The following is a 50,867-nucleotide window of genomic DNA, read 5'->3' as shown; positions in this document are numbered from 1 at the left end:
ATAAAGAGCTTAGCTAGGACATTTATTATGCTATTATCAGAACAAGGTACCAAAACAAGAGCTGTGTCTGGTTTTGGATGCTTTCCTATAAATTTCTGATGTTGATGGCAACTCAGAACACTACACAACCAATCAACATTGTAATAGGGTTTTTGGAAGGTCTAAAATATGAGAAGTTTCTACTTAGTCTAACAAATAGAGGTGATTTTAAAACTGGAGGTGATTTTTTTTTCCCCTCTTTCAGACTCAACAAATTAACATTCTGAAAACTATCTTGTAGAAGATGCACAATTGTATAAGGTCTTAGAATACTAAGTTTTATGAAGTAGCTGGTGGCATGGATATGAGTTGGTTTGAAATGCCATTGCCTTGTGGCCCCAGCTGCCTGTTCTTGTTTATGGGTGCTTGATTAAAATTACTGTCTGACTTGGACCAGGTGGGGATTCTGCCTGACTCATGTATATTCATAGCATTTTAAAGATTATTTTTTTTTTCACCTAGGGAATTGAGCAGAGGATTATCTGCTTAGGTCTGTATGAATATGCATTCCACATCATCTTCATGTGCAGCAATCATGCGGTCCAAAATGCAGGCTGTGGTAGGAAGGAAAAACAATTTCTTCTCTGGGCACCCTGTCCCAGTGCTTCATCACCTGCATCTGGAAGAATTTCTTCCTAATGTCTAATGCAGCTTCTTCCAGTTTTAAGCCATTACCCCATGTCCTCTTATTCCATGCTTTTGTGTAAAGTTCCTCTCCATCTCTCCTGTAGCCCCTTTAAAAACTGGAAGGCCTCCACAGAGCCTTATCTCCTCCAGGCTGAACAACCCCCACTCCCTCAGCCTGTCTTGACAGCAGAGGTGCTCCAGCCCTCTGATCATCTGGTGGGCCTCCTCTGGAACCCGGTCTTCTACATTAACTGCATCACTGGTATAGACAAACACAGCAACAGATATTTAATGAAACATTTTAATGATGCCACACATATTAAAGTACATCATCTGCATCCCATTGTGATTTTGGTGGCATAGCAGAGAAGATGAATGCAGCAGTAGCATTAAGTACCAGAAAGTCATTAAGTTGCACATTCTGCCAGCTTTCCTAGGTCCTTGTGATTGCTAGCTACAGCCCTTTGCAGCTGGAATAAATGCTAAAAGTCAAAACAGAACAGGTAGCTACTAAGAGTCAGTAAGGCCTCAGTGTTTACATTTAAACATAATTCCTGAAAACACTTCAAAATCTGAAAATCTGAGTCTGTCTCCTGATTCCATGTCTTGTTTTAATTTTTACTTTTTCTCTTTTTGTTTTCATTCTCCTTGGAGGGTTTGTAGGAAAGAAAACATTCATTACAAGTGGTGTTTCCTTAGAAAAAGAATCAGTGATGTCTGTTGAGATAAATCCCTTTCCTTCCTATTTTGCTCTGCAGCTGTTTGCAGTTCAGGCCTTACTGCATTTTGGCTGCACTGGCACATCTCCCCTCTTCCAGTACAGGAAGCTGTGAAGTCATTCTTTTTGTCATTTTAGGAAGAAAAACCCAGTATTTGCCAAGGATCATACAGCTTTTTTAATTGCAGAAGTAGTACCCGACTGCAAAGATTGCATCCTAGTTTTCTGTGCTTTTGGCATTGTTCATGTCTGAGCCAGGAAGAAATTCTTCCCCGTGAGGGTAGTGAGGCACTGGGACAGGTTGTCCAGAGAAGTTTTGGAGGCTCCAGCCCTGGAAGCGTTGAAAAGCAGGTTGGATGCAGCCTTGAACAGCCCGATCTGGTAGGAGGTGTCCCTGTGCATGACAGGGGCAATTGGAACTAGATGATCTTTAAGGTCCCTTCCAGCTCAAACAAGTCTATGATTCAATGATTCACAAAAATAGTCATCCTTTTCAGAACCAGATGGCAATCTTTCTTCCCTGGCTTATGTATTTCAAGTCATGCTCCTCTGCTGTTGCTTTAGAAAAACAAGTTCAGTCTCTTCAGAGGCCACTGGTACTTCCAGCCTGCTGGTTTTCTGTGTGGAAGGGTCGTTGATAACCTCCCGTGGCTTTGCAGCGACATCTCGTGGCCTCACTGACCTGGAAACGTGTCAAGAGATTCCTCTTCTAGGGTGGAGAAGGTCTCAAGTGAATGAAGTATTTCATACCATGAGGAGGTAGGAGACCCTTGGAAAACCAATTCATTAATTGTGTTTATTTAGGCAAGGGACATTGTCAACATGATCAGCAACTGTACCAAAAAAAAAAAAAAAAAAGTAAAGTTAGAAACTGTTTCAAAATCTAAATACAATTCACAGATCACATCAGGTTGGGAGGGACCCTCAAAAGTCATCTTGTCCAACCCCCCTGCAGTGAACAGGGGCACCTCAAACTAAATCAGGCTGCCCAGGGCCACATCAAGGCTGATCTTGAATGTCTCCCTGATCTTCAGTTTTTTATGGCTTATTTTAACAAGCACTTCTACTATATAAAAATATTTCCTTTTCCCTCATGGTATATGAACAGCCTATATAAAAAAAAACAACAAACCCCACAGTAGCTAAACCTTCTGTAAAAGGATAACTTTTTCTTTCCCCACTGTAACTAATCCAAGATATTACATGTCGAAGGAACAGGCGAAAACATTTCAAACAGAACATGAATTTTTTACATTGACAAATGTGTTTCATCCACTAAACATTTACATGACCAAATTCAACACAAAACTTTCAACACAAACTTCCCAAGCTGCCTTACTAAGTCTGAAAGCCATGGAAAAAAAATAATGTAGAGAAGTTAATGAAGAGATGTTAACACTTTTTGAAGTTAACTGAGACAAAGCAAACAGCCAGTCCAAGGTTAGTGTTGCTGTTGTACTTCTTTTAGACAGGCTTCTGGAGTTCTACTTCCCAGCTTCAGGTTATAATTTTGCTTTGTTTTGAGCACTGTTTGAGCATTCAATGAAAAGCTCTTTATATGAAAAACACCCACAGATGATGGATAAGACAAAATCCAAATTCTTGGGAAAGACTCCCATTCTTTCACCAGATCACAGATGTGAAGGGCAGCACTTCACTTGGGAGGGGTTTACTTGGGGGTCCTTATGCAGCTTTGGAGTATTTTGCTACACATCACACCATGCTCTGGTGTTGGGCCTTACAGGATTTTATCCATGAACCCTAAAATCCTGTACTCACAGTATTTGGACATAGGTGCACAGAGCCCAAGGCTGCCACAGCTGGTAGCAGTGGTAGTTTTGAGGCTCTTACAGAGAGATTTTTCTAGTTCAGAAGAGGAGTACTGTAGATATTTGCTCTTCTTGAGGCTGCAAACTTTGAACAGTATAGTAAGACAAATATATTAAATTGCTGTTTCAAACACCTAGTCCAGTGCACAAATATACCAAATATCTCAAATAATTTCTCTCAGGCTAAAGTAAAGGAAGAAGTGCCCACGGTCTAAAATAGGAGAATGCTTCTTCTGCTCCTGTTTAAACATTCACCATCTAAACGGCAGTGGAAGTACCTGAGGCCACACAAACTAAACTAGAGAGACTAAAGTAGCAATAAGCAGCAGATCCATAATCTGTCAACTCTCAATTTACAGAAGTTAACTTTACAAAAAATGTTTGTGTGTCCTTTGAAGTAAAGCAGTGTTCTTGCAAGGAGGAGAGTGGAAGAGGGCACTGTGGTATGCTGACTTCCAAAGCCCAAGTGGAAGAGCAGTGTGTGACTAAACCCCCAAAGAGGGACCAAAGAAAATTTACCCAGGAATCACAATAAAATGCTGGGGATTTATCCCTAGCTAAAAACTCTAGTGTGTGGTTCTTGTTTGCTGTGAGGTAATGAATCACCAGCAGCAGAAGGATGGGGAAATGTTATCCGTGCAGAGAATAGGGAGCTTTCAGGCTACAATTGGTGGGCTCTTCCAAAATGAAGTACACTGAGTGTGCTGCTGAGTGGAGGGCTTCTCTATGGCTTGCCCAAGTGAGCTCACTGCAGGGAGGGATTGGACTAGATGACCTTTAAAGTTACGTTCCAACCTAAAGCATTCTTTGATTCTATGATTTTGTGATTTTATGAACCATGTGGCTTTCAGCCTTCTGCCTGCAGGAACTCTCCTGTCCCAGTGACTGGTCTTCATGGCAGAGTCTGCTGATGCTTCCTCCTAAACTTAGCCCAGCTGTGCAGTCACACAAAGCAAATTCAAGCCTCAGAATAATGAAAATTGATGTTACACAGGGATTTCTGTGTCCAGGGATTCATCCATGTGTCTCCTCTATAGTCTCCACACCCTTCCCAGACACTTAGAAAGGCTCAGTTCTCCACTAGCAATAGGTTTAAAATGCTGAGTCTAGGATATATTTCTGTGCAGGTAATTCCATACTCTCCCAATGAATTCCATACCCATTTGCTGCACACTTTTTGTTCAGCCGAAGTAGAAATCAGCCATGTGTGGAAGTTGTATCTGTTCCATGTAGTTCAGCAGAAGCACACTGTTAAGACAGTGCACTCTATGTCTCTGATGGATTTCAGTGATGACACTGGACTTTGATGTAGAATTAAATTTACCTATTAACTGTACTGGTGTTCTTTCAGTGAATTGTACTTGAAAGTAATTGCACTATATTGTAGGTGCATTTTTTAAACACCTTTCAGATCCCAGGCTTCCTCACGCTGCCTTTGCAGCGTGGTTTGCTCAGCCTCAGTCACATAGAGGTTTTAGGCTGTGGCTATCTTCTCAAACACTTTGTAACTAGAAGTTCTTGTGTTATTAAAAACATTACCTCCTGGATTTAGCTCAGCTTTTCTGGAAAGTGATCATCTGGTAGTCAGCCTGAGATCCAGCTGCATCACATGGATTCTCCCTGCTTTCAGAAGCGATCTGTTCCACTCCTTTGGAGGTTTCTGGGTCCTGGGAGCAGGGACTGTCCATGGTATCACCGCTGCTGTTGCACTGAAGAGGGGAGGCTATGTCAGAGGGCTGATCCGAGGGTTTGCCTGCAGTGGGTGGCAGGGGCATAGACAGAGGAAGATTCATCATGTAGAAAATGTTGCCCAGACGCCGGGACACCTTTAAAGACAAAAGCAGAATTGCAGCAGTTGCTTCTTGCCATGGTGTTAAAGCCATTTAACATCAAGGTGACTGTCATGTAGCAATGCCAAGGACATCCAGGAGTTCCCATCTGCCTCAAAGAGTTATTAGTGGCTAGGAAAAGTTTTCCTGTTTTCCCTCTCTCATATTTTTCTAGGATTAAGTTATTGTGAAGGAACTTAGTAGTACTTAACTTGGGAAATGGTCCAGTGTGCTGGGACTGAAAGGAGGTTCCTCTTGCTCTCTAGATGCTGTGGCATCCACGGATAGAGGGGTGGCAAACTGCCAGCCAGGAGCAGGGAAGGTGATTTTAATGAGAGAGCAGTGACGTAGAGCAAGAGGTTAAGGAAAAGAACCAGGCAAGAACAGAACAAGTTGATACTGCTGGATCAAATTAAGAGCAGAAAACTTTAAACCTAGAGGGACAGCCTGTCCCTGAAACCTGTACAATTCTAGACCTAGGAAGGTTGTGGAAACCTCTGCATGGTAGGTTTTAAAAGCCAGGTTGGAGCAAAAGCAAGTATGCATCAGAGCAGTCCTTGCCAGCTAGGAAGGGAAAAGAGGAGTGAAACTGAGTTAATTCATCAAACATCTTTTCCATGTCCAGCCTCAGCCAAGTCTCTGGTGCTGTTGTATCTTGACTCCACTCTCTCTCTCAAACTGCCAGTCCCAGCCTGCCCTTAGCGTCTCACTGTGTGTTGTTGTAACACATAGAGAAGCAAAACCAAACTATGCTGGAGTAGTTTCTCCTGCTGTTATGGTAGTTACCTTGTCAATGAGAAGAAAATGTGGTTTAGTGTGGAAAATTTTCACCCTCTTAGCTTCTGAGTCTTTCACATCTCTGTGACTTGCCATCTGGGCACACACTTAACAGTCATACCTGAGAGCGGATTTTTAGTGCCGGTCCAAGTTTTAATCCCATTGTATCCAGGAGATGCTCTTCTGTTAGCAGTGGGAGGGTTTCTCCATCAATAGCATGGTCTTTAAATATCTTAGGAAATGATAAAACACATCATGCTGTGCTAAAACAGACTGCATTGGTTATTTTTTATGCTTAACCCTGAGGCACAGACAGTGAAAGAAGGAAACGTTAACTTTGTATTTATCTCCTCCCCACAGCATGTTCAGGTGTGTGGGTATCAGCACATTTGCCTGTGGCTTATCTACTTGTTCTTGGCAATGTTTCAGTGTAACTTGGTTCTTTCTATTCTTTAGGAAGTGAGCAGCATGCTGCCAAAGGAAGCATGGTGTTGATCTTACTAAGGTTTTACTACGAGCATAGAAGATTTCAACCTCTTTGCTTGCATTTCTACTGATATTTCATTTTTCAAATGGAGCGATGCCTAGAAGAGCAGGACATGATGCCTGTAAGAGTAGGTGGGTGATACCAACATCCAAGGATGCAAAATTGCTTTAATCTGCATAAAAATTTTGCATGGCACTTGGAGGGAAAAAAAAAAAAAAAAAGATACTTTCCTTATGCTGCTATTTTGCTGCTGGTCCTCCTGGTATATGTCATGACCAGTGACTCCAAACTGCAGCCGAAGTCCACATAAATAAATAAGTCCTTATCAATATCTACAGAGAGGGAGTCAAGAGGATGGGGGGCAGACTCTTTTCAGTGGTGCCCAGAGATAGGACAAGGGGCAGTGGGCACAAACTGGAACATGACAATTTCCACCTAAGCATAAGGAAAACTTCTACACTTTGAGGGTGTCAGAGCACTGGAACAGGCTGCCCAGAGAGGTTGTAGAGTCTCCTTCTCTGGAGTCTTTCAAAACTCATCTGGATGTGATCCTGGATAACCTGCTCTGGGTTACCCTGCTTTATCAGAGAGGTTGGACTAGATGATCTCCAGAGGTCCCTTCCAACCCCCACCATTCTGTGATTCTCTGTAACCTCTCAGAGCAGGGACTGGCTTCCCCTTTAAGAAGCAAGTGGCTTCATGTGATGAAGCACAATGGAAATTATTACTTTGTAAATTGTGGCAAGTAGTTAACCTCTAGCATTTATGTTTGTTTGATGACTTTTAAATCTAGGTGGTCCTAAAGACCCTGAAAAGTGATGCATGTTTACAATCACCTGGGCATAATCTGAGCATCCTGGGAGGCTAACAATGAAGTTGTAGACATCATCGACAGTCCACTTGCGAATGTCCTCGATGGAAGAAATGTCTTCTCCATTCAGGATCAGGCCATGTGCTCCTTTGAGGGGAAACACAAGTGTTATGTTTGTAGAGCTTTGCTGGGAAATCAATAGTTGTGAACATGAGAACTTTTACGCTTCTCCAGAACCTAATCTGTTAACAGCAGTATGTGGTCACAGAGATACAGGAGTCCTAGACAGCAAAATCACCACATAGTCATCAGCATCTGATTCTGGAGTTTTCTTTTGATGGTTTCTTTGATTTAATGCTGACACTGCACATACCAGTCACTACATATACAAATCACACTACTTTACCCTATACTTTTGATTCCTTAGGCTTTACTGTTATTTTAACCTGACTGATATTTCAGTAGAACAGAATCAAGCCTTTGCTAGCCCATAGTGCCTACTGTGAGCTAGATGGGCATCTAGAAGTGTTATGGGCAGAAGAGAGAGGCTAGCTCAAAATTTCATTTAGCAGTTTTGTTTATTTTAATTGAAATTCCTTTTGCAGATGGAAACTGAATACTTAGAATCATAGAACTGTTAAGGCTGGAAGAGACCTTTGAGATCATGAAGTCCAACTGCTTGCCTGGAGCTCACAATATCACCACTAGTGCTGAGCTACTACTGCTAAAACATGTCCCTAAGCACTACATCCACTTAATGTGCATTTCAGTGACATTGTTTAGTGGTGGACCTGTCAGTGTGGGTTAACAGTTGGACTCAGTGGTCTTAAAGGTCTTTTCCATCCTAAATGATTCCGTGATTCTATATGTTTCAGTGATACAGTATGTCTTTGGTAGATGATCCAGTCTGTTCTCATTTCAGGTAATGGGAAGTTTTTCAGGGCTCATGCATTGGCACTGGTGCCTTTAACAAGGGCTGCAATGCTTTAGAAACAATTATTTTTGCACAGTGGCTGGAGAGAACTGTATCTCAGGGATAAGTTTGCTCCTAAATGAGTGCAGCATTTAAGGGATGCCTTGTCCTGTTTGACAAATACAAAGATTGATCAGTATATTGTGTATTGCCATATTTCCCACCCCCAAGCACCAGGAGAGGAGAGAGCGTAACACCTTGAACAGAATGGCAGAGAGCCTTGAGTGCAGCAAAGCTGAGAGCTTAGGGGTGACAAGTGTCTTGTCCCCAGGTACTGATATAAACACAAGGTGGTTTAGTACATGGCACAGGGCATTAGGACACTTAGGAGTCTGCTTTGTGACTTTCTGCTGTGCAATTGCATTGTAAAACACTGCTACATAAGGTGCTGAAACCTCCCTTATGCAAGCAAGCAGTGCAGTTTGAAGGTAGGGAAGACCACTCTTTAGGTGGATTGAGCAGGTGATTACTGTTTGCATCACATGAATTTTACATTTAGTGGCCATGCCTCTATCATGCCAAAATTCTGCTTAAAATGGAGGGAAGAAATGAGAGAGTAAGTCAATAAAAAATGAATACTTTCACCATGCCATTAACTGTAATCTGGAGGCTTGACAAACCTGAAGGTAGCAGTGGGTTGCTGGGTACTGGAAATCCATATGGTAATGCTGAGAATGGGATTGCAGAAGGATACATGTACTTCTCATCAAAAGCAGCACAGGAGCTATTAGATTCCTTCTCATTTGTGTTGCTGCAGCTGTTGTTGGTTTCAGTAGAGATTTCATGAGTAGCACAGTTCTTTCTCAAGCCTTGTTCAAACTCTTTACAGTTTTTGGCAACTGCAGATGTCTCAGTTTGGGTTTTGCTTTGTTCATGTTTGTTTGTTGACTCCACCTCTGTTTCTTTCTTGTCTTCTTTCTCATCATCTGCTGCAGCTGCTGCAGGGTCCGTGGTTTTGTCATCAGCTGGGTTCTTTGTGCCATTGGCACTGCAGTCTGTGGATTTGTGATTCCCAGCTCTTCTCCCTGGCCGCCGTCCCCTCTCCCTTTGCAGAGTGCTGACTGGAGGGTATGGGCTGGCTGCCATGAGCATGGTGTTGCCGTGAATTTCATCAAGGGTGGTCCGGTGGACGTACAGGTCACTGGGAAGGTGGCCTTCAGGTAGTCTGTGCCTGCCACGGAAAGCAAGGGGACTGGCTGGCATCCCATGATAAAGGAAAGGCGCTTCCAGGCCCAGCAGCCCTTTCCGGTGAGCTTTCTCCATTTCTTTTTGCTGAAAAATAGCACTCATCTCCATTTCCATTCTGAGAGACACAGAGAGCAAGCAGTTAGGGCTTCTCAGTCCCTTCATCACCTCTTTTTTTCCTTTTTTTTTTTTTTTATCTTTTTTTTTCCTCCCAGCAGTAGAATAAAACTCAGCTAATTGAGCAGGTAAGAATATTGCTTTTCTTCCCTCTCCCCTATTTTGCTTGGTGAGAGGTCAAAAGCTTCAGATGGAATGGCAAATGTGGCTGTATTTAATGTGCTGCCAGCTACATGCAGTTAACTAAAGGGAAGAGAAAAGCTTTCTTCCGTGTGATGCCTCTGGACAGAATTTCAGACAAAACCATTTTATTTGTGTTGGCAATGCAGGCATTCTTGCAGTGATTGTGCTCACTTGGGATTTGGGAAATTGTCTGCAAGGTTATAAAGGTCAAAGACTGATGAAAATAAGTGATTTACATTGCCCATCAGGAAATTATACTGAACACTGGGAATGGCAGGGGTAGTGTATGTGATAAAGGACTAGAATTATATTATCTATGGAAGCTGTGCTTTCAGAGTAAGCTAATGTAAATCTCTTGAGTAACTCTCCATAGTGCCTGATACCAGAGCATGGCTCTAGGAGTGTGAAAGGGTGAGATCCTAGTGGTAAGTGTTAAACTGATCTCCCTCTTGGTGGATAAAGCCAATGCTCCAGAGGCTGTGCCAGCTTCCAATCCCTGGCATTTCAGGTAGGAAGGGTTACCAGTGAGATTTGGAGAGTATGAGTAGTATGTGTCTGCATTGTACCAACCTGTACTGCCATCAGCTTTCTCTGGAGCCAAGCTAGTGATCAAACAAATCTAGAGCTCCACAGCTTCACCTGGAGCTGACAGATGGGAGCAGTGAGACAATCTACCAGAGTGAGCCCAAACAGAAATGGTTTATTTAGCCTGCCTTTCTTGCTTTCAGGATCTTTCAGTGGGACTTCTACATTATTCCTTGGAAAAGTGCTTGTGAGGGCAGCTGTATCTTTAAAGAGCACAAAGATCTGCCATGAGGATAACAGGTCAGAGAGAGTCTGATTTTGAGGAAACTTCTCATTAATGTAAAATTGCCAAGGAAAACAGTCTGGGAAAAGGTATCTATTTAGCTGCTTGTTGTGTGGGGGGAATTATATAACATAATATTCAGAGCTTTTCTGTGCCTTCTTTTCATCTTTGCAACAACCTCAAGGTATTAATGTTCTGCTTTCAAAGACCCAGTCGAAGTGTTTTGTCTATGTACTGTGTCCTTGTACTTCTTGCCCAATTGTCATTGCTCACACACTGCTCTTGAGGTGGAGCAGAGAATGCTACATTCTTAACTACTCTCCTAGATAAGAGTGTCTGTTCCCTGAGGACAGGCAGACCAGAGGATCACTGAGATTTGGTATGAGGCACGCAGGTCCCTTGGAGAACAAGGATTTGGGCCCAGGTGCCCAGCAGCACAGAAGATTGTTTGCTAACATCTGATTTCTATTGCCAGGGTGGCAAAAGACTGGGGTAAAAGGTTAACCCATAGATTTCCATGTTTTTCTCATGTTTTTCCCCCCATTTCATTTGTCCTATGAAATGCACTGATGATGCAAGTCCTGTGCTTGGAGGAGTTCAGTAATCAGGCTTTTGCTGACTGAAGAGCTCAAAACACTTCAGTTGTAATTCTCTTGGGATGCCTATTCAGAATTTATCTGTTCTTTGCTCTCAGTTTTACTGTGTGAGGGGTGCTGCCACTCATTACTGTGCCAAAGCCCCGTGCAGAAATGGTGGAGGTTTGGAGTTCCTACATAGAAATGGTGTGGCTGTGAGGGAAAGCACTGGTGGTTATATAATTAGCTGATCATACTGAACTGGTACAAATGGCTCAACTCTCTATAGTCACCCTGGCAGTCAGACTATTTGGTTAAATCAGGAAAGTGGCCCACCCTGGTAGGGTGGAGATGTAGCTATTCATCCCAAGGGCCTAGCTTTAGAGGTTTACAATGTTGTGTGTGATAGCACACAGCTGTGAAGTTTGAATTAATCTGACTTCTGGGAACTTTGGGGTGTTTGGATCCTGAGTTCAAGGCCTGGGGCTAAACTTTCTAGCTTGTTTGTTTCTTTTTCTTGTATCATATTAAGGCTAAAAACAGAGTAGGGGCAAGCAGAAAGTTCAGTAGCTTCATGTTTTAAGAGATAGTTAAGGGCCCTCTGTTTCTCTGGATGACTTAAAGAAGCATCTGGATCCCTGTAAATACAACCCTGACAAAAAGTCTGTGACTTAATAATTTCCAGCTGCCTTTGCTGCTCTAAGCCTTGCATGCACCTCAGAACAAAGCTTACTGTTGATTACCTGGCAATATTTTGCTTTTGAACCAGTTCCTGTCTTCTGGCCACAGCTTCCATGGATTCTGGTTGCAGAAAACTATATCCTTAAAGGGATAAAAACCCAAAATGTCAACTCTAAAATTCACTTTTTCCCAAGCAAATGCACAACCCCCAAAGCCACACAGAGACAGATTTAAAAGCTTTTAAAGATGTGAACAATATGCTTCACCAGGAAGCTGATATAACTTCAAGCTATATCCTGTTTGTGTTTGTTGCTTTGGTGAGAATGTGGAGCAGAAACACAAGGCCCAGCACTGGTGCTTGTAGGATCAGATCTGCAGTTAGGTATACCTGTCATTCTCCATAAAGGAGAGGTACAGCAGCATGGTGTAATTTGGTGACATGCCTTTGAAGTACACATAGCTGCTCAGAAAGTAATACTGCATGGCATCTAGACAAAGCAAACCTGCTTCTTCAAGGCTGTTTTCAGTCTAGATGCCATGTCACTTTAAATGGCATTTCCTTTCGAGGGAATCTCTTATTTGAGATTCACTTTGGGGAGGGGAGAAGCTGAAGCCAGAAACTCTTATTGATAGATCAATGTGGCATTGAGAATTCAATCACACAGCTCCGAGAAGGAACCTGAAGCTGTGACCTCCTTTGTCTAGAGTGCTGTGTAATTTCTGAGCAGCTTGACATGTGTGCCACAGTTCTGTGGCCACACTGTGAAACTCAGCCTTCTCCTTAGACCTGTGCCCTGTAATTTTGAGCTTGGATTAAAAGGATTTGTAGTTGTTCTACCTGAGTAAAGTGGTGTGTGATACTATGATTAAAGAATGTGACTAGTAAAATAACCTTAAAACAGCCAGTGCTCAGATGTGAGCAAGAGTTAAATGTGGCAAAGTGACTCATTTGTTTAGCTACAGCCTTCTGTTAGGTGTGAAAATGCTTGGAAAATACAAAAAGGAGAGAATAAAAACATGCAGATTGTTTTGAAAACAGTGTATGTAACAAACGTGTGTTTAGACTTAGACTGGCCCAGTTTAGGATGTGGCAGGCAGACTGCCTGCTCTTAGTGAGGCTCTTATTCCAGGGCAAATAAAGGGTTGTTGACTGCTGATAAACCTCTGGAACACGAGTAGGTGCTGTTGGCTTTCTCCTTCACACACTCTCACTTCTCAGGATGCAGTCAAGGCTGACTTACCTGGGCCTGGGTACACACGGTTGGACAGGATGTTTGGCATGTTTGCATGGGGTGGGACCGCGGGCCCGAGGTGGGATGTGATGTGGATTTGTCTTGGGTCAGCTGATGCCATCATTTCAGCTGAGGGTAACAGATCTCTGAGAGGACAAAAGTACAATCAGACATGTGAAGGACGTTGTTTAGGTAAGAGTAATCTAATATCTTAATATACTCAGGTGCAGCACATGCTCAGTTACTCTTTAACTGCAGTGTTATAAGAGAGAAATGGAGCAAAATACCTGTCCACCAGTCGAGGCTCAAACTGGGAGGGAATGGCCTGCATTCGCTGCTGGCCTGCACCCATCAGCTGCGGGTTCACTGCCATCAGCTGATTCCTCATTAGCATCTCTTGCCGCTGCCGCAGTTCTGACACAAAGCACACACAGTTCTGTTCTCAGTGGTAAATTGGGAAGTGATTCTGTCTGCAGTGCAACTTTACCAGAAAAAAAATAAGGTTTTTTTTTTCCCCCCTCAAGTGCCAGCATTTGAATATGTTACCAAGTCACACTTTATTTTTTTTAGCAGCAACAACTAAACAAAATTTTCACTGCCACCTTGACCACTTTGTTTAAATACTAATAACACTCCTGCAGAGTTACACAATCAAGCTGCAGTAAAAGTAAACAGGATGTGTACAGTCAAGGGTGCAAAAAGGACAATTTACAACCAACAATAATTTGTATAGCACTATGGAAAAGAAGAGAATAGCTGTGAATGTTAAGTTCTCTGCTTCAGAGAGTTTTCATTTCTAATACAGTTGTTATTTTTAGAATAAAAACACCATATTAGTTGGAACCTGCCTTGTCATGAGACAGCAGCTCTAGAAAGAAGAGCCTGCAGTGGTGAGCCAGAACATCACAATGTCCGGCTATGGCTTTTTCTGCTGAGTTCCTGTACGATCTTGCTTCTTCTTCCAGATGCTTGAAGCTTGATGAGAGCAGATTTAGACTGGATATTAGGAAGAAATTCTTTGCAGTGAGGGTGTTGAGACACTAGAATAGGTTGCCCAGGGAGGTTGTGGATGCCCCCTCCCTGGAGGTGTTCAAGGCCAGGATGGATGAGGCCTTGAGCAACCTGGGCTAGTGGAAGATTTCTCTGCTAATGCCAGGGGGATTGGAACTAGATGATCTTTAAGGTCCCTTTCAAGCCAAACCATTCTGTGAATCTATGAATCTGCAAATCTCTTGATCAAATTTTGGGTGCCAAGACTCGCCTGTATTAACTTTTATTTACCTAAGAGAAATGTTTCTCAGGTTACTCCAAAGATAAATCTGAAGACATTAAACCTGCTGGTGGCTGTTTTTTGTATGTTGTGCATCCTACAAACAGCTATGCAGTTGAGTTTCTTCCTGCTTACCTCCTGCTGCCATGCCACTTGCTAAGCGGTACAAGTGCTTTTCTTCTAGTGTTCCTTGTTCTCCCAGGATAGACATTTTCCTCATGTGATCTCGGGGGGTCATGCTGCAAGGAGACAGCAACAGCTTTTCTGCGGTAAAGAACTGAAGCAGCAAGCCCAAAGAACAGCGTCAGACATTCAGCAATGCAAGAAACAGAGCAGGTTACACAAGTTACTTATCAGATAAGCAGGTGGTCCCTCTGCCAGTCACAGCCCTGCCCTTCAGCGCTTGTGGATTGTGTTGGTTACCACATAAAAACTTTTGGGTTTCAGGATAATGTAAATGTTGCTCTTGTTTATACTGAGTTGTTTAGTGTCCTTGGGTCTTGGAAAGTCAGGATGTTGGGAAATACCAGCTTCTCAGAAGCATGTAATTAAGCCAAAATCTTTTGCCTGCAGCCCTGAGAACAATTATGTGCTCATACTTGGGCAGGCAGCTTTATTTGGGAATTCTAGTAGTTTGGAGCCCTGTCTACTGTAAACTAAGTGAAACAGATGGGAAGCAATGGTAGAAACAAGCTGTTCCAAATGACATCAGCCCCTTAGAACTGCCAAATAAAGTAAAATAGGTACAAGAACATGCTTTGCAGTGAGAAAAACAGTGATAAAAGCAGTGAGGCTCAGATTAATTATCCATATATGTACAGGTAAATAAAAGCCAGATGAAGAGTAGAAATCTAAACTGAAAACTAAACCACTACCAATATGCAGCTGAACAGCTGTCATTGAGATGGATTGCATCAGCATTTCTCAGTCTATCCAAATAGCTGGTGACTAGATTACAAATCATCCTGATACCTGGAGAACACTTAAAAGCTATCCTTTGTAGGAGGCTTTAAGTGTAGGGGTTGGCAGAGGGAGCAGGCTGGCTCTAAAGGCATCAGGAACATCTGCATGTGAATTTCACCACAGATTTGCACAACTTCTTTTTTTTAAGTAAGTTGAAGTTAATGAGTTGAATTTTCTACCCCAATAGCTCTAATGAAATAGATTCTTTCTTCTGAAAGATTTAAGATGTAGTGCTTTACTTGATAAGGTGAAGACACTTGGTCTGAGCCTTGAGTTTTCTGCAACATGGATAAGTTAGATGGATAAGTTAGTAATTTCAGCCACTCAGACTGAGAACAGAGACTACTTGGACCATACCACCAGTGTGCCCTCAAAATAAAAACTTCAGGTTTTCCTGGAAGCAGCCAAGCCTGCCAAATCCAAGAACAGCACCATATCCTTTGTTCCTGATGTGTATATGAACACGTGCTACTGGATATGTTTCCGTTTGCCTTGTTCTTTTTCTGCCTTCCTTGCCTTCCTTGCCACTTTAGATTTAAAGTGGTTTAGGGTCCTGGGTGCTTTGTGAAGAGCATTTGAGCTGCCAAAGTGCTTCTGAGCTGCTAAAGCATTTTAAAGCTCAGTACTAAAGCGATTTAGTGCTGAACTAAACTTTACAGCAGCTCAAAAAATAGATGGCAACTGGGATGATGGTATTTGCCAGGCCATATTGGTCTCCAGTGAGCCATTTAGGTGATTTCTTTCATGGATGAGTGGCTCTGTATTAAATACTCTGGAAAACAACTCTGCAGTTTTAAACTTAATCCTAACTTCTTTACAGCCTGACCTTTGCCTTGTGCAAAGAGACCAGAGAATACGAAGGTGCAAAGCAACCAGAGGAGCTCCAGATAAACAAAATGGAAAACCCAAGAAGTTTTAACTTTTTAGTAAATCAGAGGGAAAAAAACCCAATCAAATGAAAAGCCACCAACTGGACCAAATTTAAATGCTGGTATTAACACTATCAAAGTTGTGTCTGTTGGGTGACTGCCAACATGTGCCATTTTTTTATTTTAGGCAGTGCTACAATGCTTCGTTCCTCTGTTTTAATCACAGTTGTGAATGCACTTTGTTCTGGGGAAGTTGCCCCACTGTGGGAAAAAAGACATACAAATAGAAAACACTTAACTTTGCCAGGCCTACCCAGATCTCCTGCACTTCCTCTGTTGCAGTAAGACCTCTTACACCCATGATTAAAATTATTTGGTTACAACTTTTAATTGTAGAATCATGGAAAACCTAGTTGGAAAAGATCTACCTATTCTCACCCAAGTCTGACACCTCCGTATGGGATCTTGTTTGCCCTGCCCATCCTCACAGACATCTATCAACAATCAAGCAGCAGTAATTGTTAGAAACCAGTAGCACCAGTACCGCTATGGTCATACTTTCCCAAAAGGAAAAGGAGCCTGGATTTTGTGTTGAATGTGAAATGTGTTATAGTTGACAGGTAGCCTCTTTCCTGGCCTCCTTTCACAGCTGAAGCAGAAACTATTTAAGACATTTCACAGCATGAGACTTTCTTTCAACTGCTTGAATTTTCACTGAATGTAGGGTCCTGAGTACAACAGCATCCACAGTGGAGCTGATCCATGTTAATTTATAGATTATTATCCATGAGATGACCAAGATTCATTCACAGAGCATCACTTCAGGCAGCAATCCCTTCAGGCAACATGCATCACATAACCAGCTTCTTGCAGAGGCAGACCAAGTGGTCTGTTGTTTGAACATGGAAAAGACATAGCATTGAGAAAATCATGGAATAATATGACTTGAAAGTTCATTGGTGTCATCTTCCCCTAAAGCTGCAGCTTATTGCTTCCATTGACCCAGTTTTTGAATCATCATGAGCCAAAAGGAGGGTTTGATTCCTTAATGAGGTTTCATTAGAGTTGCTCCATGAAGTAATTCTGTTTGGTCTTTAAATTAGTGTGCCGGTCAATCCTATCTAACTTAGCTTGGATTTCTTCACAGCTACATAAAAATAATTTTGGTATTTGTGTTAGAAGATTTCAGATCCTATTTCCACCAAAATTCTAATCTATTTTCCCTGGCTGAACATTTGAGTATCAATATGGAGTTAATCTTACTTCAGTAGGGTTTACACCATATTGACCCATTTTGTTGTGTAAGTCACCTGCATTAAATTACTCATTTCTTTCCCTGAATTTCATGTGCAGGGAAGTATTGAATTGATTGGGTAGGATAAATAGTTAGCTTAATAACCTAATATAATGACTGACTTAGCTGGGGCTCTGACTTGCAGGTCAAATTTAAGGTACATAAGGTTCATACTATTTCCACAAAAACTGGCATATTAGAAGCCAACATCAGCCAAAAAAGCTCTCTGTTGGACCAGGGAAAGTACACTTGTGATACATATATTAGCTGGGATTTGAGAGGAACTCAAAATCTTGCATCAGGGCTCATATAAATTCATACACACCAGCTGTCCAGTGTTACATTCATATATGGCTCTTCTCTGATCCTATTGCACAAATCCTGGCTGTACAGCACATTACAGGGATGAAGACAAGTTAATCTCTACCTTTAGAGTCTTACCCTCAGCAAACCCTTCTTGGCAGCAGGCAGAACCACTCACCCAGTACTAATTCTGTCCAAATTTATTAGATGAGAAGTGGCAAGACATGAACATCATGAACCAGAAGCATTTGCAAATCTAATCATGCTGTATGCAGTTTCCAAATGTCCCTAGCAGTCTGTATATCTATACTATTCATTACATTGGCAAAATGCAGTATAGTCTTACATATAACAGAGACTTGTTGGAAAACTTAGGGTTTTGGTTAAATGCATGAAAATTTCCTTAACTAATCCTGCTTTTGTTTACATCAAACACATGGAATTAGTGTTTTTAAGACCAGTTTTTATGCAGCTGTAGTGGCTGCACAGACTGTTTGGAAGAAGCTGAGTACTGTTTAAAATACTCAGGTAAATCTGTCAGAGAAATCAGTTAAATGTGATACAAGCATATATACATGCTTATGAGTGAAATCTGTGAATGAACTCATAAATAGTATCTTTCATTTCCACTGGCTCCCTTTTCAGGAAAAAAAAAAAAAAACAATTACTTGAGAAATCAGGTGCTATTACAAAAATTAGATAAAGATCCCAATATTATTAATACTCTAATGTTATTAGCTGTAGTATTGAGGGTTCTAGCCCTCAGCCTATGCTAGGAGACATAAAGATAGAGATTGAATTTAGTAAGGAACTCACAACCAGAGAAATAGATTACTATTGGAAAGCAAGGAAGCAATTATACCAACATTGTGTCATAGAGGAGAATGAAATATGTCTTCTTAATGGGGGTAAGGTACCACTGGAGAGGCTGTAGGGCTAAATTCTAATCCTGGATACGTGGGCACAGACTGCTCAGAGACTGAGATTAGAGTGTAATCCTAAAACTGGATTGGGAACGATACATTCCCTAAAGAAAGGAAAATAACTATATTTACACTGCATGTGTCAGCCAGCTGAGTTTGCAGTGCATGCCTCTACACCAGCACGAAGGCCTGGGTGGTTCACCACTTTGAGCTGGCTAATTGGCAAGATTGGCAGCAGCTTGCCACTCTTCTTTTTCAAACACACCAGTCTCAGAAAGAGATCCAGGCTCAGTTTTGGCAAAGCCAGGCCTTCAGGAACTAAATTAGGTTCACAATTGAATTGCATCTTGTTCCCACCAGAGCGGCTGAGGGAAGAGGAAGCTGTTATTCCTGTGTGCCACTAAGGCAACAGTCAGCTTACTGCATTGACTAAAACCAAAGGGGGAAATGCGTTGTACTGAGCACAAACACACAGCAGGAGCCCTCAGAGCCTACTAGGTGAGGCAGACAGATGGTGGAGCGAAAAGAAGCCATCTTGCCATTTGATATGGCTTTGGAGGCACTGAGACACAGGGCAGTAAGCAGCTGAAGTGGAAATTGTGCTCAGCATTTCCCCCTCTCAGCTGAGTGCTGTGACCACAGGATTCTGCAGAATCACAGTGCTAATATTGTTAATTTATATTTGTGGCAGCACCCAAAGGCTCCAGCTGGGATCTCACTGAGTGCTCTAACTGTGCCTTTAAAATACCTAAGTTAAATAACTGAACAAGAACTAAGGAAAACAGGGATTGTAGCCAAAAAAAGTGTGTGTGGGCACATGTGTGTATAACATTGTGCACCCACCCTGTATCCTGACAAATTGGCACATGGAGAAGCTGTTTATAAGGGATGGGTTTCTCTATGACATCAGTTACATACAGAGATAAAAGCATGATGTAATTTGTTTTCATTGTGGATTTATTTCATAATTAGGGATGACACATGAAACATTACACTCTTGTCTGTGGTCCTTTTAGAAGCCTAAAGATTGCAAAATGGGCCATAAGAGGGATCAGTTAAAGGGAAACTGATCTCTGTGTTTCTTACTTCTCAATATTTTTTACTTTTAGAGCATATAAAGTAAGCTTTTTCTCTTTGTTTTTAAATACCAGGAAAAAGCTAGATAGCTTTCTGATAACTGGGGAGCAAGGCTGATATTTCCAAATGAAGTATCACATTTTAGTGGGATTCGTGTCTGTGCAAATGTCAACACTCTCAGTACGGAGAGAAACCAGGTAGTGGAAAGAGGAATGGGTTCTAGGAAGGCTATTTTAATTGAATTTAACAACTCTCTAACTTCACTGGCTAATGGAGTTAGTTAGAAAACTTGTGCTGAATCCTCGGTACCTTCCCGCTTTCAGTCAGCATATTAAATATTGCATCAGTATCCCTTGGACTTCCCCAAATCCTCTGATCTTCTGACAGAAAACTGCCTTTGATGTGTCTTACACTGCTAAGGTAGAACAAGATGGTGTGGGGTTTTATCATTAATTATTTCAGGTTAGCTTTCTTCATTACAAAGCAGAAGACAGCACACTTTCAGCTTAAAAATATCTGCCAATATATTAAGATAAATGTTAAGTTACAGATGCCAGACATTAAACCCACTGTTATTTTCCATTATTACATTTCCAACCACTGTATGAAGTCACCATGTTTAGGACAAACCTTTTCTCCTTGTGAGATTAATGTGTGAAGGCACACACCTGATCCTGTAAACAGACCCAGAAATCTGCATCTTGAGCAGACTGAACAATTTCAGCTCCAGTTTGCATGATCAGACCATGGTAAAATTATTTGAGTTAGAATTCCCTTTTCCTCCCTTTCTGTATCTCTGGGACACCAGAGCGGCACAGAAATTTATGTAGTCTGGAACTGAGGAGCTTGAAATTTTAGCTCTGAAGGCAATGCAATTTGCCCAAGCCTTTCTGAGTCTGCAGTTAATTCCACCCACATCTGAGATAATAAGATGTAAGGAACCCTCACCACGTTATGATGTTATTTTTGCAAAATGCATCACACTGCACACACTGGTGTTCCTCCAAACTGCTGCCACTGGGGTCTGTTACAATGGCTATGCACACAAACAAACCTTGAATTAGTCTAGATTAGTAGATCTACCTAAACCAGCCAAATCTGTCTGTGTGATGACAGCCTTGATTAATTTTGATTGCACACCAGTTTGGTAAATCCAGTGTTCCAGGAGGGATCTGTGAAATACTATACCTTTAAAGGCATAAATTAGCACAAAGACTATCTATATCTATCTATATCTATCATCTCTCTCTCTCTTATCTCTACTACTCTCTCTCTCTCCCCCCCTATGTCTCTATCTCTATCTCTATCTCTATCTCTATCTCTATCACTGTCTCTCTCTCTCTCTCTCTCTCTCTCTCTCTATCTATCTATCTATCTCTATCATCTCTACCTCTACCATCTCTCTCTCATCTCTATCTCTATCTCTGTCTCTATCTCTATCTCTATCTCTATCTATCTCTATCTCAACAACTAATTAGCTTGTAAGAACATTCTGTTATGGTTAGACAGGACAGTAAAACATTTTTGCACATACATTAGCAACCCAATCTGTATCCAAATGCTGCCTATGCGGTCACAAACCTTCCCAAAGGTAAAAACCTCCACTTGGGAAATAGATTTTGTAATGCTTCGGAAATGATGGAGTTGATATCATAAGAAATGCAGTGTTTGCACCTCAATGTGCAGGATTATTTATCCATCAGACATACAGCAGATTGCTGAGAAATCAGAACATAATTAATCACATACTTCACAGTTTCTGTATCACCCCTGCCAACTCCTCAGTTTACTCCCTCCAGTCCAGTCCTGCTCTTCCTTAAACACCATGAAAAAGTCTGATTTGATCTGTGAAGTTTCTTTCCTATCAAAGTCTGAAAAACCCAGCACCTCTTGCTATTGCTCAGCAGCTGTTGCATCACCATTTACATTAAGAATGATAACTTTTCATTTCATGTATACTTACATCTATTGTGAAGACCTTAGTTTGGGGTGAAATGAAGACACCATGAGCATCCAAGAGTATGTGCCTTCACTATAAGTCTTCCTTTCGAGCTGCCTCAGTAATGTGATTGGCAGCTTTTAAAACACATCAAGATTAACATGTCAAAAACTGCCTTAACTAACGCTGACTTTACTTTAAATACAAATTGAACTTATCTTGATTAGCCCTCATCCCTGCTTCTAAGCCCTACCCACTCTGACATCACAAGCCCTTCTCCAATACCATCCCCTAACCGGGCTGTAAAAACATAATTACAAGAAGAGCACTGCACTGATCTGATAAACCTATTTCACATTTAACCTGCTAAGCTGTTGTTAGCTTATAAGATGCTTGGTGCATACACTTTAAATCTTCCTGTTCCAACACGAAATATGAGAGAAGGTTGACGATTGTCTAGCTCTCACACATTGTGTTACCTATTTATACTGGGTTTCAGCAGGGGTGTAATTCTGTCTGTTGGCAAGCAGCTACCCCAGAACTGTGTTATCCTAGAGCTGTGTATCCGATTGGATTGGGAGGAACCAGAAGATGGAAATCCTGTTAAGCATATTGTGAGGCTAACAGAGGGATCAGATGGTTATACTGCTCAAGCCGGCAATTTACCCTTTAATTCTCACTGTCAGTGAGTTAGCTCTCAGAATGAATGCCTAGGAAATGGCAGATTTTAAAATGTCAGGGAGTGGCTAGCTTCTTCTAACACCCATGTGAGCTGACGGGGCAGCAGGGTGGATGTCTGTCAGTCCCTTATTCACCTGCCTCAAGCTGCAACAACAAAATCTTGGCCCTGCTCCTCTCTCAGAAGCCAACACGACGCCTAAAGCTGGGGGAAAATGGACACATTCCTATTGCATATTGCTTGCAGGGAAGTGTGATCAGTAGCAAAGGGATGTAATTCTTCTATAGTTCAGCTTGTCCTGACAGAAAACAGGCTATTGTAAGATAACATAACACAAAACACATACACTGTGTCTAAGGTGGGATTCTTTTTAACTTTTTTTAAAGTGATTGTAACTCTCTAAAGATTTTTGTGGTATTTTGTTCCTTCTTTATATAGATATATATATATATAATTTTTTTTAAGTGATTGTGACTCTATTTTTGTGGTAAATGCTATCATGGTTATTTTGCTTCTTTATATTAATTTTAGGGTTTTTTTTAAGTGATTGTGACTAAATATTTTTTGTAGTAAATGCTATCATGGTTATTTTGCTGCTTCTTTATATTATTTTTATTTTTTTTTAAGTGATTGTGACTAAATATTTTTAGCCCTATCATGGATATTTTGTTTCTTTTTTTTTTTTAATTATTATTTTTAGTAATTTTTTTTAAGTGATTGTGACTATTTTTGGTAGTAAAAGCTCTCGTGGTTATTTTCTTTCTTCTTTATAAAGAAGAAAATCACTCCCAAAATAATATAATAATAATAATAATAATAATAATAATAAATTCAATACTGGCTCTGAAAAAAGGATTTTAGGACTACCTTTGGGGAGGAAAAAAAAAAAAAAATAGAGACCAGTTAAAATAACCTGAGAACAATTTTCCTGTGCTTGTCCAAATCTGTGCATGAAGGCAGACAAGGAGTCAAAGGAGCAGTCGAGGCTTAAGGATAGTTTTCAGCTTCTCTTCAGTCCCCTTGGTTTGTAGCTGTATACAGAAAGCTGTGCTCTGAAATGCATTGAGTAGATCCTGTTTGGGAAAGAGTTCCTCTGCTGGGATGTTTTAGGATTGTCTGGGTGAGTGTCACGGTCCGGAGACATTAGATGTCTCGGTCCGGAGACACAGTTCTTTTAAATATTCCCGTGTTGTGAAATTAAAGGCACAAACGAGGCCAAAGTATCAACAGCTAGACTATTTATTACATAAAGTGGACATAAGAAAGGAAGAGGGAGAAAATAGAGAAAGTGGACATAAGAAGGGAAAGGGAGAAAAGAGAGAGAGAGAGAGGGAAGAGAGGGACGAGAGATAGAAGAGGAAAGGAATTATATTACCACACCCCTCATCCCCCCCAAGATAAAGTCTGTGGAGGAAAGGTGCTGCAGGAGATGTTGGGTTTGTAGAGAAACCGTGGTGAGGCTTTTGCTGGAGAACAGCTGTGGTCCTCTGGGGAGATGTTGGGTTGATACAGGAACGGTGCTGAGGATTCGGCTGGAGCTGTGGTCCTCCGGGCTGCTTCTTTTCTCCGGAGCAGCATCGTCCCGGCTTTCTCTTCTCAGCGGCCTGGCCCGTCTCCTGTGTTTTCTTTCATCTCCGTTTTTCTCCCCGTTTTTCTCCTGTTTCTCTCCTCTGTTTCTCTCTCTGTTTCTCTCTACAAACCAGCAGTTGCTCAAGTCTTTTATACAGTTTTTTAGTCCTCAGGCAGGTGTTGGTATGTCAGGTATTCCAGAGGCAAGGAAATAATCCAGGTATCTGTTCCCCCGGAAATCTTTCTGTGTATTGCTGTGTATGTGGGCAAGATTTTTGGATGGAGGCGAGGGGGGAATCTCCGTCTACCCCATCTCCATCCAGACAAGTCCTCCCACATTCCTTTACACAGGTGGTGGAAACCATCGTATCACCCTGCCCAAGGTACTTGATGGGCGGAAACCACCCTGCCCAGAAAGCGTGATGGCTGGGTCTTTGGGTCCATTGTTGTAGTCCCGTGTTATCACGATGCAATCACAAGCTGATTTGCATCCAGGATTGGTGGACAGGATTCTTTCCACCTTCTTTCCAGTGGCTCTGCTATCACTTTATCTTTGTTGACTCACATAGAGAGAGACAAACTTATTAGACTCTCACAGTGAGGCAGAAGCTAACATTTTGTGAGGTGTGGGATTGCCCAGATAAATGAAAAGCAAAGTTTGCATCAGCATCCGTTTGTCATCGGATGTTTTGGTCCATGTGAATCACATTTCAGGAAAACCACAAGAAGTTTAATACCAGGAAAATTTACTTCCTGAGGTAGAAATAAACCCAGCAATATAATAAAGTTATATATTTTTTTTTCCTGCTTTCCCCTACTGAGGGAAGTTTGGAGAGAGAGCACACTGCTTCACAAGACCCCTGGCATCTAGCCTTTGGTTTGGTTTCTGGCACAGGAACGGGAGTGCTGTGTGCTGTAGTGAAGTGTGACAACCACAAGCCATAAAGATGTTTTAATGGTCCCTCTCCAGAGGAGATATAGTTGTTCTTGACTGGACTTTATAGGCATCAGGCAGGGTTGTGTTTCTGAATCATGCAGTGGTCTGTGTGTCTCTCAGCAGTTCTGTTTCTGCTGGTCATCTTCACCAGCAGGAAAAAGTGGCAAAGCAGCAAAGGGAAGAGAGAGAGAGAAGGACATTGGAGATGAGTTATGAATAGACCAAAAAGATGCAGAGTACATCAAACTGATCTGGGCCTTGGTCTGCCAGTACCCGAGGAGGTGGTGGAGTCACCATCATTGGAGGTGTTTAGAAGGAGACTTGATAACGTGCTTGGTTGCATGGTTTACTTGATTAGGTGGTGTTGGATGATAGGTTGGATGCGATGATCTCTAAGGTCTCTTCCAACCTATTCTATTCTATTCTATTCTATTCTATTCTATTCTATTCTATTCTATTCTATTCTATTCTATTCTATTCTATTCTATTCTATTCTATACACTGTTTGTTGAGATGGTTTAGAATCATGTAGTTCCATGTTATCCCCTTGGCATGGAGGAATCTGAGAGTGGGGAAACACCAACACTTGGGTTCTGTGCAAAGAGGTAACTGTAGCCTGACACCTCCCACCCAGTGTATGGTGTTTGTAGCCTAAGGTACTGGTACCTGATACATACTGATGTGAAAGATGGAGCTGAGTCACACCACCGTCTTACACTCTTACACAGCCTTCTTGCCTGGAGTAACCTCTACCTGGAGTTTGCCCATCCTGTATAGGATGCCCCAAGATAACATCAGTTCATCATAGATCAGGAGTTGGAAGAGTGCTACCAAAAACTCAACACTTTGGAGTAGTTTATTCTAAAGCTGCATGAAGAGGGAGGAGGAGGCTCCCTTTCTCAATTTATTTCAAGAGAAATGGCCACTACAGAGACATCTTTCACAATTCCTCTGTGCCAGAAAGGGTTAGCAGTGTGGAAGCATCTCCATGCACTAAAGTAGATCTAGACTTACTGTTGTCACCAGGCATTTTGTGAGTGCTGATTTGGGTCAGAAATGTCTTTGCTCCCTTTGAACAAAACCAGTGACAGACATGGCTCAGCTGGTGGGTTTGTGGTCTTCAAAAATGGAAGGCAAAGAACTTTGTTAGGCAATTTGATTACAGTTCAACAATTATGTTGTTTACCAAAATGCAATGATGGGATGGATTTGTTTAAGTAGAGAACCTGCTAATATGAGTCTAAGCAAGGTTTTAATCCACTGTTTCTACACAGTGTCTGTCATAAGTGAGGAATCTGAAGGAGTGATGATCCTTGTTTCTTCTCATTATGAAGTTCACTGAAGCAAGGTACAGTTCAACTGAGATTTACTTCTCTGTAATGTAATGAGCTGGACTGATCCAGAACATGGCAAATGGCTTCCTTATCACAGAGCACTCTGTCTTTTTCCAAAATAAAATCTGTGTTCAGACATAAAAAATTCCTTAGCTAAATCTCACCTCCTTCCTTGGTCCCCTAAAAGATTTAAACTAGAATAGTGTGCCCACAACTGGCATGGGCAAGGAATGCGGTGGTCTGCTTCATGGGTTGGGTGGTCTGTGACTGGTAGGCTGCAGATGCCAAGAATGATCTTGAGCAAGAAGTGATGTCTTGGAATGCTGGGATATGAAACAGTCACTGGACTCTGGGATGGCACTGCTGGTTTGGAAACACACAGGATCTTGCCTTTGGGTTTACTCACAAGAGATGGAAAAGTAGAGAAAAGAATGGGCAAGGCTGTGTGTCAGTGTCACTGTAATCATCTGATGTCCTGGGTGTGCAGAATGTCTCTTTAGCTATAGCACTCCTTGAGAGTTCAGAATTTTCCCAACTCTTAGCCCTTTGCTTGGTTGCAGGGTGGATGTTCTAGGTCTTTGCTGAGTTGCAGGACCCTCTGGAGAGGGAAATACCTAACACTGGGGTTCAGCTGTGCTGAAAACATACTGACAAGATCAGCAGATATATACTGGAAGAGTAACAAGTTGTAGCACTACTGGCTGTTCAGTGGAAAAGTGTTACATTTGCCACAGCTCTTGAAAGTAGTTTTGAGAGACTAGGTGAGTTACACAGCTGTCTCATTCCCAGTGGAGAGCTGGGAATTAATTGTAGAGAACTGGATCCAAGCAGGAACAAACTATAGCTATGGAGTTTTACTTAGTGTGGTTGATCTCAACTCCATAAGCCAATGAGGGAATCTAAGTGATGAATCATGGTTAAGCCATTAAGTGCCTCTGAAAATGACATTGACTGAACATTGTATGTTTGAAGAAGACAGGATTTTCTGTGTCCCTGAATCAAAATGTTTGAAAAGTCTGGATTTAAACCCACACAAGCTGAGTTTTCAAAGACCTGATTTTTTTGCTTGTCTCACAGGGCTGAGACGTTTTGGTTATAATTTTCAAGCTGACCACGTGGTGCTAAAGCAAATCAGTTGATAAAATTCTATTGCCACCTCCACAGATGCACACCAGAGGTAATGAAGAAGCTGCACTCTGCCATGTTTGTATCATGTTTTCTTCACAGTATGTTTTCTTCACTGTATCACCAAGGTTGGAAGAGACCTCAAAGATCAAGTCCAACCTGTCACCACAGACCTCATGACTAGACCATGGTACTGAGTGCCACGTCCAATCCCCTCTTGAACACATCCAGGGATGGTGACTCCACCACCTCCCTGGGGAGTTTCACTCATCTGTGGAGTTTCACTCCTTTCACTCTGGATATGCCTTTTTACATTGAAGTAATGATTTACAAAGCCAATGACAATACAAACACTTATTATCTTTAAACCATGCACATGCTCATATTTGCTTGTTTGGGGATTTTTTTTTCATTAGCCCATGTATGGATTTAGGGTATTTATGGAGGTGGAAAGGCAAATTACTACTGCATTGGTGACACTCTAAAGAAGAAAGATGTTATGTAAATACTCTTTTTTTTTTAAACTAACTTTTGCAATAACAGCTAGAAATACAGGGATTGAGTTGCTGTTTTTTAGGATGACCCTGAAAATGCTTTACAATCAGCTCATGCATCAGTGTAAACTTGCTTCCTCTGGCAACACACACTCAGGTTGAAGTTCCACAGGATACAACGAGGAGTTTTGCTGAGCTATCCAGAGCCATTGTTCCAGATGGTACCGTATGGAAGTAACACTGATCCTTTGACTCTGTTGATTTCTAATTAGATTTCTAGTAATTAATATAGTTTGCAGGCCTTGCATGAACTCTGCAGATTACCCATTGGTGTAAATTATTAACTGAAAGGGGATTAATCCTGACAGAAGTTCAACCAAAAAGACTTTTCCAGGCTGAAGATCTCCTCCCGTCAGATTCGTGTATTGCAATAGAGAATTAAATGTTAAGTTTATATTTGTGTAGTTCTGTTTAAAAAGGAGTAACTTGCTATCAGGGTTAAAAATATCTGCAGGGTGGATATACATCTATTTGCTGTGATATAGATCTTTTAGTCATGCTTGTTATGGAAATCAAAATGCAATATGAAATACTAACTGGAACAAATCTTCGTAGCATCGCTATTGTTTTACAGTGGGTAAGGTAAATTCTGCCTTTGAGGGAAGAAAATATGCTTTAGAATGCTACAGTTCATGTTTAACAGCTCATGCTGGTATATATAAGGTTGAAATTCTTGTAACTCTTATAAATCAGTGGCAACAGGGGCTGTCAGGCACCTCTGCTCATGACCAGTTCATCCAGCACATGCACCTGGGGATTGTCCTGCCATGTGAGCAGCCCCTTCAGCTCAGGCAGAGCCCAGCTTTGCATCCTGGCACCAGTCTTTCATAAATTTACTTATAGTTATGCCTTAAAGTGTAAAAGGGCAATGAAATGTCAAAATCTGCATTACCCTTTCCATTCAGGAAAAGTCTCACCAAGTTCAAGGTTCCTCAGAGGTGTATGTGTATCTGAACCCAAGGTTTTGGCTGGATTTGTATGTTCTCAGTGCCTATTCAAACCCCTACTGTCTATGCCTGTATATAAATATGGAATGAGGGGGCTGGATTTAGTTTTCATCACTCAATGAAGTTCATTTTAAACTTCACTCCCAAGGTGCCTTGGGAACTATTGTAGACTGATGAGCCCTTAAAATCAGGAGGGTAAATATTTATTTTGTGGGGAATGATGAGGATACTCATATACTTTGGACCAAACTGAATCCTCAGGCATGCACACTGATCTCAGTGCAGGGAAGACTGCAATGAGTGTACTCCTGGGAAGTGCCTGTGTGGCAGAGTATTTCTGAGAGTATCAGAAAAAGTATTTATCTAGATGACAGCACAGTGCTGAGCTCTATGTATAAGCCTAAGATATGTTTCCTAACCTAGGTTCTGCAGAGTACTTCCCACTCATGAGTGCAGCTTCATCTCTTCATTCATCCTCAGGGAATGGTCTGTCCTGTGTGCAGCCTCTTCTGAAGGTTTTTGTCTGGCCCTAAAGCAAATCCATACTTCTCTGTGAATTCCTGGGTGGAAAGAGAGTCCACATCAAATCAGTGGGTGACACAGATCCTGTGGCACTACCAATGTGTCAGCAGTGCCAGTTGAAGGCTTTTCAGCTGTGTAGGTAAGACTGAATTTTCCTGCCTCAGTTATAAGGGGTCAGAATTGGGTTAAGGTTGGAGGATGAAGGAAGGAGGCAGAGCAGGAGAAGGAGGATGGAGAGAGTTGTGGAGGCCATGGTTTGATGTGGCTGTGAAAGATGAAGGCAGTGAACCTGGTCCTGGAGCAAGCCATTCTTCCCATGCCCTCATTTTGCAGCAGCTGCTGGCACATGTACTCTGAACCAGTGCAGCCCAAGAGCAAGTCACCTGGCACTGGCAAAGTCAGCAATGGGCACTGAGCATTTTTGCCTCCCTCAGCAATTTCTTGGCCCATGCAACTGCCCACCTAGGCAGCCTGCACCAAACTGAGCCAAGCAAGAGAAGCCCACAGAGGCTGCTGTCGGCAGTGGGATTTGTGCTGAAAGGGGAAAGAGCAGCAGAGATGTCTGCTAAGGAAAGGGAGAGAGACTAAGGTAGCACTGCTTCGGTCTCCTCCCGCAGAGAGCAGAACAGTGGTTTCCCTGGGGTGTGAGCAAAGCTGGATGAGAGAACTGTCCTGGAAGCAAACAAGGGTCACTGTGCTACTACAGAACTCAGAATATTAAACCCCCCCAATCACATAAACATGCCAGATCAGTACATTCTATATAAATATTGGCCCAAGTGCTTCCCTGGTGTAGCTGCAGTGATTGTATGACAGCAAGGATGGGTCTAGCCCAGTGTGTTTAGGGTCTGTGTTATTTTAACTGGATGCTTGGAGGGTCTTTTTCCTTTAATGGGTAATGAGGGCCACCCAAAAGAGAGTTGCCATTTTGCTTGGGTTTCATTGAAAGAGACACTATTAAAGGGAGAGGAAATCCCCAAAATGATACTCAGTGATTAAGTACATAGAATATAGGATTTCAGTGTTTGCAAATCCTTTTTTTCAAATGAACTTGTGGCACTAATCCTCTAATGGCATTATTTCTTTGGAATATATGCCGGATTAAGGAGTCACAATGAGGCAAAGTACAGAAATCCACATTAATCTCTCCCCAGTGGATGCTGTGTGGGATGCAACTTTAACTGTTTTGTTCCAAAATTGGTTCTGTTCCTAACCTTGCCCCAGGTCTACACAGAGGGAAGGTTAGATATAAACAAGTGTGACACTGAGCAGTCGGCAGATGGTCACAAACCATTTAACTGGATAGAAGGGGAAGGAGTTTATTATTTTTAAACTCCAAAAGCTAAGCCTGCCCTGTGCTGTCCATGACATGCTGTAAGCAGATGCACAGGTTGACAAGACAGGAGGAGGACACATGTTCAGAAGGATGCCATGGGGAAGACAGCAACCCACACAGCAAGGCCCAGCCTAGCAGCTAACAGGGGCACAGATGAGCCTGGCCATTGTGAGATATTGCACGTTCACAGCACAGCCCAGACCTATTGTAAAGTAATGTTTTCAGCCCAGTGCAGCCGCCTCCTTCCAGTTATCCTGCTTTGTTTTGGGATAACCCTGCTGTCCTCTCTTTCCTCATAGCTGCTGTGAAAAGTAGCTAAAGATTTGCTTTCTAGGAAGAGGAAACTGGGTCGCTGTGAAACTACATTTCCCTTCTGACCGGATTACAGGGATGCTGACATGGTGCCATGAGGTATTTTCAGTATCATTCAACAGCCTAAAGTGGTGAAAGAATTTCTGAATGGGCAACTCAGCACCTAACATATTGATGTCAGAGCCCAGCCTAGCCACTGTAATTGGTGCTTAACATGCTTAAGGATTTCCCTAGTTGTAGGGAGTGGAGATTATCAGCTATTCCCAGTCCACAGCCTCATTGAACTGCAGTGGGCATTGTGTGTCTTGGGCCAGCAGAGCCTGAAACATGTTCACAAACATGGCTTGTTTTGTCTCTGTTCATCCCTGACTACTCTGTTGTTAAGCACAACAAGTAAAGCAGAAAAATCTGTTAAATTCAGTGATTCCTTGCCAACAGAGATGGGATTTATGGTCATCTGCATAGCTGAGATGTCTGAATTTGTGAAGTGAATCAGCACACAGGGAGGTGATCTTTCCCACTGGACACATATCTGTAGTGAAATACTAGTTTCAGAATTTGGGACAGGATAGCCGTTTATGATATCAGAAAACCCTAAAACCAACTTGGAGATCCTTTCTGTTTGGGAACAGAAATATACTCTCTTTTCCTGCAGGAGAAGAAGGTTCAGCACAGTGGTTTTGTTCCCACTGTAAATGTTTCCCAGCATGGTACTTCTCATGGGCAGAAGGATTCTCCTGAAGGTCACTTCAAGTTTTTCTTCTCTTAATCTTAACCTGCTGGCTCTCAGCAGCACCTGGTGCTTTATTTCTCCCTTTCTGTATCATTTGTATGTTGACACACTGAGTCAAGCTTGTCCTCACAGCTGGTGTCTGCCTAGCTGCTTTCAAAAAATCGATAGTTTTGTTGGCCAGCTTTATCATTCCCCACCAGCAGTACTGTAGTTTGCATATGGCTTTAGTGTGTACATAGAAGTGGATGGCTCCTTGTATTTAAGGAAGCATAAATTATATTGCAACAGATGCAGAGAAGGTTGAGCAGGAAGTGATAAGGGAAATAGAGAGTTTTCCACATGAGGAGAGAAAAGGAGTTTGGTTGATTTAACTTAGGAAAGGGAAGACTTCAGCAATTAAAAAGAATCATCCTAGCTAAAGAGATTCAGCATAAACATCCAAGAGTATTGTTTAAGCTAGAAATGGTGACATTTGCTGTCATAAAAACCAGATTCTAAGGCAGACAAACTGACAAAAAGCTGTAGTGAAGATTAATGTATGTATATGTGGATACAAACTTGAAGATAGATGATTTCACCTCAACATGAGGAGAAACTTCTTTACAGTGAGGGTGATGAATCACTGGAACAGGCTTCTCAGAGAGGTTGTAGAGTCTCCTCTGGAGACTTTCAATACCCACCTGGAGTCATTCCTGTGCAGACTACCCTAGATGATCCTGCTTTGGCATGGGGGATGGACCTGATGATCTCTGGATCATCCAACCTCTAAAGCTCTATGATTCTATGCCATGTATCATGCTGTTGCCTACAAGCAGACTGTGCTGGGTGATGCAGAATGACCTCTCCTCTTGTGTCTTCTATTGCCCTAAAATGAACAGGAGTGAGGCTCTAGTCCTGCATGCTCTTTGTCCTCACTGACTTACACAACACCGCCCTGATGGGATGGCTTTGCTCAGCCTGAAGCAGTATTTCTGGCCAGTATGGACAAAAGGGGTGGGAAAACAAAGAGCTTTTCTTCAGGTAGTTTTGTAACCTGATCTAGAAGGTGAGTCAGCCTCTTCTAACAACAGCTTTCCAAGGAAATGCAGTGGTTAACTATCCAAGTCTGTGCTGCCACTTCCTGATTTCTGCCTTGTGAGTGATCTAAGCTGGGGCATGGTCGGTGCATTTAAATGGACTTTTCAAACCCTTCCAGAAAAGAAAGGCCAGGGACAGCAGGCTGACGGTGGGAGACAGTGCAGAGGAATAGAGGCACTGGAAAAGAACCACAAACCACTGGTGCTGAGCTGCTGTAATCAAACTGACGAAGACAGAGACTCTGAAAAGAAAACTACCTGGGAAGTTCTCTTAGGGAAAGAAGTGAGGACTTGTTTTCATGTCATGGCTCTCTTCTGCAAGTCCTGAAAGTCCTGTGAAACGTGAAAGAGATCCTCAAGTGTGCCAATGGAAAAGACAGGTATGTTTCTTTGTCTTCAAAATAATGCTGCTCTACAGCATGGAGACACAGCCAGGGCGAGCAGTGCTGCTTTCCAGCTCCATAAGTGTGCACGCACACCTAGGGACATTGCTTGGTGTAGGTTTTGTACTTAGAAGAAATACAGCTCTGACAGGCTCTGACAAGCAAGACTTGTCATAATTATAAGTACTCTGCCCTGAAACTTGTTCAAAGGCAGGTAACTTCCAACACAGTAAGAAAATTTACATCCATGTGTATACATCAGTATACATACCCCCACATTTATGTACACATGCACACAGATAAAAGAATGGAAATGTAAAAATTGCATTTGCTTTGCTCTGATGTTTTCCCCTGGCCTTACTCTTGCTATAATAACATGACAACTCTCTGTACAAGTCAGAATGTTTCTGATCTGTCCTCAAACATATCTCTTTTTTGGAAAGTTGATGCCAGTGACATTCTGTGTAGCTGACAGTTATTAAAATGTTCATGTGCTCTATGGATGACAGCAGATTGTGGAGTGAGTACTGTGTGTGGGTCTGTACTAGGGAAGGGGGAATCTGTGTGAGCAGAGAAACACATTTATGAGCTCTGGTATATGACAGGATTGAGGTCTGAGTACAGATCATTCCCCCTACAGCAAACAGTAGGACTTGATACATGTCTTTTTCACATAGTCCATACAAAGCTGAAGTCAATGAATACCTGTTTAGTTTTTATGCCTGCTCTGTTAAAAGCATGTCTGTGGGCAAAGAGCATTCAAGTCACATTTAGAGAAAAACAAAGCAGCTTCAGAATCCCCAGGTGATGTTGTAGCTTGTGTAGTAGAAACAGAAACAAGGAAAGATTGTGTATAAATTATAAAGCCAAACTTTAATTTCCCTGTGAATTGGTCACTGAAACGGAGATCACTAAAGTTCTAAACTGTTCCAACAAGGTGTCTGGGGGGCTTATTTCCTTCCAGCAGTGGCACACTCCCAGTGTTCATAGCTAGGATCTCTGGTTGGTATCTGCACTATCACTTTAGCTTTGCTCTAAGGTTCTGTTTGCCTGTTCCACCCTCAGCTTGGGAGTCTATGGCATTGTTCAGGCAAGGATATTTTTGTACTTCCTGTTGCACACTTCCTCCTCTCACTATCCTGACTGCTGGAGTGGCCTCTGGCATGAAGAATCACATTGGTGCCAACTTTGAACTAACATCCCCTCAAAACAGGGACACCTCAGCCATGTTACTTAAATGTGGCCACAAGACTGTGAACTGAGCTTGGGGATTAAATGACAGTGGAAGCAGCAGGTCAGCCCTCAGTGCTGGGTGGGATGACCTTAGGGGCAGTCTGCATTAATGAAGCAGCAGAGAGTGACACTTGTACCACAGGCAACTGGGACCACTGAGTGCTGTGCTAATACAGAGCATTTCCAGTTCCTTTTGAAGGAGGGAAAATGAATTCAGAGTGTGGTCTACTAGACCCTGCTTTTCTGGTCCTAGGAAGGAGGGAATGGTAGGAAATTCTCAGTGCATCTGCCATTCTGAAAGAAGGTAAGCAAAAGTAAATGTTACCAAAACAAATTCTTTCTATGTCTGCTGATCCCCTGACAGATGACATTCAGAGCTGCAGGGATAAGCATGAAGAGGACATGCCGAAGAGCTCCCCATTCGGCTTTGTTATAAAACAGCTCCAAGGGAAGAGTTCCTCTTCTGGAAAAAGAGAAGAGCAGCCTTCAGCCATCAGAAAATTCTTCCAGGGCTTTGACTTTGGGAAATCTGAAGGCAAGGACAGAAGTGAAATCAAAGAATCAGAAATAGACAACTCTGGAACTGATGACCAGAATGAGAAGCAAGATCTCCCTGTAGAAGGTAATGCAGGTGTGCCTGTGGATGTATTTAATGCATAGAAAATCAGCTGCTTTTCTTGCTGTCCAGAATCCTGCATTTTGCTGCCTACAGCTTAGCCTTTAGCCAGGATTTGCTTCTGACTGCACCATTGTCAAGCGTGAGCCGTGCCAAGCAAGGAGTGAGATCCATGTTGCTGAGGAGGGATAAAGTTTTTGGGTGACCCCTCTCCCTATCTCCAAAGTGAGGGGTTAGTGCTGGAGTCAGCTCATTAGTGGCAGAGCTTATTTGGTTTCAGAGCCAAGCTCTGAGCAGTAGCTTGGCTTGTATTTAAGGTAGGTCTCTGGCCATCCTGCCGCTAAAGACAGACAACAGGAGCCAGATGTTTCTGACCACTGGACACTGGTGAGGAGGAGGGAAGGGAATGGAAATCCATCATATGTGTTTATGCACACAAAAATACTCTTTCCATCCATACTAGAGAAAATGAGGCTAATTTTAAATGGAAGCTGAATGATGAGGCTTAGATCCTCATCTTTATCCTATGAGTTTTGAGTAGTTTTGGGGAAACAGTGAGAGGACAGCTATTGAAACTAGGAACGCTGTTTTGTGACATTTTTGGCTGCTTTTTTCTCTGGCTATAGACATTACATGAAATTACTGATCTGCTAAAGGGTTAATCAATGAGTGTAAATACAATTTTCCTTACTGTGCAAACTGCTGGAAGAAGAAGATAAGAGAGGGATGCTTTACAAAGCCAAGAAAAGCAGGAACTGGTTTACACATACAATGTCTGAGAATGAACACAGGTTGCATGAAGAATGCAGCAGATTCACCACACAATTGCAGGTCCACTCAGTACTGATTAAGTACACTCTTTATTCAGCAGCCTGGCTACAGTGCAGGCATACAAAACACCCAGAGTCACTGGTGTAAGATAGGATGGAGATGTTCCACAGGAAATTATTTTCTCACGCTGCATCAGGAACTTTGTGGTGATCTGATTTATAGTGATCTTCTTGCTCAGGTTATTGGTCCACACTGGACAAAAATAGATCCTGGTTTGCTGGCAGATTTAGTCCATTTCCTAAAATGTTCACCCTACAGCCTACAAGTTGTACACCTTGTGTTAGCAGCAGAGGTAACTAGGACCCTGTTTCTTTCTTAGATGGACTTTCACGTCTTACTTCTGAAGTGGAGTCACCATCTGGTGAGCAGAGATTTAACCAATTCATGCAGAAACTGGGAAAGAAACCCAACAGGAAGAATCTGGATTTAAATAACTGTGCACTAAGTGCAGCAGATGTAACAGAGCTGGGTAAAGGCACATTTTATTAATACATTTCTTTAATTCTTCTTTGCCTATTCAATTATTCACTCTCCTCTTTTCCCTTCTCTTGCTTTTATAAAGGCCTGGCTTTAATATTTCATCTGGTGGTCATAGGGCCCTGTGAAATCTTTATAAATGATATAAATTATGTAACATTTAAATATAAAAACCCTGCAAGCGTGTGAAGCAGGTGAATGTCCTTACACTCAGACTACAGATCAGAAACCTGAGGTGCAAATTGTCATGGCTTTATAATGCTGTGTTGTCTGTAGAAAGCATCTCTGTGTTAAGATGTCTTGAACTCCAGGGTGAGTAGATAATGTACAAACACAATACACTTTATTTTTTTTCCCCTACAGCTTCTTTACTGCCATTTCTCCAAGAGCTGGAAGAGATCAGCCTGTCTTGGAATGGTTGTGTTGGTGGGACTTTGAAAGCTCTCACTGTTCATCTTCATCATGTGAACCTGTTAAAAGTGCTTCGACTTAACAACTGCAGGCTGACAGCTGAGGATATCATCTCCTTAGGTACAGGATTTCATTTACATTTACTTCCAGACAGCTTGAGTCTAATGTAATCCATCTCAGCTCATCCTACATCCTACTCCTGCTGCTTTCATACTGGGCGATGGAAACTCCTGCTGTGAAAGAGTGGAAAGAACTTGAGCTTATGAGTGGCCTTATACACTTGAGTATCTCTGCTGAGTTCATTCCTCAGGGTACAAAGCTTTCATATTCAGAAGGGTACAGAATTCAGTCCTGTTTGCAGGAAAACATGTTTTCAATTTAGATAAGTATTATTTTGGCTAGATTTGATATCTAATGGTAGACAGAGAACTGAAACAGAGTCAGTCATAACAGGGTCACCTTAGGTCTTCATGCTGCAGGACAGATGAGTGTTCATCACCAAAAAAAGCAAAAGGAAAAAAATGTCTTTTGGAGGAGAATTTAAACCACCAGTGCTGCCTCAGAGCATTATAAATTGGTTTTGCAATTCTGGGAGGATCTTATTCCTCTGCTTACTTCCTTGCTTGCTTGGAGTTCCTGCAACCCTGCTGCCCCCAAGGTTTTAAAGATGGTGTTGTGCACTCCGGTTCTGATGCTGAGTCGCTTACGTCTGGGCCAGGAGTTTACTCTGAGGTGGGTCTGTGATTTGTATCAAAAAGAAGGAGAAACAGAATCATCTGGGAATTATAGAAACTACTGCTTATTTTGCAAGTTCTAAAAACCAGTCTGAGTTATAAAGCTGGTGTTTATGTCATTCATATCAGGCTTCAGTAATAAAATGACATACACAGTGGTAGGTCAACAGTGGGTCATGCTGTCTGTCGGGGAGGAAAACTGCCTCTCTACAAAAGTTGGTGAAAATACTTGGTCTGCTTCTGCTGAGGTTAAAATCTGTGTTTCATTTTCATCATGTTTTCACATTTATTTCATCCTTTTTCAACCCCTTTTCTCATATTGTTTTTTTTTTTCTCTTGAGTTTTATTCGTTATATTTCTAATTGATTTTTTTTTTCCCTGCCTGGTTCTCCTGTGCTGTTTCCTTCCTCTTTCTGGCTTGGCCTCTGCTGAAACTGATTGTAGGGCTTGAATTTCTGGTCAAAACATGATGTTCTTGACATGTGGAACAGCAGGAGTCAGTTTGCATTGCTTTTGCTTGTGATTTTGAAAATAGCACCTGTCTGGGGCAATGTGACCACTTGTGGACTCAGCTCATTGTGCTTAGAAATCAATGCCTCAAATACAACTGTAAAACCAACCTCTCCTATGTGATTGCTCAGAGCTGTGACTGTGAAAGGTGGTAGGAAATGATTCCTGGAGTTGTACTCCTTTATTTATCTTCTGGGTGGAAAATTTGTTTGGAATGCTAAGTCCTCGTGTCAAACTGAGACAAGCTGTGGGGCAGAGGCAAGCCCACTTCTCAGCTGCAGAGCATTGCTCAGTATTCAAGACTGAGACAACACTTTAAAATATATGCCAAGATATCTCAAACCTGGATGTTCACTTTAAAAAAAAAGAGAGAAATAATTAATTTCCTACTGTAAATCTTTTGTGAAGAATTAATTATGAAAGCACACAGACATGAAAGGGCTTTGTTATTAAAATACAATTCTCAATTATTGGCTTGATGTCAAGACTTCAGATCAAAACTTTCTGCATGACACTTTGAAATTGTATTTGCATATGGCCTGATTAATTGATACTTCTTGGGAATGAGTTTATGCAAATATGCATCTGCCTCCCTCCTCTGGAAAGGAAGTGAGGGAGCTGGATTTAGCAGTGGGGTGTTGGTATTACAAAGAGGCACTAACACGGTTCACATTGGTGGGTGCATCAAGCCCGGAAAAGGCTCATTTTTCTGAGTGTAATCAAAATCAGTGCTGTCTGCCTTGGAATCATGGGAAAGTTTGGGTCAAAACAATGCTCATCTTGATTTGTTGTGATGTGAGTCAGAAATTCCTCTCAGAAATGCAAGTTTTATGTTTCAGAAATAGTTGTGAGAAGACTTCTTTCATCCCCTTCAACATGACCTGTGGACAAAGTACAGAGGATGCTGGAAGTCTGCCAAATAAAATAGAGCAGAACTATCCAGGACAGTAAATTCTGGCTTGTCACTTATATTGATTTCCCTGTAGACTGGACTTTCTGGGTCCTGGCACAGGTCTACAGTGATGGCCAAACAGTCTGATAAGGATCTGGGAACCTGAATAAGTTCTGTGTACTGTGACAATGACTTGTGATCTATGTTACTTCTTAGACAAGGTGAGGGTTTATACACCATTGCTGCAGTAGCAACAATTCATGCTATATACCAATTTTCCTGGCAAGCCATTTAAAATATAGTAAGTTGAGAACTAAATGATTACCCTTCCTCTTTAATCCATTCCAAATTTGTGCTTCTGTCTTTTACTGAATTTGATACCTAGAGCGAATCATCTTGGACTTCTGTTACAGGAGAGGCATCTGAAATCATTTCTCAACTTGAAGAATTGGACTTATCATGGAACAGTAACATAGGTGGAAAACTGTCACTCTTGACAAAAAAACTCCAGAAAGGATGGAAGTTAAAACTTCTGAAAATTACAGACTGTAACCTGACAGCAAAGGATGGAGAATCCCTTGGTATGTGTGTCCATCTAGCTGGGCTGAAGTCCGGCCTCATAATGCCACTTGTCTGACTTAGATGATGGTTGTATTGAGCTCAAGATTAGTGGACAGTTAATTTATTTCAGGCTCTGCATTATAACAGTATTTACTACACAGTGTGTGGATTTCATGCAGTTTCTCCAAATGAAGAAAGTTGTTCTCTCTGATCAAATGAGGTATGGTTCAGAAGAGTTAGATCTAAACCACAGTCTCCTTCAGTGGTCCAGGGTGGCTGGATCCTTTAAGACCCTGAGCAAGTGGTGTGTGACAGATTAAGCAGCTGAATTTGTATCCAGCCATGAGATGGGCAAGAATGCCTGAGGGATGGGAATTTAGGATGAGTTGTTAACCATTCATCAGTTCTCCCCTCCTTCCTCTCACCACAACTGAGTCCTGTGTGGTCTTTTGGTCTGATTTTGTATTTTGAAAGATATTTTCTCCCTAAAGAAAAGCCCCTGTGGTCTCATCTCCACTGCAGGAGATGGCCCACATACAACACACAGTCCTCTGTCTTTTCATTAGAAATTTTTCTTTCTCTTTGTATTCCTGCCTTTTTGCTCCCCTGTACTTTTCCTGTATTTTGTACTGTTCTTGTGGTTTTGCACCTTTCTTTTCATGCAGACTTTTCACTGATTTTCTTGATTCCTATCCAACCTTTGCTTTGCTCTATTTTTTAGGTAGAACAGGAACTTAGTAAGCCTAAACCACACATACAGGCAAAAAACAGCCTCTTCCTGTTTGTTAGGGTGATAGATTTTTCTAGGCTTCACCTATATATTTTCCAGACATTTACAAGCTCTGGTTTTCTTTTCTTTTCTTTTTCTCTCCCCAGCTGAAATTCTGACTGTGATCCCAAACCTCGAGGTATTAGATCTCTCTATCAACACACACATCGGCTCCAGCATGAAAGCTATTGCTCAGGATCTGAAAAATGTGCCAGGCTTGAAAGAGTTAAACTTGCACATGTGTGGATTAAAGCATGACAGCCTCCAGGGCTTAGGTTAGACTTTATGTCCAGAAAGACTTTCATTCTGAAGAAATTGTACATCTGAAAATCATTTAGGAAAGGCAATGAGGTGGGATTTTGCTGATGGTTTGGCAGTGTTAATAGGCAATCATTATTTGCTGTTTGAGGATTGATAAAAGACTACAGAGACTTCCATCAGGAGTAGCATTTATCTTCCATGAGCTCAAGCATGTGAAAGTCAATGGGGAGAGTCACCCTCCACACCATTTTTCTGAGACACATCTTAGAGTAGATTAGTGGCTCTCTGGATGTGCTTCCTCTGTCCCCTGATGGAGCATAGACAAGGGCACAGAGAGGCTGGCAAACTTTTAACAAGGTAATCCTGCTCTCAGAGGGGAACTCAAATTCACCATCATGACTTAATGAGTGTCCAGTGATACCATATGAAATGGGCTTATTATCTGTCTCTCTCCCTAGTGGAGGTCTGATCCATAAGACAAAACAACTGGCACTAATTAGCACATCCAGTAGTAATTTCAGCAAAAGGCTGAGGATTGAATGGATCTGGGGGATGAGCTGGCCTCACCTTCACCTGCTCTTCCAGGGAAGAATGGAGCTGCAGAGATGGGGAAGCTTTGTGGCATTGCTGTGTGTCTGCTGTGATTATATACTGAAGCTTAGCCTAAGAGCTTTGCCTGCAATACCTTGTGCAAACTTTGATATGAAATAAATGCTGAAGCTGTGACCTGTGCTGTTGCAGCAGCCAGTGACCAGCTTGCTCCCTTTTCCATTTCAGATGCTGCTTTACAGCACCTTGCAGAGCTAAGAAAGTTAGACATATCGTGTAATAAAGGGATTGGTGGTGGCTTTAAAGACTTCACCGCTCATCTGGCCAGCTTGAAAAGTCTGGAAGTCCTTGATCTCCACCAATGCGGTGTAACAGAAGAGGATGTGACTGTTTTGTGTAAGGACATGCTGAGGAAATCCATTCAGAACCAAGGGTTTGACTTCTGAAAGTATCTCAAAGGTGCAAGAGATTCTGCCCAGCTCAGTCTAGCAGATCTTGGGACATTTTCTTCGGGCAGTTCTGGCAGTGCAGTGTGGAGGGTAGTTTTCTTGATGAATGTGGAGTAGGTTTTTTCCTCATCCAAAGGAAATCTCATAGTAACTGATCCTATGTGAAACTATGGACCTGAATCTGCCACGATTCAGGCCCATGATGGGAATGTATGAACTGCACTGAGCACTGCTTTTGTTGATAATCAGTAGTTCTGGAAATATCCAGGGACAGTTCTCCTGATGGTTTAAACTGCCATGATCCAAGGTGTGTATCTGCATGTAAAGGTAACTGCCTTAAAACTCCCTTGGTGAATTGTAGGTCAAGTAGAGACTGATGGTAGGAGATCTTGCATTGCTGCTGCTTTGAAGAAAAGCTGAAGATTACAGCCTCCAGGCTGAAGTGATCCAACTCTTAAGTACTATCAGGAAGTAAAAGACTTTTCCCATTCAGTGAGATGCTTTGGTTTTCTGTGTGCATTATCAGAACTTTTTGACTTTGTTTTTTACTCCTTAGAACAACAACAAAAATCACCTGACTCAAAGACTGTATTGCCCACATCTTAATGATAAAAAAGATAATTCAAAAAGCTTTTGAGGAAGCATTGGGGAATAATAGCTACTAGTAATAGCAGTCATGCTTTGCTTTTAATTTATTGACTAATAGAGAAAAAGAATGTGAATATGAGGGAGTTTCAGTGAGCAGTGAAGACATTTGGAACTAACCCCCATCACATTTAATGTTAAATCCCCTACTTCACTTAGAAAATTTCAACAGGAAGCCATGTTCTGACAACCTTTCATGCAGTGTGGAATACCTAATGCCTTACACACCCCTGCTGTGAAAATTACAAGGCTATTTATGGGCTAAAACACTACTGGCCATAAATTTGAGTGTCAAAACTTGGCCTTGACTTTCAGATTGATTTATAAAGACAAGAAATTATGTCAGGCGAATATACAACTACATATTTGTTCTGGATCAGTGACTGCCTAATAAATATTTCATGTTTTCATAGCCCAGGTGATACCTTTACTCTCCAATCTTCAAGAGCTGAATTTGTCTTCAAACAAAAATGTAGGAGTCTCACCTGATCCTCTTCTGGGCAGGCTCAGGTTTTTACCGAAGCTGAGATCTGTGGCCATCAGCAACTGTGATTTAGGTGAAGAGTCATTTTCATCACTAGGTAGGAATGGGGTTTTTTTAAGTGTTTCTATTTTCTCTGTATCCTTATGGGACAAAGCACTTCTTTCTCCTTTGGCTGAACCCCAGAGATCATGGTTATGTTATATGCCAGGTCCCAAGCTAAAAAGCCTGTGGTGAAACCAGTGCTTCATGGGACCCTCTTGCAAGGGATGACCACTGTCTGTCTTCCCCCATTACATCTGACCAGATAAAGTTCTTTCAGTGTTTTGTCTGACAGTAAGTTTTTGTATACTTCCTAATTTTGGACAAGAAAGGAAAACATGATTTAATACTATTCTATCATTGTAGTTTGGTTGTAACACTGCATGTGGGAGGTGTCTTTGCCCATGGCAGAGGGGTTGGAACTAGATGATACTTGAGGTCCCTTCCAACCCTGACAATTCTATGATTCTATGTGCAGTTTTGTAGGGTAAAGTTTTGGCTGAACATTTTTCACCTCACTGCAGGAAGAAGTTTCAGAAGAAACTTTCTGAGATGTAGTTAAGGATGGGGCAGTGGAGAAACTAAGGCACTGACTGCAGTAGTGGAAAAGGTATTGCAGAGCCATGAAGAAAAGTCCAGTCTGACACAGGATGTGTAAATTCAGCCTGTTTTGCCTTCTTATTGCAAATCTCAGTGGATTACTGGCTGCACTGTCCCTTTGATAGGTGTTCCATATGGCACATAAGTACAGAGGGATCTGTTAGTGACTGTGTATTGTACTTGTATTTTGTGCTGCTTATGAATGACATTGAAACCTATAGTAAAGCTTGCTTGCCTTCAGCAGAAGCAGTAGCAGACTAAACTGGTCTGAGATCCCTGCAGGAACAGTACTATATTTATATCATTACAATTATGTAAGAGTGACATCATGTAAATTACTATTGTCAAAAGATAACAGAGCATTTCACCTTGCATGGTGAATTCACAGAAGTAAAAAAAATGCTGTCTTTAAATTGATACAAAATTGTTTAAAACAAGCTGTTAAATTAAACTGACTTCAGTGGGACAAGGTCAAGCCAATAATGTAAACAGAGCAAGAACCCCTCCACAGAGTCCTTAAATATTCTACAGGCAGGCTCTTCTTATATTCTTTTGTCTGGCTTTTATTAGGATAAATTAATTCATTATAGGCACAAGTAGGCAGCCTGTTAGGAGCCTATGTGCAGGTGAATTGCCAGTGAGGTGTCTATCGAGGCCATGTTGTCTTCTCTTAGTAAGCAGAAGTTGCTGGTCTTAATCTTTTCAGCTGAAGCTGCCCTTCACCTTCCTGAACTGGAGATATTAGACCTATCTTGGAATAAGTGCGTTGGTGGGAACCTAAAGCTGCTTTTGGGAGCACTAAAGCTTGCAACGGAGATTCGAGTGTTAAGACTGAGCAGCTGTAACTTGGTGGCTGAAGATTTGACACTTCTAAGTACGTATAACATGGAATTTACTAGCAGCCAAGGAGCTGGGGCATTTAGACCACAAGTCAGAAGGGACTTGTTCCATGGGCTGAGCATGTTTTTGCATAAATCAAAGAAAAAGGTGGAACATACAGCAGTGGTTTTTTTCCCATTTCATTTTGCTGAGGGCTGTTCCCTGTGCATGCACAGTGCAAAGGTTGAAACAAAGAGCAAGGTGCAGAGAATCTTGTAGCTGTTTTATCTGTCAGTACAAAAAGGCAGCACTTAGAAAATGTAGGGTTTATGTCTGTTGGTTCTTTTGTTTTTTAAAATTGTTATTATTTAAAGCTGTCTCTGAAGAATTTTGTTTTGCTCAGTTGCTGTTTTAGGATTCAGTAATTTATAGAAAATGTAGGTGGTGCCAGCCAGTAACACAGGCACTGCCAGCTCTCAGTCCACTAGGTGTGCTTCTGGGGCCAGGCTGTTGTGGGAGAATTAAAACAGAAGTATTTTCTCCCACCTCTAAGCAGCTGCTCAGAAATACTGGAAAGTGGGAACCTGATGAAGGAAGAAATCCCAGGATCCTTTTAAAAATCTGTTTATTTTATAATCATCCTTGTGATCCTCTGGGCCTGACTCATGGGATTGGTGTCTGAGGCTGGCACTGGTTGTGTGACAGCTATTAAAGCTCTGTAATCTGAAGGCTGCTGAGATGAAGCCTGAATATTTTTGCCTTCCCAAACATCACCCTCGATGGATGCCTCCTTTGCCAATCATACCTTAAGCATCCCAGTTCCCTTTAGAGCATATTATGTCCATTACCCTCACACAGTGAGAGGTGGCTGTTGTAATCATGCAACCTCATTTAGTTTTGCTTTCCCCTCTCTACATCTCCCTGTAAAGCCTGTCTGCTTATTTTAATTGGCACTTGATACAGCCTCCTTACAACTGATTTACAGGCTTCCAGGCTGCCATGCAATTTTAACCTGTTACTTCTGTTCCTTTCCAATTGCCTGCCTTTTAAATGTTGCACACTCCTTCAGCTGTGATAAAAGGGTCTGAGATCAACAGCAAGTGATTGTATATTGCTAAGGAGCTGAATCTTGATATTTGACTGCTGAAAAACCTTAAATAACATGGTGCTAAAATGCTGCTCCTTACTTAGAAGCTTTTAAAGCCATTGCCAGGATGTGTTAGCTGTGTTTGTGTCATTTCTTGCAGCGCTGCTGGCGCAGGATGGCCACCTAGCCAGATTGCGGGAGCTGGATGTGAGCTATAACAACAACATCTCTGATGAAGGGTGGGGCCTGTTCTGTCAAGGCTTAGCAGCATTCAAAGAACTCTCAGAGCTGGATGTCAGCCTTCGCCCCTCATCCTGCCGTGACTGTGGGACGTGGTTCAGCGAGCTGCTAGCGGCCCTGACACAGCTGCCTGCCTTGGCAGAGCTGGGGATGCAGAGATGGCTCCTTTCAGAGTCGCAGCAGAAGCAACTGGAGAGCTTTAATCAAGACTACAAAAGAAACATTCGTTTTGACTGCTGATGGAGGTTGAAAGTTCCTGAAAGGCCTTTCACAAGCAGCACAGGAGCCAAGCATTGTGTGTCTCTAACTGAGAAGACTGCCCAGTTTTCAGAACTCTTCCCTCATGAGAGCTCTTGAAATAGTTCCACAATTAAAGAAAAGTGTTGGGTTGTAACCTTCTGCATGCATGGGTCACTCCATTGACTGATACATTCTTTCAGGTTCTCTGAGCCATGCTCACTGTACTACACATACTCAGTCTCCCCCTTGTGAATACTGCAGTGACAACTGACAAAAGAGCAGTGGTGATTTCAGATGGACACACACAGGTTTGACAGTGAGGGGAGGAAGTGGCTGGGGTGTGTGCTGATGCAAGGGGGTGGGCAGTGTGAGTATGGCCTCATGTGCATAAGGATAATACCTCTCATGAAAATACTTGAAACCTCTGTTTTACATTTTCGTTTCTTCTCTCCCAAAATCTTTGCCTCTTTGTCATGCAAGTGTGAGATTTGGAAATCATCCTAACAACACAGGATTATATATTAGCTCAGTAAGGAGAATACAGAAGGAGCTGCTGCCATCTTGTAGTGTAGATGAGTCCTATATAAAGAATCAGTATAAAATCAAGGTAAGAAAGTTGGCTGGTGTCTTTGCAGGTCTCAGGGGCAAGGGGAATGCTATGGCAGGTTAAATCTGAGATATGTCCTGCTACCTTAGCAAGGATTTGGGATACAAAGCAATCTGTAAGTGTTCTGGATAATGCTGTACAAAGCAGGATACTTTAGGGATGCACCTTCTCATCCTGAGCTGTTTCAGCCTTACCTAGACTGTGCTTTCTGTACAGACCCTTTTATGATATGCAACACAAAACTTCCAGATCTATGAATCTGAGAAGATATGAAAGCCAGTGTGAGTCTCTGCAGTGCCTTCTTCCATGCATTCAAGATTGATCCATTAACGTTCACAATACCTTGTGACATGGACTGTGTTCTTTTCCTGACACTGAAGATGAATGAAATAAGCAAAGTTTGTTATTCCAGCTAAGAGCACAGCTGCCTGCTCTGTGCCCAAGACTTGTTAGAAAAAGCACCAACCTGAGACATGTGAGTGGCTGCTCTTTTTATTCATTTGATAATGTCTTATTTGACATTCTGTGTTGCTTACACAGAGCCAAATTCTAGCATAGCTGTGTCGTGGAGCATATCAACCCACACGTGAGCTCCAAGACTGCAGTGGGATTATTCATTGGTAAGGTATTTTAAGAAGTAAAGATATTAGATCTGCCCACTGAGTGAGGAGTCTTACAGAAATCCTGAGGCAGCTTGAGGGATAAAGTACTGCTCAATTAATTCTGAGTATATCTACATGTTGCAGCAATGTTCTGGAGGAAAGGCACACCAGGATCACTCAATGGCAATTTCCTAACTTGCTAGGACCTCTCTCAGCAAGTTCTCTCGTGCAGATCAATATTTGACTTTCAGCCTTTCTTGCTGGTCAGGGTTACAACCAGAAGCTGACCAAATTCTGCTGATGCCTCTTGATCCATGATTTCATTTGAAGGTCTCCAAGGACTTCCTCATTCCAGTTTCAGTTCCACTTGAAAAAGTGTACTTGGCTTCCCCAGCTCTGAGAAATGTGAGATGAACTGGAGCATCTTGGTCAGAGGCAGCAGGGAATTGCAGTTATTTTCTACAGAGATCTTCAACCTCTGAAATGAGGCAATGAGCCTCTGTTTTGTGCAGGGCTAATGAGGCACTTTCAAACAGTGACTCAAGTCAGGAGAATTACTCTAATGTTGAAGTACCATCATCTGTAACAGCAGCACATCAACCTCTTCTCTTACTAACTTGCCTTCTTTTAAATTTCCTCCTCTTATCTGCCTTTGGTCCAACTGGGAAGTTGATCCTTTTGTCTGTTCTGTGAGAATCTCTGAATCACTCCTTTCCCACTTGAACGTCTCTCTGTAATTAGTAAAGGTCCTGCCCCATGTTCTATGTCCAGTGTCTGCTGTAATCTTACTGACTAAACTGGACCTCAGTGTTGGGGTTTCTTGCTGTATTATAGTTGTGTTCCTCATTCTCAGCTCCAGAGCACAGCACTAGCACTGCTAGCAAGCTGTCCACTTGCTGTTCATGATCCCTCTCTCACTCCTTTGTCCTCTGATGATTCTCTCATACCTATTTTGCCAGTAGAAAGCTTTTATTAAATCACTCCTATTAAATGTCCTATCTATCTGCCAGTCTTCCTGGAAATCACTCTCTTCCAGTGTTTTCCTCCTCAGTAGTCTCTGAATCATCCTTCTCTCTGTTCTTTTTTGCCTTCACTTAGGGTGAAGAAAATCCATAAGACACCTCTAAATAATCAAACAGCATCAATTACCTAGAGAAATGGAAAACCAAAACCAAGCCATCCCCCTTTCCTGCATTCACAGCTCTCTCCTGCCAACAAGCATATTAGAGAGATTTCTGTTTCAATCAATTCAAGAACCAAACAGAAATAAGATCCATACCCTGGATGCAGAAGTAGCCACAGCATTCAGAGAGCTCTACCTGGAGGTGGAGCCCCAGGAAGAGCTGGGTCTTGATGACCCTTTCTTTACCACCTCCTCCAAGATCCCACCAGCTTCTGGGGACCAGCTTCCCACTCAGACAAGGGGAGGGAAAGCAGGACTGCAGTTCCCACCAACCAATTAAACTAAACAAAAGGTTCTGCTCCTACCCACTCATGCATTTTGAACCTGCACATTGGTCAGTCCCAGTTCAGCTCTGAGCTTTTATGTATGCTGCAGATAAAACTCTGGGATGGTTTAAGGAGGAACTGAGCATTACAGAATGAAATCTAGGCAAGGACATCAGATGTCTGGGACAAAAAGCTATCTGCAAAGTGTTGTGGACAGACATGGCTGCATATAAGTTTGGCATGCTTGAATTATAGTAAGGAGTGTTTGTCGTGGCTCTTTTGAAGAGCAAAGGCGTTAGGACATGCCAGGAGCCAGAAACATTGCAGAATCCTGCATTCTGCAGAACTCTTGCTTTCAAGTAAGCCTGCTGTACAGATGTTTTTCAAACTGCCACCAAGCTATGTCAGAGATGAGCTATAAGGAGCTGGCAGCTTGTAGTCATTCAACACATTCTAACTCCAGATTGTCAAAACATCAGCCAACAGTTTTGCAGAAGTGTAGAGAGACTTTCAAAACAGCTTATTGCAGCTCTGTAAGACAGGATGGTGAGGCAGGTAATGCACTTGCATGTGTTCTGACTGCCTGGAATCCTCCTCCATATTTCCAAAGAAGGTACTGATAATTTCTGAATGTAAAACTCATTAAATAACTACTAGTAGGTGGGGCCACAATTAGTGTTTCACTCTAGGTATGGCTGTACCTCCCTGACTGGAAAACACATTTCTAAGAATTGCATGTAAAACACTTCAGGATTCAGAACAAAGAACACTTCATTGCACCAGATTCCTGCAGACTCAATCAATTCCCAGTCAATCAGCTGCCTTTTTGCTTTGAGAAAATGTGCATTCGGAAAGAGAATATTTCAGAGTCTGCCTGATCCAGCTGGAGTCCATGTTGACAGAGACACAAAAATGAAGCTCAGAAATGGGGTTGTCATTGTAACACTCCGTGATTCAAATGCTCTAATACTGCTTGTCTCCTCCTTGCTTGTCCTTGCTTATATTTGCCCTTCTTGTAAATGAAAAGAGCTCTGTATAATTTACTGCCCAATATCACTTTCTGGCTTTTGATCCTTTTCCTTTTTTCCCCTTCTTTTTTGTTTTTGCTACATTATAAAGTGCCAAGAAGGGTCCAATTCCCTTCAACATACACCACAATCTTTTGACCTGAAAAAGAGAAGAGAGGACAATCTGGTTACCTGGAGGAATAGGGGAAAAGAAAATAGTTGTGTGGAGCAGTACTACTGGTGTAAAAAAAGCCAGGCACATTATGGTCTCCAAAAGCCTTGTGTCTGTATTAGACTGCCTTTGTTTGCAGCTATGACAGACTGCCAACCACCTGGCTTTTCCTTCACTCTGTGTTATTTTTCCCAGGAGGAATGTTTTACCAGGAAGGACACAAACAGTGTACTCCTCCAGACCCTTTGAGCAGAGTAGCAAACGTCCATACATCTTTAAATGTCAGCTTTTAGTTCAGTTTGGGAGGAACACAGTATTTTATGAATAAATGATAGTCATTACAGAAAAGAGAGAAAGAATTTAGATTCAGAAGAATCAGAGACTGAGGATTTGCCTTTCCTTCCTTCTTGCCCATCTTTCTCTGAGCAAATGAATTCTGTGGCCCACTGGTGATACAGCCTGGTGTTCTTTTGGGAAAAAAGAAACCCAAACAAATCAAACCAAAAAGCATCACATAGTGTCTCTAGAGTCAAAGTATGATCCACAAGAGTGAAGGTGCCACCTGCATTGTCTTTAAGTAAAGCCTTGACTTTAAAGGATCTGAATTGTTTCAGAGGACAAGGAACCAAGGAAAGCTCCATTGCAAGTTGTAAGGGCTGTTCTGTGCCCACTGATTCTGACCTGGTGAGTCAGTGACAACTTTCTGGTGCATTTTTGAATGATGCCCAGTGCTGTTCCCTGATGGTTGCCCATATCCTGCCTTAACATGATCAGTGATAGAAGTACTGCTCCTAGCTGATGCAAATGGTGGTTTAAGATGCTTTTATGTTGCATAGTGCCCTGTAAGTTGTTCTGCAAAGTATCTATTATGAAAACTGCAGCTTTGTGTGTATATTGTGGTGGCTTTCTTAACACACCTACCTTTAACTTCATGGCCTTTCTACGCCTTTTTTCCTCTAAGTATTCCCAGATGGCAGCTGTCCCCTGGCAGCATACTTCAATTGGAGGGTCTGTCATGGGGTTCTCATCCACAAGTACCAGCTCCAGCTGCTGAAGACTGTCCAAATCCTCAGGCAGCTGGGACAGTTGATTGTTCTGAAGGAACAGCTTTTGCAAGCCTGAACACACAAAAGCAAACAGCTGTAGCACAAAGGACAGGAACAATGTGGAGTATTCCTGCATGTTCCCAGATGAGGCACAAACAGTTCAGTCTGTGCATGTAATGGACGTGTACATTGAACATCTCACCAGAGAGTTTAAAATCTGAAGTTTCTGCTCCCATATATAGAAAAATGGGACCCAGGCTCTCTTAGCAAAGCATTTGCTTCACAAGACTATTCACCTGGCAGCCAGGTGCCTAATTCAACTTTCAAAAATCTTGCCCATTAGCAGCCCACAGTGCTAATGGACTTAGCCACACAGAGATGCAATGGAGAACTAGGGAAGATGGAAAGACTGGGATGGGGATTACCTCTAGAGAGCCAGTTCCACACTACTGCTCTGGATTCACTGGTGCTGACCCATATCAGCATATCAGGGGGTCTGCTTAGAGCTGAGCTCTGGGAAA

General features: G+C 42.1%; 2 protein-coding genes across 8 annotated transcripts; one reads left to right on the top strand and one right to left on the bottom strand.

The window, feature by feature from the left end:
• Nucleotides 1-769: 769 nt before the first annotated feature.
• On the bottom strand, nt 770-21,714 carry SAMD7 (sterile alpha motif domain containing 7). 2 transcript variants are annotated; one of them, XM_068144969.1, is made up of 10 exons: nt 21,534-21,714; nt 14,277-14,418; nt 13,159-13,285; nt 12,881-13,017; nt 11,702-11,780; nt 8,711-9,393; nt 7,143-7,264; nt 5,941-6,051; nt 4,753-5,039; nt 770-2,217 (listed from the first exon to the last, which is right to left on the bottom strand). In XM_068144969.1, exons 2-9 carry the CDS (start codon nt 14,377-14,379, stop codon nt 4,767-4,769), a joined length of 1,635 nt encoding a protein of 544 aa, XP_068001070.1. In that variant the 5' UTR covers nt 14,380-14,418; nt 21,534-21,714; the 3' UTR covers nt 770-2,217; nt 4,753-4,766. The 2 variants fall into 2 exon arrangements, with proteins under 2 accessions (XP_068001070.1, XP_068001069.1); XM_068144968.1 differs by having other exon boundaries at nt 771-2,217; nt 14,277-14,380.
• LRRC31 (leucine rich repeat containing 31) lies at nt 8,976-45,468 on the top strand. 6 transcript variants are annotated; one of them, XM_068144963.1, is made up of 15 exons: nt 8,976-9,338; nt 10,304-10,400; nt 25,969-26,042; nt 29,135-29,315; nt 30,847-30,923; nt 32,753-33,013; nt 34,614-34,871; nt 36,016-36,165; nt 36,537-36,704; nt 39,134-39,301; nt 40,158-40,325; nt 41,089-41,256; nt 42,368-42,535; nt 43,784-43,951; nt 45,144-45,468. In XM_068144963.1, the coding sequence occupies exons 6-15, from the start codon at nt 33,001-33,003 to the stop codon at nt 45,461-45,463; spliced, it is 1,749 nt and encodes a 582-aa protein (XP_068001064.1). In that variant the 5' UTR covers nt 8,976-9,338; nt 10,304-10,400; nt 25,969-26,042; nt 29,135-29,315; nt 30,847-30,923; nt 32,753-33,000; the 3' UTR covers nt 45,464-45,468. The 6 variants fall into 6 exon arrangements, with proteins under 6 accessions (XP_068001064.1, XP_068001062.1, XP_068001065.1 ...); XM_068144961.1 differs by having other exon boundaries at nt 10,304-10,472; XM_068144964.1 differs by lacking the exon at nt 25,969-26,042.
• Nucleotides 45,469-50,867: the final 5,399 nt, after the last annotated feature.

The sequence above is a fragment of the Melanerpes formicivorus genome, unplaced genomic scaffold, assembly GCF_026170545.1.
Source record: "Melanerpes formicivorus ecotype bairdi unplaced genomic scaffold, bMelFor1.0.p_v2 SCAF_12, whole genome shotgun sequence".
Classification (NCBI taxonomy): Eukaryota; Metazoa; Chordata; class Aves; order Piciformes; family Picidae; genus Melanerpes; species Melanerpes formicivorus.
The sequence above is the reverse complement of the archived record's forward strand: the minus strand, read 5'-3'. Positions and strand labels throughout refer to the sequence as shown.

What these genes read in the sequence shown, in the direction of transcription:
- SAMD7 (XM_068144969.1), bottom strand. Translation starts at nt 14,379, where the DNA reads ATGACCCCCCGAGATCACATGAGGAAAATGTCTATCCTGGGAGAACAA. An exon ending in CAAAAGCAAAATATTGCCAG is followed by an intron (nt 9,394 to 11,701) that starts GTAATCAACAGT and finishes TGTGTCTCTCAG; the next exon opens with AATGGAAATGGAGATGAGTG. An exon ending in CACTAAAAATCCGCTCTCAG is followed by an intron (nt 5,040 to 5,940) that starts GTATGACTGTTA and finishes TTGTCTTTAAAG; the next exon opens with GTGTCCCGGCGTCTGGGCAA.
- LRRC31 (XM_068144964.1), top strand. An exon ending in GCAAGATCTCCCTGTAGAAG is followed by an intron (nt 34,872 to 36,015) that starts GTAATGCAGGTG and finishes TTTCTTTCTTAG; the next exon opens with ATGGACTTTCACGTCTTACT. An exon ending in AGAGGATGTGACTGTTTTGT is followed by an intron (nt 41,257 to 42,367) that starts GTAAGGACATGC and finishes ATGTTTTCATAG; the next exon opens with CCCAGGTGATACCTTTACTC.